General features: G+C 43.5%; 1 protein-coding gene across 1 annotated transcript; it reads right to left on the bottom strand.

Moving 5' to 3' along the window:
* Positions 1 to 45,206: 45,206 nt before the first annotated feature.
* Positions 45,207 to 61,506, bottom strand: LOC120032298 (leucine-rich repeat neuronal protein 3-like). The gene is made up of 2 exons (XM_038978323.1): positions 61,223 to 61,506; positions 45,207 to 49,225 (listed from the first exon to the last, which is right to left on the bottom strand). Exon 2 carries the CDS (start codon positions 48,830 to 48,832, stop codon positions 46,712 to 46,714), a length of 2,121 nt encoding a protein of 706 aa, XP_038834251.1. The 5' UTR covers positions 48,833 to 49,225; positions 61,223 to 61,506; the 3' UTR covers positions 45,207 to 46,711.
* Between the last annotated feature and the right edge of the window lie 10,583 nt (positions 61,507 to 72,089).

The following is a 72,089-nucleotide window of genomic DNA, read 5'->3' as shown; positions in this document are numbered from 1 at the left end:
GACATCAAAACTATGAAATAACACATGGAATCATGTAGTAACCAAAAATGTGTATAACAAATCAAAATATATTTTATATTTTTGATTCTTCAAAGTAGCCACCATTTGCTTTGATGACAGCTTTGCACACTCTTGGCATTCTCTCAACCAGCTGCATGAGTTAGTCATTTGGAATGCCTTTCAATTAACAAGTTTCTTTCCTTCTTAATGCGCTTGAGCCAATCAGTTGTGTTGTGACAAGGTGGTGGTGGAATATAGAAGATAGCCCTATTTGGTAAAAGACCAAGTCCATATTATGGAAAGAACAGCTTAAATAAGCAAAGAGAAATGACAGTCCATCATTACATGAAGGTCAGTCAATACAGAATATTTTAAGAACTTTGAAAGTTTCTTCAAATGCCGTTAAAAACCCCCATCAAGGGCTATGATGAAACTGGCTCTCATGAGGACCGCCACAGGAAAGGAAGACCCAGAGTTACCTCTGCTGCAGAGGATAAGTTCATTAGAGTTACCATGCAGCCCAAATAAATGCTTCACATAGTTCAAGTAACGGACACATCTTCATGGTCGAATTGTTGCAAAGAAACTACTACTCAAGGACACCAATAAGAAGAAGAGATTTGCTTGGGCCAAGAAACACGAGCAATGGAGATTAGACCGGTGGAAATCTGTCCTTTGGTCTAATGAGCCCAAATTTGAGATTTTTGGATCCAAACACTGTGTTTTTGTGAGACGCAGAGTAGGTGAACGGATGATCTCTGCATGTGTTCCCACTGTGAAGCATGGAGGAGGAGGTGTGATGGTGTGGTGGTGCTTTGCTGATGACACTGTCTGTGATTTATTTAGAATTCAAGGCACACTTAACCAGCATGGCTACCACAGCATTCTGCAGGGATACACCATCCCACACCATCCCTGGTTTGCTTGGAAGAATCTAAAATCTTAAATATATTTTGATTTGTTTAACACTTTTTTGGTTACTACATGATTCCATATGTGTTATTTAATATTTTTGTGATGTCTTCATTATTATTCTACAAAGTAGAAAATAGCAAAAAATAAAGAAAAACTCTTGAATGAGTAGGTGTCCAAACGTTTGACTGGTACTGCATGTATATGCATGTATACAGTGGGGCAAAAAAGTATTTAGTCAGCCACCAATTGTGCAAGTTATCCCACTTAAAAAGATGAGAGAGGCCTGTAATTTTCATCATAGGTACACTTCAACTATGACAGACAAAATGAGAAAAAAAAATCCAGAAAATCACATTGTAGGATTTTTTATGAATTTATTAGCAAATTATGGTGGAAAATAAGTATTTGGTCACCTACAAACAAGCAAGATTTCTGGACCTGTAACTTCTTTGTCACACTCTGGCCTTTGTTATATTGATTTTCTTTATTAGTTTAGTTAGGTCAGGGTGTGACATGGGATGTTTGTGTGTTTTTTTTTGTAGTTTAGGGTGTGTGTATTGTTTAGGGGGTTTTGTAGTATGTATGGGGTTGTGTTCAGTGTAGGTGTTTAGGAAAGTCTATGGTTGCCTGATTTGGTTCTCAATCAGAGACAGCTGTTTATTGTTGTCTCTGATTGGGAGCCATATTTAAGGCAGCCATAGGCTTTAGGTGTTTGTGGGTAATTGTCTATGTTGAACGTTTGTAGCTTGTGTGTGCACTAACGTTTGTAGCTTCACGGTCGTTTGTTGTTTTGTTTTGTAAAAGTGTTTGTTTCGTGTTTCGTCATCTCTAATAAAAGAAGATGTCCTCATATCCCGCTGCGCCTTGGTCCGCTTATTATGACGATCGTGACAGAATTACCCACCAAACCAGGACCAAGCAGCGTGGTAAAAAGCAGCAGCAGCGATGTCAAGACTCCTGGACATGGGAGGAAATCCTAGACGGGAGAGGACCCTGGGCACAGCGAGGGGAATATCACCGCCCCAAGGCAGAGATGGAGGCAGCACGGCGACACGGTAGGAAGCCCGAGAAACAGCCCAAAAAAATTCTTGGTGGGGGGCACTTGGAGCAGTCGGCGAAGTTGAGGGGTGAGTCTGAGATTGTCGAGGAGTTATTGGACAGATTGGAGGAGAGTGAACGAAGGGGAGATTATGAGACATTCGAGGAGTTGTTGACGAAATTGGAGGAGAGTGAAGAGAGAGAGCTGTTGGTTTGGCAGAGTATGCATGGCATTCTCCCTGAGGAGCGTGTTAGCTGTCCGACGCCACCTGTGTCAGTTCCTCGTACTCAGCCTGAAACTTGTGTTAACCTGTCTCGCCCAGGCGTTCCGCTAGCGGAACTCCTCCCACATTCCACTGAAAAGGCAGAGCGCGAAATTCAAAAAATATTTTTTAGAAATATTTAACTTTCACACATTAACAAGTCCAATACAGCAAATGAAAGATACACATCTTGTGAATCCAGTCAACATGTCTGATTTTTTAAAATGTTTTACAGCGAAAACAGCACGTATATTTATGTTAGCTCACCACCAAATACAAAGAAGGACAGACATTTTTCACAGCACAGGTAGCATGCACAAAGCCAACCTAACTAACCAAGAACCAACCAAACTAACCAAGAAACAACTTCATCAGATGACAGTCTTATAACATGTTACACAATAAATCTATGTTTTGTTCGAAAAATGTGCATATTTCAGGTATAAATCAGTTGTACATTGCAGCTACCATCACAGCTACCGTCAAAAATAGCACCGAAGCAGCCAGAGTAATTATAGAGACCAACGTGGAATACCTAAATACTCATCATAAAACATTTCTGAAAAATGCATCGTGTACAGCAAATGAAAGACAAGCATCTTGTGAATCCAGCCAATATTTCAGATTTTTTAAGTGTTTTACAGCGAAAACACAATATAGCATTATATTAGCTTACTACAATAGCCTACACACAACCGCATTCATTCATCAAGGCACGTTAGCGATAGCAATAGGCACGTTAGCGTTAGCGAATAAACCAGCAAAAGATATCAATTTTCACTAACCTTCATAAACCTTCCTCAGATGACAGTCCTATAACATCAGGTTATACATACACTTATGTTTTGTTCGAAAATGTGCATATTTAGAGCTGAAATCAGTGGTTATCCATTATGCTAATGTAGCTTCTTTTTCCCAGAATGTGCGGATATTTCTATTAGACTCTCACCTATTCTGACCAAATAGCTATTCATAAACATTACAAAAAAATACATGTTGTATAGGAAATGATAGTAACACTAGTTCTTAATGCAATCGCAGTGTTAGAATTCTAAAAATATCTTCATTACGACATCCACCTTACGTTATAGCGAGAGAGTGCCCAAAATGTGGGCGCAAAACTACTAGTATACAGTTCGACAGATATATGAAATAGCATCACAAAATGGGTCCTACTTTTGGTGATCTTCCATCAGAATGTTGGACAAGGGGTCCTTTGTCCAGAACAGTCGTTGTTTGGATTTAGAACATCGTTTTCCCCTCCTGATTTAGCAAGCACACTGGCCAAGTGGCTCGACGCTCTCCTTTCTGAACAAAGGCACACAACGCAACACGCCTAACGTCCCGAATAAATTTCAAAAATCTAATAAAACTATATTGAAAAAACATACTTTTTGATACATATGGTCACATGTATCAAATAAAATCAAAGCCGGAGATAGTAATCGCCTATAACGACAGCTATTTAGATGGCAAATCCAGGACCAACTTCGCGCCTTCCTGAAAACATAAAATGGGTGACACGTCATTCCAAGAGGACGTATTCCATCTCAGACCAAGATAATCACTCCATTTCTTCTCTCACTGCATCTTGACATCCTGGGGAAGGTGTATGACGTGCATGTATACTCATACGTGTCATGCCCATTTATAGGCAGGCCCTTGAACAGAGCATAATTTTCAGACTTTCCACTTCCTGGTCAGAAAGTGTGCTGCCAAATGAGTTCTGTTTTACTCACAGACAAAATTCAAACGGTTTTAGAAACTAGAGAGTGTTTTCTATCCAATAGTAATAATAATATGCATATTGTACGAGCAAGAATAGAGTACGAGGCCGTTTAAATTGGGCACGTTTTTCCCCCAAAGTGTAAATAGCGCCCTCTGTCCTCATCAGGTTAAAGTTCCGGAAGATTTGATGCCGGCTATACACACCAGGTCTCCAGTACACCTTCACAACCCGGTGTGTCCTGTTCCTTCTCCACGCACTAGCCCTGTGGTGCGTGTCTCCAGCCCATTACCACCAGTGCCTACACCACGCACCAGGCTTCCAGTGTGTTTCCAGAGCCCTGTTCCTCCTCCACGCACTCGCCCTATGGTGCGGGTCTCCAGCCCGGTACCACCAGTTCCGGCACCACGCACTAGGTCTAATGTGCGTCTCCAGAGCCCTGTACGCACTGATCCTTCTCCCCGCACTCGCCCTGAGGTGCATGCCCTCAGCCCGGTACCACCAGTTCCGGTACCACGCACCAGGCCTATAGTGCGCCTCGAGAATTCAGTGTGCCCTGTTCCTGCTCCCCGCACTAGCCTTGAGGTGCGTGTCTCCAGTCCGGTACCACCAGTTCCGGCACCACGCACCAGGCCTACTGTGCGCCTCAGCAGGTCAGAGTCGGCCGTCTGCCCAACACCGCCTGCACCATCCGTCTGCCCAGCGCCGTCTGAGCCATCCGTCTGCCCAGCGCCGTCTGAGCCATCCGTCTGCCCAGCGCCGTCTGAGCCATCCGTCTGCCCAGCGCCGTCTGAGCCATCCGTCTGCCCAGCGCCGTCTGAGCCATCCGTCTGCCCAGCGCCGTCTGAGCCATCCGTCTGCCCAGCGCCGTCTGAGCCATCCGTCTGTCCCGAGCCATTAGAGCCGCCCGTCTGTCCCGAGCCGTCAGAGCCGCCAGTCAGCCAGGATCCGCCAGAGCCGCCAGTCAGCCAGGATCCGCCAGAGCCGCCAGTCAGCCAGGATCCGCCAGAGCCGCCAGTCAGCCAGGATCCGCCAGAGCCGCCAGTCAGCCAGGATCCGCCAGAGCCGCCAACCAGCCAGGATCCGCCAGAGCCGCCAACCAGCCAGGATCCGCCAGAGCCGCCAGTCAACCAGGATCCGCCAGAGCCGCCAGTCAGCCAGGATCCGCCAGAGCCGCCAGTCAGCCAGGATCCGCCAGAGCCGCCAGTCAGCCAGGATCCGCCAGAGCCGCCAGTCAGCCAGGATCCGCCAGAGCCGCCAGTCAGCCAGGATCCGCCAGAGCCGCCAGTCAGCCAGGATCCGCCAGAGCCGCCAGTCAGCCAGGATCCGCCAGAGCCGCCAGTCAGCCATGAGCAGCCAGAGCCGCCAGCCAGCCATGAGCAGCCAGAGCCGCCAGCCAGCCATGAGCAGCCAGAGCCGCCAGCCAGCCATGAGCAGCCAGAGCCGCCAGCCAGCCATGAGCAGCCAGAGCCGCCAGCCAGCCATGAGCAGCCAGAGCCGTCAGCCAGCCATGAGCAGCCAGAGCCGTCAGCCAGCCATGAGCAGCCAGAGCCGTCAGCCAGCCATGAGCAGCCAGAGCCGTCAGCCAGCCCTGACCAGCCAGAGCCGTCAGCCAGCCCTGACCAGCCAGAGCCGTCAGCCAGCCCTGACCAGCCAGAGCCGTCAGCCAGCCCTGACCAGCCAGAGCCGTCAGCCAGCCAGGATCCGCCAGAGCCGCCAGCCAGCCAGGATCCGCCAGAGCCGCCAGCCAGCCAGGATCCGCCAGAGCCGCCAGCCAGCCAGGATCCGCCAGAGCCGCCCGCCAGCCAGGATCCGCCAGAGCCGCCCGCCAGCCAGGATCCGCCCCTCAGTCCGGAGCTGCCCCTCAGTCCAGTGGCGCCCTCTGGGATGGTATTCAGTCCGGGACTCGCCGTTCCAGAGGCGTCACCAAAGCGGGTAGTGACTATGGTGGAGGGGGGTCCACGTCCCGCACCCGAGCCGCCGCCATAGGAAGGCCCACCCGGACCCTCCCCTTCTGTGTCAGGTTTTGCGGTCGGAGTCCGCACCTTTGGGGGGGGTACTGTCACACTCTGGCCTTTGTTATATTGATTTTCTTTATTAGTTTAGTTAGGTCAGGGTGTGACATGGGATGTTTGTGTGTGTTTTTTTCTAGTTTAGGGTGTGTGTATTGTTTAGGGGGTTTTGTAGTATGTATGGGGTTGTGTTCAGTGTAGGTGTTTAGGAAAGTCTATGGTTGCCTGATTTGGTTCTCAATCAGAGACAGCTGTTTATTGTTGTCTCTGATTGGGAGCCATATTTAAGGCAGCCATAGGCTTTAGGTGTTTGTGGGTAATTGTCTATGTTGAACGTTTGTAGCTTGTGTGTGCACTAACGTTTGTAGCTTCACGGTCGTTTGTTGTTTTGTTTTGTAAAAGTGTTCGTTTCGTGTTTCGTCATCTCTAATAAAAGAAGATGTCCTCATATCCCGCTGCGCCTTGGTCCGCTTATTATGACGATCGTGACATTCTTCTTTAAGAGGCTCCTCTGTCCTCCACTCGTTACCTGTATTAATGGCACCTGTTTGAACTTGTTATCAGTATAAAAGACACCTGTCCACAACCTCAAACAGTCACACTCCAAACTCCACTATGGCCAAGACCAAAGAGCTGTCAAAGGACACCAGAAACAAAATTGTAGACCTGCACCAGGCTGGGAAGACTGAATCTGCAATAGGTAAGCAGCTTGGTTTGAAGAAATCAACTGTGGGAGCAATTATTAGGAAATGGAAGACATACAAGACCACTGATAATCTCCCTCGATCTGGGGCTCCACGCAAGATCTCACCCCGTGGGTTCAAAATGATCACAAGAACAGTGAGCAAAAATCACAGAACCACACGGGGGGACCTAGTGAATGACCTGCAGAGAGCTGGGACCAAAGTAACAAAGCCTACCATCAGTAACACACTACGCCGCCAGGGACTCAAATCCTGCAGTGCCAGACGTGTCCCCCTGCTTAAGCCAGTACATGTCCAGGCCCGTCTGAAGTTTGCTAGAGAGCATTTGGGTGATCCAGAAGAAGATTGGGAGAATGTCAGATGAAACCAAAATATAACTTTTTGGTAAAAACTCAACTCGTTGTGTTTGGAGGACAAAGAATTCTGAGTTGCATCCAAAGAACACCATACCTACTGTGAAGCATGGGGGTGGAAACATCATGCTTTGGGGCTGTTTTTCTGCAAAGGGACCAGGACGACTGATCCGTGTAAAGGACAGAATGAATGGGGCCATGTATCGTGAGATTTTGAGTGAAAACCTCCTTCCATCAGCAAGGGCATTGAAGATGAAACGTGGCTGGGTCTTTCAGCATGACAATGATCCCAAACACACCGCCCGGGCAACGGAGTGGCTTCGTAAGAAGCATTTCAAGGTCCTGGAGTGGCCTAGCCAGTCTCCAGATCTCAACCCCATAGAAAATCTTTGGAGGGAGTTGAAAGTCCGTGTTGCCCAGCAACAGCCCCAAAACATCACTGCTCTAGAGGAGATCTGCATGGAGGAATGGGCCAAAATACCAGCAACAGTGTGTGAAAACCTTGTGAAGACTTACAGAAAACGTTTGACCTCTGTCATTGCCAACAAAGGGTATATAACAAAGTATTGAGATAAACTTTTGTTATTGACCAAATACTTATTTTCCACAATAATATGCAAATAAATTAATTAACAATCCTACAATATGATTTTCTGGACTTTTTTTTCTCATTTTGTCTGTCATAGTTGAAGTGTACCTATGATGAAAATTACAGGCCTCTCTCATCTTTTTAAGTGGGAGAACTTGCACAATTGGTGGCTGACTAAATACTTTTTTGCCCCACTGTATATGTATTTTTTAAACCCTTTTTTATTTTGACTGAGAACACATTCTCATTTACAGTAACGGCCCAGGGAATAGTTCCTACGATAAGTGCCATGGGATCTTCAGTGACCACAGAGAGTCAGGACACCTGTTTAACAAAGGTTGCAAAAATCTGGTAACTTTCCCCCAAAATCCAGTAACTTTCCCCAAAATCCCAGGAATCAGGAGGGAGAAACCTGGAAAATCATCCAGCTAGGTTTCTTTGGAAGTTCTGGGAATTTTGGGAAAGTTAGCAGGCTTTTGTAACTCTACTGGAGAGAGATAAAAAAACATTATTCCATATGGTACGCTGTATGTACGCTATTGTCACGATGTTCATAATAATGGTCGGACCAAGGCGCAGCGTACGTAGAGTTCCACATTATTTATTAACCTCCCTGACGGGAGTTGACGGTCCCTGGCTGTTCTCTGCTTAGTGCGTCAGGGATGGCGAAACGAATTAAGCCTCCAACAACAAAGGGGCCTGTAAAACAGGACCCCGACGCCTTACAATGGCGATGAGTACATATAAGTGTAAGGCCCTAGCAAGGGTTAAAGAAAGTGAAACTTAGAAAAATAAAAGAAAATAAAGAATAAACGAACCGTGACGACAATGTAGTGCTTACAGGCAACTAAACATAAACAATATCCCATAACCCACAGGTGGAAAAATGCTACTTAAGTATGATCCCCAATTAGAGACAATGATAACCAGCTGCCTCTAATTGGGAATCATACAAATCACCAACATAGAAAATAAACCTAGAACCACACATAGAAAATATAAACTAGAACAATCCCCCAGTCACGCCCTGACCTACTCTACCATAGAAAATAAAAGCTTTCTATGGTCAGGACTTGACAGCTATATGTGCCCAATTGCTTTGAAGCAGAGGTACATACAGCCTTGTAAAAGTACATGCTGAACCTTTTCTTATTTTGTAGGTCCACTACCTAATCCTTCACAGCAATCCATTTCTGACAGGGCCATTTTATCACGTGTGATTTATGATCAAAAGCTGAGGACCACGTCATGTCGTAGACTAGTGAAGGATGAAATGTTGCACAAGTTGTACAGAAACCCATGCAGATGGGACGTGTGCAGAAGATTGACTTACTCGCCAGTTCCCACAATCAGTGAAGACAAAGCACACACTACTACTATATTCTCTCTATCCTTTACTTGCACAGCATGACAAAACCAAACTTCTGGTTTTATTCGCTTTCTCCTACTGCCGGACAGGGAATAGTCAGGGGAGATAGGAATGCTGCTTTGTTTGCGTCTTTTCAAAGGAAACAAACCCACACACATGATCTCACACAGAGGCAACCAAACAGTGGGATGTTGGTTGGTTGATAGTGGGCTTTTCATTGTTATTCATGCTGTTTGTCCATGGATGTCTGAGTGTCCGTAAAGGACTGGTGATGTCTAATGGCATGGTGTTGCCTGTAATCTGCCCTGTCACCAGCCCGTAGATCAGCTCCTCCATTAGAGCAGCAGCCCAGGCCCACAGCTGCCTGATGTTACCTGGGGACGGGTAATTGCTCTGCAGGAGACCGCCCTCTCTTCACACCTCATTAGGCCATTCGCCACAGTTTGAAGCCATCTACCTTCCCCTTATAATATATGCCATTTAGCCAACGCTTTAATCCAAAGTGACTTACAGCTATGCCTGTATCTGTATGTGTGGGTGACTCCAGGAATCAACCCACAATCCTGGCATTGCAAGCACCATGCTCTACCAACTAAGCCATACAGGTTTCAGTCACGTCTTTGGTTGATTTTGTGTGGGTCAACCAAAAACACCCTAATGATTGGGTGACAAATAGTGCCTCCCACTAGCCAGACAATGGCTGCATGGCGCAGTTAGTGAGAAGCAACTGCAGCTACTTGAAGGCGATGTCACCAAACTGCATGACCTTTGATCACATGATTTTTGTAAAGTTCATGAAGTAGATATGTAGGCGCAGGTCAAATTTTGTTATACCCATAATGCAACACATTTTGAAAGGCGATGACCAACGGTGATCACCGACTAGACATAATTGATACGCTCTAACGCACCCAGAGATAGGACCAGTGAGACACTGCACAAAGAGCCAAGACTGGTATGTACTGTAGCTGTGTTATACAAGCTCAAGAGAGCCGGTCTTCTCCCCCCTGCTCACCTCCCTACCCTGAGAGGGGAGACGGGGAGACGGTTCTTCTAAGCAAGATGGAAAAAATGTGTGTGTGAGCGTTTGCGCGTGCTTCCACTGTTTTGGGCTGTCAATGGCTCCTCCGTCTACACATATTTCAGACTGTGAAATATTTCTCAAAGTCATATTCCAAATTGCAATGTTAAGAACCTTCTTCAGGCTAGGGTTCTTTTTTCTCAATTTCCACCTGACTGACGTGCTGGATATGCATATCATTTGTACCATTGGAAAGAAGACACTTTGAAGTTTGTAGAAATGTTAAAATAATGTAGGGGACTAACACAATAGATATGGTAGGAGAAAATCCAAAGAAAAACCAACCTGATTTTTTTTTTTTTTTTTTTTTTGAGAGCCCATGCTCTTACAATAGACTGTATAGGGAAATAATTAAATCTAGCTCCCAGTATGCAATTCCTATGGCTTCCACTGGGTGTCAGTAGTCTTTGTCCAAGGGTTCAGGCTTGTTTCTTCCAAAACTAGTAAGAATAATGAGTTTTACTACAGGGACACAGACTTGGAAATTTGTGTATGCGCGCGCAATGAAGAGGACACGCACCTGCAAATATCGTTTTCCTATTGAACATACTTCTTTCCGTATGAAATATTATAGTAGAATTAGATTTTCGGGTGTTTGAGGATTAAATACAAATGTATTTTGACTTGTTGTAACAAAGTTTAGGGGTAGATTTCCGGGTTTCCTATCTTGGCACGTTGAAGGAGTGGATTACTCAAATCGATGGCGCCAACTAAACAGACTTTTTTTTAAAGAAGGATTTTATCTAACAAATGACACTACATGTTATAGCTGGGACCCTTTGGATGACAAATCAGAGGAAGTTTTTCAAAAAGTAAGTGAATATTTAATCGCTATTTGTGAATTTATGAAACCTGTGCTGGTGGACAATTGCATGTCATGCTTTCGCTGTAAAGCCTACTGTAAATCGGACAGTGCAGTTAGATTAACAAGAATTTAAGCTTCAACCGATATAAGACACTTGTATGTAGCTAAATGTTTAATATCCATAATTTGTATTATTATTTATTTGAATTGCATGCCCTCCAGTTTCACCGGAAGTTGTCCCGCTAGCAGGACGCCTAACCTTAGGATTAGAACGTTTTGGTCAATTCTACACCTCATTGCTGGTAGCCTAGTGGTTAGGGCGTTGGGCCAGTAACCGAAAGGATGCTGGATTTAATCCCTGACCTGACAAGGTAAAAATCTGTCGTTCTGCCCCTGAGCAAGGCAGTTAACCCGCTCTTCCCCTGATGATGAAGACATAGATGTCCATTATGGCAGCCCCCCATTTCAGTTGAATGCATTCAGTTGTACAATTGACTAGGTATTCCCCAATGTCTTCCATTTTGGAGGTTAGGCGACAATAAAGCTCAATAGAATACATAGATTGCAGCCTATGGTATGTGAATGGAAAGGACTGTCAAAGGACTATAGCTACTGTACATGAGCTGGCAGTGTTGGAAGCTGTAGATTGTATAGATGTAATGCCTAGACAAGTGTATGCATAATTTAAATTGCTCATGGAAAATGCATATACCATGGATAACTAATGTATGCTTGTATCAGGGTTATATTCAATATAGGCCTGTTGAACTGAACTGTCTCGATCCCCCTCTGAACACATGCAATTAATTTAAATTGGCTACAGGATCAGCTCATGGAAAAATGAGTACTTTGAGGGGTTTAAACCACCGTTCAATAATTAAATAATATTTCCTCTCTTCCAATAACATGGCAGTTTCTTGAGGCTGTATGTTATGGGTCATTGTGTTACGGTGAAAGATGTAGTCTGTGTGTGTGTGTGTCTGTGTGTATGTCGTCACAAGATGGAGGAGCAGTAAGACGTGTTTGTTTTCGTCCCATGTAAATATTGTCTTTTTCCTTTATTACATTTTTTCGGATACATTTCATTATATTTCAATCTCTTTTTTCCAATTTCAAATTAAATATATCTTCCTGCAACCGGCCTCACCCAATGTGGTACGGATCTGCTATTTTTTAGACCTTATAACTTGAACCTCCATCAGAAGCTAGCCAGCTAATTTGCTACTAGATTTGTTGTCATTGTTAGCCACTGCTAGCGGTCTTTACCTTTAGCTCGGACTCCAGCCGCTTTAGCCCGGATAACCCGGATAATACCTGCAAGTCTGCACAGCACGATATCAGCCCTGAGCATATCGCACTGCTTTTTTCCCCACTACATCACCGGATTCCTGCCGCAAGCTCTGGACCACTACACCGGATCATCGCAACTAGCTAGTTGCTACCGAGTGGCTAGTGTGGCTAACGCCCTTGTCCAGAAGCATGCACCAGCTAGCCTCGAGCTAGGCCCATTTCCCAGCTAGCAAATGAAGTACACCAACTACAATACCTCTCTTGCCAATTGGCCTGGACCCCTTGTCGACACGGAGCCCAGCCGATCCATCACGACTGGTCTGGTCTGCTGACGTAATTCGGCCGATGTGCTCTCAACCGGCCTCTGCGTCGTGGATGTTGGTGTTGATCCATCTGCTAGCCACGGCCTGCTAGCTTCCTGAACGCTGTATCTCCCGCTCGCCTTGCATAGTAATCGACTACCGAAGGCTCCCTTTCATCTTCGCTGCTAATTGGACCCTATGATCACTCGGCTACACAGCTGATGCCTGCCTGACTGTTCATTAACACGGTACTTCATTTTGTTTATCTGTCGGCCCCAGCCTCAAACTCAGGCCCTGTGTGTAGCTAACTGACCCTCTCTGCCCATCCATCGCCTTTTACTCGTTGTTGTTGTCCTAGCTGTTTACCCGTTGTTGTCTCACCCATTGTTGTCTTAGCTATCCCAATCAACACCTGTGATTTCTTTATGCCTTTCTCTAACGTCAATATGCCTTGTATACTGTTGTTTAGGGCAGCTCTCATTGTTTAATTGTATTTCAGAGCCCCTAGTCCTGCTCAACATGCCTCAGATAGCCCCCTTGTCCCACCCCCCAAACATACGGAGACCACACCTAGCTTAACTCTACCGACCCCCCCTCCTCATCATCGATCCTCCTCATCAGAAACGCTGACTAGCATAGCCTAGCCTTGCGCCACAGGGATATCATATAATATAATTTTCATGAAATCACAAGTCCAATACAGCAAATGAAAGATAAACATCTTGTGAATCCAGCCAACATGTCCAATTTTTAAAATGTTTTACAGCGAAAACACAATATATATTTATGTTAGCTCACCACAATAGCCAAACACACAACGCCATGTTTTCACCGCAAACATAGCTTTCACAAAACCCACAAATAGAGATAAAATTAATCACTAACCTTTGAACAACTTCATCAGATGACAGTCTTATAACATCATGTTATACAATACATTTATGTTTTGTTCAAAAATGTGCATATTTATAGGTATAAATCGTAGTTTTACATTGCAGCCACCGTCACAAATAGCACCAAAACAGCCAGAATAATTACAGAGAGCAAAGTGAAATACATAAATACTCATCATAAAATATTTATGAAAAATACATGTTGTACAGCAAATGAACGATAAACATCTTGTGAATCCAGCCAATATTTCCGATTTTTTAAGTGTTTTACAGCGAAAACACAATATATATTTATGTTAGCTCACCACAATAGCCAAACACACAACGCCATTTATTCACCGCTAACATAGCTTTCACAAAACCCACAAATAGAGATAAAATTAATCACTAACCTTTGAACAACTTCATCAGATGAGAGTCTTATAACATCATGTTATACAATACATTTGTGTTTTGTTTGAAAATGTGCATATTTATAGCTACAAATCGTGGTTTTACATTGTGAATACGGCGCCAAAATGCACCAAATTGTCCGGAGATATTTTGGACAGTCACGTAATCTAACCAAAAAATTCATCATAAACTTTGCTAAAAAAGACATGTTGTACAGCAAATGAAAGATACACTGGTTCTTAATGCAACCGCTGTGTTAAATTTAAAAAAAATAACTTTAGTACAAAGTACAGCATGCAATATTCTGAGACAGCGCCCAGCCATTCTCTGCCATGTTGGAGCCAACATATTCCACAAAAATACGAAATAACATCATAAATATTCTCTTACCTTTGATGATCTTTCATCAGAATGTAGTGCAAGGAGTCCTAGTTCCACAATAAATCGTTGTTTTGTTTTAGAATGTCCATTTCTTCAGTCGAATTAGCAACTTTGGCTAGCATTGTGGAGCGCATATGTCCATCAACTCTTGGCGCATGGAACGAAAAATTCCAAAAGTCACAATAAACGTCGAATAAACTGGTCAAACTCAGTTGAAAATCCATCTTTATGATGTTTTTCTCATATGTATCCAATAACGTCGAAGACGGAGCATTTCGTCGTGTATACCTAACGCATTGCAGAAAACAATGTAGTGTTCCCTGGTGCGCAGCTGAATACTGCCAATAGGGCGGACCTGTCACTCCAAAAGCTCTCATTCGGTCTCACATCAAGCTAGACACCCCATTCAACATTCTACTGCCTGTTGACATCTAGTGGAAGGCGTATGAAGTGCATACATATCCATAAATATAAGGCAATTGAATAGGCAAGGCCTTACACAGAGCCCCATTTTCAGAATTTTCACTTCCTATTTGGAAGTTTGCTGCCAAATGAGTTCTGTTTTACGCACAGATATAATTCAAACAGTTTTAGAAACTTCAGAGTGTTTTCTATCCAATAGTAATAATAATATGCATATCGTATGATCTAGAACAGAGTACGAGGCCATTTAATTTGGGCACAATTTTTTCCCAAAGTGAAAACAGCGCCCCCTATTTCTAAGAGGTTATTAACTGGCGCCTCCAGAGATGAAACCTCTCTCATCGTCACTCAATGCCAAGGTTTACCCTCACTGTACTCATACCCTACCATACCCTTGTCTGTACACTGTAAATCTATTGTACAACACATAGGAATCTTCTCCTTTTATTCTCTGTTCCCAAAGCACTAGACGACCAGTTCTTATAGCCTTTAGCCGTACCCTCATCCTACTCCTTCTCTGTTCCTCTGGTGATGTAGAGGTTAACCCAGGCCCGGTGTATCCCCAGGCGCTCTCATTTGTTGACTTCTGCAACCGTAAAAGACTTGGCACATGAATGTTAACATCAGAAGCCTCCTCCCTAAGTTTGCTTTATTCACTGCTTTAGCACACTCCTCTGTTCTCTGTATATATCAATGATGTCGCTCTTGCTGCGGGTGATTCTTTGATCCACCTCTATGCAGACGACACCATTCTGTATACATCTGGCCCTTCTATGGACACTGTGTTAACAAACCTCCAGACGAGCTTCAACGCCATACAACACTCCTTCCGTGGCCTCCAACTGCTCTTAAATGTTAGTAAACGAAATGCATGCTCTTCAACCGATCGCTGCCCGCACCCACCCGCCTGACTAGCATCACTACTCTGTACGGTTCTGAATTAGAATATGTGGACAACTATAAATACCTAGGTGTATGGTTAGACTGTAAACTTTCCTTCCAGACTCACATTAAGCATCTCCAATCCAAAATTAAATCTAGAATTGGCTTCCTATTTCGCAACAAAGCCTCCTTCAATCACGCTGCCAAACATACCCTTGTAAAACTGACTATCCTACCGATCCTTGACTTCGGCGATGTAATTTACAAAATATCCTCCAACACTCTACTCAGAAAATTGGATGCAGTCTATCACAGTGCCATCCGTTCTGTCACCAAAGCCCCATATACTACCCACCACTGCGACCTGTATGCTCTCGTTGGCTGGTCCTCGCTACATATTCATCGCCAAACCCACTGGTTCCAGGTCATCTATAAGTCTTTGCTTGGTAAATCTCCACCTTATCTCAGCTCACCGGTCACCATAGCAACACCCACGCGTAGCACGCACTCCGGCAGGTATATTTCACTGGTCATCCCCAAAGCCAACACCTCCTTTGACTGCCTTCCAGTTCTCTGCTGCCAATGACTGGAACGAATTGCAAAAATCACTGAAGTTGTAGACTTATATCTCCCTCAATAACTTTAAGCGTCAGCTATCAGAGCAGCTTACCGATGGCTGCAGCTGTACACAGCCCATCTGTAAATAGCCCATCCAACCAACTACCTACCTCATCCCATATTTGTTTTTGTTTTTCTGCTCTTTTGCACACCAGTATTTCTACTTGCACATCCTCATCTGCACATATATCACTCCAGTGTAAATTGATAAATTGTAATTACTTCGCCACTATTGGCCTATTTATTGCCTTACCTCCTTACTTAATTTGCACCCACTGTATACAGATTTTTCTATTGTGTTATTGACTGTACATTTGTTTATTCCATGTGTAACTCTGTGTGGTTTTTGTCGCATTGCTTTGCTTTATCTTGGCCAGGTCACAGTTGTAAATGAGAACTTGTTCTCAACTGGCCTACCTGGTTAAATAAAGGTGAAATAAAATAAATAAATACATGTGTGTCTCCATCCCTCCTGGCAACTAGAGTCAGTGAGAGGATCCATATGGCTGGGAAGGATCTCAGAGCCATAGTGCCTGTGATTTGTGATTTGTGGGACAGCTAAGAAATGATTTCCTGACGAATGAGCTTTCGCTCCACCGAAAGGCCCCATATCTGCTAATAATCGTAAAATCATAGAGCAATCAGCAATGGAGTGCGGACGGCGCCAATTCAGGTGCCTCTCTCTAGAAACTCATCAACTCTCCAGACAGGATGTGGGGGGGGGGGGGGGGGGGGGGATGAGGAGATGGAGAGGGGGAGGTGGGTTATTCTGTTTCTACAGCCCAGACATTTTTCCACAAAAAAATATCCCTCAGGTACTGATAATGAAGCATAAAATTGCATAATGTGTTTATTTCTAATGCTAATATGGAGAGAGGCAGGGAGAGCGGATTCTCTCTCAGGGATACAGCTCGATGTGACCTGTAAGCACTCTAAGTAATTATACAGATCTGCATGACAAGAACACCGCCACACACACACACACACACACACACACACACACACACACACACACACACACACACACACACACACACACACACACCACCGCACTGGAGAGTTGTTAAATGAAAATATATACATACATGGGAACCTTTATGTCGATGGTGTTTATCATAGATGAGGCATAGTAGAGGTACAACATCTCTCTCGTGCTCTCTCTCTCTGGTGCTCTCTCTCCCTCTCCTCTCCCCCCTCTCTCTCTCTCTCGTGCTCTCTCTCTCTCTCTCTCCCCCCTCTCTCTCTCTCGTGCTCTCTCTCTCTCGTGCTCTCTCTATCTGGTGCTCTCTCCCTCTCCTCCCCTCCCTCTCTCTCCCTCTCCTCCCCTCCCTCCCTCTCTCTCCCTCTCCTCTCCCCCCCTCCCTCTCTCGCTCTCCCTCTCCCTCTTACTAGCTATCTATATTTGATATTCCCCCCCCATTCTTTTTCTTCTTTCTTTCCCCCTCCAGTAGCATTATTCTCATTACCACTGAGTTCTGCCACTGCTGGGTTCTGCCACTGCTGGGTTCTGCCACCGCTGTGTTCTGCCACTGCTGGGTTCTGCCACTGCTGGGTATGTCCTTGTGCTGTAAGGACAGAAGACAAGATAGTTGGAACGGGTTGGAATGGAGAGGAGTGGGCGAGTGCCACAGAGGGGATCCAGCAGCAGAGAGAGGGTAGGAGTTTCTCCTGCTTTCCAGGCTACCCTCTGATACAGCACAGAGGACATGTGGGGATGGGGAATGGAAGTTTGTCATTATTCCATACAGTACATCAGGGCTTATACTGTAAGGGTCCCACAGTACAGGTTTCATCTTCCCAATGTGGCCTGGTCCTTTATATCACCAGGTCATTTTGCTGTGTCGGCCAGGGGAAATCTATCAACACAGGGGAAATACAGAAGTCAAGTGCAGAGGCTTTTCAGTAGCTGCACCATAGAGTACTGTGCCTCTGTAAAGCACATATGAAGGCATGAGCATGCATTCATTAGCTCTGATTACTTCTTTTTGGTTTGCTTATTTAATTTTACTTAACGAGGCAAGCCAGTTAAGAACAAATTCTTATTTACAATGACGGCCTAGGAACAGTGGGTTAACTACCTTGATCAGGGGCAGAACAACATATTTTTACCTTGTCAGCTCAGGGATTCGATCTAGCACCCTTTCAGTTACTGGCCCAACACTCTAACCACTAGGTTACCTGCCACTTATGCATCAACATGGGCTTAAACGGTCTCTCATAGCAGGATATGAATGCCCACGCCTGGTCAGACCGGTCAGAATGAGGGGATCTAACTGTAAAAAAAGGCCATCCTGCTCCCCTCCTCTCTACCTACATTTCCCTCACAGTCCCTTCAATTTCCCTTGAGTCCCGTTAGTTTGGCTGTTTAGCCTACCTTAGTTACCCAAATCACAGCCAGCATAATTGTACTAGCGGGTGAGGGCATACCAGCCGACCGTTCAGACGAGTGAGGGCATACCAGCCGACCGTTCAGACGAGTGAGTGCATACCAGCCGACCGCTCAGACGAGTGAGTGCATATCAGCCGACCGCTCAGACGAGTGAGTGCATAGCAGCCGACCGCTCAGACGAGTGAGGGCATACCAGCCGACCGTTCAGACGAGTGAGGGCCTACCAGCCGACCGTTCAGACGAGTGAGTGCATAGCAGCCGACCGTTCAGACGAGTGAGTGCATAGCAGCCGACCGCTCAGACGAGTGAGTGCATAGCAGCCGACCGCTCAGACGAGTGAGTGCATAGCAGCCGACCGCTCAGACGAGTGAGGGCATACCAGCCGACCGTTCAGACGAGTGAGGGCATACCAGCCGACCGTTCAGACGAGTGAGGGCATAGCAGCCGACCGCGCAGACGAGTGAGTGCATACCAGCCGACCGTTCAGACGAGTGAGGGCATACCAGCCGACCGTTCAGACGAGTGAGTGCATAGCAGCCGACCGCTCAGACGAGTGAGTGCATACCAGCCGACCGTTCAGACGAGTGAGGGCATACCAGCCAACTGTTTTTATGCGTACAGTATTGATGACTGAAGTGTCTTACTGTTTTCTGTGAACACAGCAGGAGGTCACTGTTACCTTAATCTAACATATACACATGTGAGGGGAAAGACTGTGTGTGTGTGTGTGTGTGTGTGTGTGTGTGTGTGTGTGTGTGTGTGTGTGTGTGTGTGTGTGTGTGTGTGTGTGTGTGTACTCAAGGTGGGTGCACCTGTGCGTTTTTATTTGTCAGGGGCAGGGTGATGTGATGCACTCGCTGAGCGATGTAATGGTGGCTGTTTTGCGGTTGTGTGCCCCTGTCATCCTACATTACCCATAATTACACCTAAACAAAGACAGCACTCAGACCGGGCTGAGTCTCTTGGGACATGGAGGCAGTATATAAAGAGGCAGCCTTTGTAGCTCTCCTAACTTCCCAATCTTCTCTTCCAGTCTCTCTCTCTCTCTCTCTCTCTCTCTCTCTCTCTCTCTCTCTCTCTCTCTCTCTCTCTCTCTCGTGCTCTCTCCTTCCCCTCTCCTCTCGCTCTCTCTCTCATGCTCTCTCCTTCCCCTCTCCTCTCCTCTCTCTCTCTCTCTCTCTCTCTCTCTCTCTCTCTCATGCTCTCTCCTTCCCCTCTCCTCTCGCTCTCTCTCTCTCGTGCTCCCCCTCTCTCTCTCCTCTCTCTCTAATCTCTCCTCTATCCTCTCTCTCCTCTCTCTCCTCTCTTTCTCCTCTCTCTCTCCCCCTCTTCTCTCTCTCCTCACTCTCCCCCTCTTCTCTCTCCTCTCTCTCTCCCCCTCTTCTCTCTCTCTACTCTCTCCTCTCTCTCCCCCTCTTCTCTCTCTCCTCTCTCTCCTCTCTCTCTCCCCCTCTTCTCTCTCATCTCTCTCCTCACTCTCATCTCTCTCCTCACTCTCATCTCTCTCTCCCCCTCTTCTCTCTCTCCTCATTCTCTACTGTCTCTTCCCTCTCTCTTCTCTCCTCTCCCCTCCCTCCCTCCCTCCCTCCCTCCCTCCCTCCCTCCCTCCCTCCCTCCCTCTCTCTCTCTCTCTCTCTCTCTCGCGCTCTCTCCTCTTTTCTCCCCTCTCTCTCTCTCTCTCTCTCCTCTCTCTCCTCTCTCTCCTCTCTCTCTCTCCTCCCTCTCTCTCTCTCTCTCTCTCTCTCTCTCTCTCTCTCTCTCTCTCTCTCTCTCCCCCCCTCTCTCTCACCTCTTTCTCCTCTCCTCACTCTCTCCTCACTCTCATCTCTCTCACTCTCAGACAGAAAGTGTTGGATGCAAAGGGTCCACTGTAATTTTCTATGGCAATATAAACCCACTCTTATTTGTTTGTACTACTAACTGCTGTTTTTTTCTATAAAAAGTTATAGAATATGAATAACAAGACGTCATACAGATTGTGATTATACAACGATGATGTGCATAACAAGACGTCATACAGATTGTGAATATACAACGATGATGTGCTTAACAAGACATCATACAGATTGTGATTATACAACGACGATGTGCTTCCTCAGAGGCTCATTCTCAGTCTTACACTCGGAGGTACGGCCTCTTCTGAGCATGTGCCGTGCGTTTGCTCCAGCGAGCTGTGTCGGTAACCTCATTTGGTTGATAATGGTCCAGCCTCACATTCATGGGGCTCTTCAGAGGTGCTTATCTTATTTGCAAATATGAATACTATTATAGTATCCTTGTCCGTACAAGCGTACAGTATGTCGCTTTTATACTGATTAAAAGGCGAGTCTAGGCAAGCTGTTGCCTAGTCATTGGAAATGAAATGTTCAAATAAATCCAATGCAAGTGTTTGAATTAAAGAGGCCAAATGTAAGTGAAATTGGCTATTCTTTGAGTGAGAGGACGAAGCAAAGCGACTCAGTATTTTTGCCCCTCTGTGATTCTGCATACAAATGATTGCTTAGTACGACCCGGAGCATCAACTAATACAACTCCCCCTTTCAATGTTTGAAATAGATTGCCGTGCAGTTGACAACAGCCAGAGAGGGCCTATCTCACACACCTGATGGATTATATTAATTTAGTGCAGTGCATTTGATAAACAGTCTTCCATTCATACAGGGATCCAAAGGCACTTTACAATTATTGGGCAGATTATGAAAACCTCATAGACGTGCTAAATGTAGAATCCTACAGTATAGCTGGGTGATGAATGGAGACCATTTTGAACTAGCATGCCGCATCATATTTTGGTGCAGAGCAGAGAGTTCAGTGCCAATTTGGCCTGGCATCTTTTTGATAAATGTCACAAGACCCCTGTGTCTCTGTGCACTCCATTGGCCTCTACCAGAACCTTGGATATGCTACAGTCTTCTCTGCCATAAAGAATGGTATTGCCCTCTGCTGCAGGCCAGATGGTAGGCCTACTGTAACGTGGAAGTACTTCTCTTACGTGCCAGTTAAATTGTCTGGCAGTATGCACTCATCATTCAGCGTTTAATTTCAAACAGGTGAAAAATGAAATACATGACAGTCATGTTAGGAGCTAAGAAATCACCAGGGAGAAAAACCTTGCATGGCTGAAGCCTGCATGGTCGGCCGTGGTGCTCTCTCTCGCTATCTCTCTCTCTCTCTGTATCTCTCCAGTAGCGGTGCGTGGGTATCTTGAGGAATATTGATGAAGCCAAGCCAGTAAACAAGCCATATTACAAACCATGTTGTGATTATTGTGTTGTTTGCTCTTTAACCCATTTGTTGATACGCCCCCGTGATATACACTAAATCTGTGATATCAAATCAACAAGACTATACTGTATATGCTTTGTCTAATACACTAAAAGCAAACTTAAAGTGTGTTTGTGCATGCATGCGTGCACGCGCAATAATAATTATTTTTGGACTCACCTTACTAGACTAGTTGAAAGCCAATGTCATCCTCGTCCCGTTCATGTTGGCAAAACGTTCTAAGGCTCTGTCATACAGTACTCTTTTATTGTTGTTATTGTTGTTAACCAAGTTAAAACGCTTGCTACCCTAACTTCCTCACCTGGACAACAATGAACCAGCGAAGTTAACTAGCTAGTTAATGTCAGCCTACTAAGATATATCTAGTCTATATATTGAACTTCAATGGTCTCAAGTCAATGGCACAATATATGAATTTATAGTTATAGCAGAATCACCTCAATAATCATTGGTTTGTAATGAGAATTAAGTCAAAACCACAAGTCCAAATCCCCGTCTCCATCCATGGCTGAGGAAAGGGCTGATATAGCAAGCTAGCTACATTAACACAAGCAGACCAGAAACAGACACATTTTTCTGACAATGATGATGTTTTGCTTAGGATGTGATTAGATTGGTGTGAAGCCAAATCCAAACTGGCCTCCCTTGGGGTCTGTTTTGCTGCACCAGGCCAAGCCACAGTTGAGCCCCTTTTTCTCCCCAATTACGATCTTGTCTCATCACTGCAACTCACCAACGAGCTCGGGAGAGGCAAAGGTCAAGTCATGCGTCTTCCTAAGCATGACCCTCCAAACCGCACTTCTTAAACACCTGCTCGCTAAACCCGGAAGTCAGCTGCATCAATTAGGAACTAACAACCGATATCAGCCTGCGATGAGCCAAGTAAAGCCCACCCGGCCAAACCCTCCCCTAACCCGTACGACGCTGGGCCAATTGTGCGCTGCCCTATAGGACTCCTGGTCACGGCCGGTTGTGACACAGCCTGGGATCGAACCCCAGGCTCTAGTGATGCCGCAACACTGCGATGCAGTGCCTTAGACCGCTGCGCCACTCGGGAGGCATTTGGCTAATTATTGTATACTTTCTTTTATCAAGGGAGGCCAAATGCTTGCTGGCATCAATCAATCACACGCTACGGCGGCAATATGTCTCTTTTGTTCCCGACAGCATCAGGTGCTACACATACTGAGACAGAGGGGCGCTGTTTCCATCGCTTGGATGATTTTTGGTGAAGCCTGGCTTCCCTTGGCAGCAATGAATATACACCACTGTATCTCTCTCTCTCTCTCGCTTACTTGCTCTCTCGCTCTCTCTCTCACACACACACACACACACACACACACACACACACACACACACACACACACACACACACACACACACACACACACACACACACACACACACACACACACACACACACACACACACACACACACTCTCTCGCTCTCTTTCTATAGCTCACACCCTCTATTTCACACTCTATGTCCTGCTAGCACTTGTAGCCTGTTTCAAGAGAAGGGAAACATGCCCTGACACCAGCACTGTCCGGGATAAAGACAGCTTCTGCCAGGCGCCCTCGTGATCGGGGAGGATGGGGGGAGGATGGGCAGAGGAAAAGAGGAAGAAGGATGAAAGGGTGTGATATGATGGAGAGCGGTGAGGGAAGATAAGCAAGAGACAAGAGGTAGTTCTTTCTCAGTTTGATGAACAGTAGCAGCGGGGGCCTGGAGAAAAACAGAAAGGCTAGACAGAAGTGAACAATTAGATGGAGTGGAGGAGGAGAGGAAGGGAGGGAGCAGGTGAAATTAACACTCCTCATAGAACAACAGACGGGCTGTTGAAGGAATGGAGGTGAAGAAAGGCTTGAAATTGAGGCAAAGGGGAGCTGCGGGTTCAGTCTGGCACATTGAGGTCGTTTGTTTATGTGGCAGGCAGCTTGAATGATGATGTACTGTACCAGCATGAGGAAATGTTGCGCCTTGGGGTGCTGCCTGAATTGAACAGCCCTCTGCAGATTTCTCTGATGGACCACAACTGTCGGGCAGCACCTTCTGTCACTAAGAATAAAGGACAGTCAAATAAATAAATAATCAGTTATTCCGTGTATTATGTATCATAGACCCAGCCATTTGATTAGTCTGAGCCGTAATACACTACAGTTGTCATGACAGCGCGACCACATCCTGTCTTGTGTTTATACTTCTCGCGCCTGTTGTTGATGTAACAAGTGCTGTTAAACTGCTCTGCACATGAAACCGACATCGGTGTGCTAGCGTTGTAGTATCAGCTTCCTCTCTCTCTGAGTACAACTCAAGGTAAACTGTCAGGGCCACGGCTCGAATCCGGGGCCCTCTTGCTAACATATGGACGCCCGCTTGATTCAATTCCATAGCACGATTGGCGACATTTCAAGCTAACTGTGTAGTGAGCTCATAGCACTTTCTTATCTCTGTTACACACTGTGACAGAGTTTGGTAATCTTCATCCATAATCCATGTGCAGTGCGACATGTCTATGTGCACAATAAACAGTGTTTCCATCATAGGCAAATATTCCCTTTGTTTTTCTCTTCATCGAATATGATGCTGGGTCTCTGCATAGCACACGACTGACAAAGACAAAGACAGGGATCTTGAATGTATGGTTTTGCATATGACTAATGAATACAAGCTGTTCTGTGGTGTCTGCACCAAAAAGTCGACTTTAAATTACTCTGAATTGTGTCAAGATTTCCGACAACACTTTCTCTTTTGCATGTTTGGGTTCATTTAAAGTTCATGAAAAGTGTTGTTGTTATGGTTACCACTGGTTTAGTTGATTTTATTTAACCTTTAACTAGGCAAGTCAGTTAAGAACAAATTCTTATTTACAATGACAGCCTACCCCAGCCAAACCCTACTCTAACCCGGACAATTGTGCGCCGCCCTACGGGACTTCCGAATCACGGCCGGTTGTGACACGGCCTGGGATTGAACCAGGGTCGGTAGTGACTTGGACCTCTAGCACTGACTTGGACCGCTGCACCACTCGGGAGCCCCAATACTGGATTTATCAATGTACTTTCATAACATTTTCTACCGGAGCTTTCGCAAGCCTTTGAGACTGTTTCAATGTGTCAATACCAAGGAATGTGTATCCTGCCTAGCATCACACATCACATGTGCTCATTGTGAACATTTTCCAAATACCATTATTGCACTATTGATTCCTGGAGTGTTTAACTACTACCATTCCTCTATAGCCCAAACCCCATTGATTTTTCTAGGCTGCTAGACAAAGGTTGATGAGTCCTATTGAATTCCATCAGTTGACGGAACCATACCATTTCGAGATTTGATACGTCCCCCTCCTTGTTCTTTCTCTCCTTGTGTGTCGTGTCAAACAGAGAACCAGCCCGCTGAGCACAAACTGGTTGTTTCCGCATCATAAAACATTTAATAAGTAATTGTGATGACGTTGAATCAACATGGACATCTGAATGGATTTACAAAAAAAGGAAAAAGGAAATTATGAAATTGCTGCCAACTTTTATGACACGCTTCAAATTCTTGTTGATTTCACGTTGAATTCACGTTAGTGGACAACTCAATCATATGTAAATCAAAACTAGAGGTTTGTCACGGATCCCTCTGGAACATTCATTGCGCACACCTGGCCCCTATTCCCACTGATTGTATTTGTATATATGTGCCCTTTGTTCACCATGGTGCTGTCGATTATTGTTACAATGTCCGTTGGTGTATGTCAGTACCTGTGCTGTGTGTTTTGGCTTTTGTGCCATTGTGGATTGCCAGATGATTACGGGTCTCGTCCCGTGGGTTAATCATTATGCGTGTGTGTATTACTCCTCGTTCTTTTGCTTGGGTTTCAACCCTGTGTTTTTGTTACGTGTTTGTTTGGTCTTCGTCCCCTTCGAAACTCTTTCTCAGGACGGCCATTTTTTAGTAGTCTGGTTATTTATTCTAAAATGTCTTGACAATGGAACTAACTTTGTACAATTTAAACGACCTTTTTCAACAATCGGCAACATACCCTGTTGGTATTTATACCCTTTCATTCTCCCTCAACTCGTTAGCATTTTCTCTCCCATAAAGTAATGAACTTAAAGTTCTCTTCAAGCTGTTTTACCCTCCTCTTTACCTCTTATTGGGCCATAATAACTTTGCTGAGAATAATAACAACACCATGAGCAGCGCAATGTTCTCTAGCTCGAGGGGTTCATCCTTATCCTTATTCTGCAACTGTCGCCTTCGGTCTAGAGGGGCTTTTACTCATGTGCTCAGAGGTCTGTAAGACTGGACCTAGATCAGCTAAACAAACCGCTCCCTTTAAGCATCGCTGGCAAATCAAGGAGATTTGGGTCTAATTAGGCAACTCTTTGTATGTGAACTTGCAGCATTACCCATTTGGTAGACACGAAGGCAGCCCAAGGGTTAGCCACAGTAGCTGTGTGTTTTTAAGGGCTGCGTTCGTAAGTCCACGTGATGATTTCCCACTCTGCAAGGTTTAGCCTTATTCCGAGCTTACAGTACAGGAAGTATGTGCAGAGCAACTTACAGTACAGGAAGTATGTGCAGAGCATTCACTTGGGTCATTCAAATATTGTACTGCATTTGAACTCTATCTGTGTGTGTGTTACACAAGTATTCCCTTTGGTAAGAATGCGTATCCCCACTCTCTCCCCCCCAAAACACTAAAAACACTGACAACACAATCAGTAGAACAACAAAAGCTAAATTAACAGCAGCTTTCATAGACTATTAAATGACAGATCAATGTTGTTGTTTTTCACTCTGACGTCTCTGTCTGTATTTTGCAACGTCATTACTGTTGGCTTTCTGTACTATTCAAACGTACTCCTTTGGTCATGGTTATCTGTGGGGGAAACCATTCTGTCTGTGAGCAGCTATAGCTCTCTGATGTACTGTGTTGATGTGCAACCCAAATTGGGGCATTATGACCGCTCTGTTCAGAATATCAGCATATTCCCGGTTTGTTTTGTAAGCGTCCAGAGCTCACTGGCCTCTGCTGTAGAGACACACAAAGAGACACCCAGCCAGAGAGCTAGAGCCAGAACCAGAAACCAGAAGCCCCCCGCCAAAAAATCTATCTAACAAAGGTTAACCATGGCCAAGTCTATTCATCGTTTACTGTATTTGTTGCATACCAACACGTTTAAATCAGCCAACACAATGAACACTCCCTCTGTGTTGCTATATCAATGGAGCGAGATTTCCATTATAGAGAGGATAATGCCATGCAGTCCTTGATTGTCATAGCTGATTGTTGTCCAAGAAAGTTAGCTGGGTTGTGATTGTTTGTCAATCTGAGTCGTTTTTTTTTTACATACTTTATATCCAACTGTTTTATAAAAAGAAAATCACATAACAAAATATGCAATGGAATGCATTTCATTAATGAGCTATTTTACAAAATATTTTCTGACTGTCAAAACCATTTAGTCATCGACTCGTACACCAACCACCAATGATTTGTAGTCGCTTAGAATGGCCCTATTGCTAATCCAAGTCGAAGGCTTCATCTGCTCGAGATCCCAAATCCTGAAGATGCTCGAGTTGCTGGTGTGTCAGGCCCTGCACGGGATCTCACATCTGACCAGGAGGCAGTGGGGACGGCCAGGTACACACCATCTGTGTGAGTGACCTGCCAAACATGGCAGACATCAGCATCATCAGTCAGCTAGAGAGGAGAGAAGTCAGTGTGGGTGACACCTGACCACCATTCATCTGTCCATCTGTTTTCTCCCAGGCCCAGCCCGGGCCTCTCTCTCTCTCTTTCTCTCTCTCTGTCAGATGGCTGAGCTGATGCGTTCATAATGTCATTGAGGCCTTGTAGCAATGCCTTCTACAGTACTTCTTCGTTTTGGCTTGAAAACGTAGGACTACGCTACTGTACTACATGTTCTTGTTGTCGTCGAGGGAACGTTTCTAATAGGTAGAGGAGCATCTGACTTCATTGTAAGTACCATTTCAGTACATATTCTTACTGATGGGACTTCATAGTTATTTCATGAAAAATACACAAACTAAAAACAAACATGCTCAGGATTCAACTACATTTGCAAAAGACTCAATCACCTTGTTCCGATTAGTCCCTTGTGATAGGAGCCCCGGTCTGTGTTATTCTATCAGGGAAAAGCGTCATGAGAAAAACCACTTCCTTCCACTCATCCAAAATAAGATTTTGATTGATTAACTGCCATCGATGCAGGGCATCATCAGATTGGTCAAATCTCAGCATGTTTCCGTACAGTACGACTCGGAGGCGGTGCATTTAGCAGCGTCGTTAGTGAGACACAGATCTGCTCCCACAATCAGCTGATTCCTTTGGGAGATGCATCATTACGGAAGGAGGAAGGCCACAGAGGTTCATAGAGCTACACAGGTTTATCATCTTCCCCAATCGCCCCCATCTCGCCTGCCAGTCAATTTGTATAATTAACCTCGGTTCGGTCTCGCTCTCAAAGCACCTGTTTGACCCCCCCCCCCCCCCCCCCCCAGTGAATGCAGTGAATCAAACACTGCATCTAAATTAAATGGCTGAGACTTGGGGAGAATGCACGCGGCCAAGTCAATAATTTGATGGGGAAATGATTCTCAGACGATGCCCGACACAGAGCTGTTTAGGTACGAACAGTAAGCAGGAGAAGAGCGAGAAGAAACGGAGTGAGAGTGAGAGAGAGAGAGAACGGGGGAGAGAGGGGGGGAAGAAACGGAGAGAGAGAGAGAGAGAGAGAGAGAGAAAGAACAAGAGGAAGAGAGTGCCCGGGAGTAATGAGGAATGCGAAGTTTAAGTTTGTCCTTCCCCGAGGTGATTTGTGGAAGTGACCCCCAGAAGGAGAAAGATGCTGCTGAGCTCTGTGGTATGTATTCCTCCCTCCCTACCCGACGGAGGGGGCTTTAGTTTATGTCTCATAGTCAATCATGAGCCAACCTGCTGAGGGATGGAGGGGTGGGAGAGGAGGAGAGGAGTGATAGTGCGAAGAAGTGATTACGCTGCGCCGAGCTAAGGAGATGAGAGTAGAACAGGGATATTTTATTTTGTCAATTGAAGTGTGCAAATGGAAATGTCGTAGCGGTGCCACCTTCGAACGCTTGGTCAATCGCCCCTGTCTTTTGAGTGTTGTTTTTGTTATCCTATTTGATGGTGCGCTGTGCTGTTGCCGGCTTTGCAGTCAAATGTCCTGCAGATGAAGTGCGAGCCAAGGAAAGGGAGTTTGGTGTTAGAAATCCATGACTCCATCTGTTTCTTACAAAAGTCTGTGATCAAATTTGGATTGGGCCAACAATCAATGGAAACAGAAAAGAAGAATGAGTAAATGCTAGTCACTATATAGAAGAATTGAAGAATATTAGGAATGAGCCAAGATTATTCCAACTATGGTCCCAACAATAACAAAAGCCTTACAGAATCCAAAACACATCCCAAACTAAAGTATTGTAAAAATGCTAATATTCCAATTAAGTCTGTAAAGAATTTCAAACACCTCAATGTTTTTATCAAACTTCAATGTCAGTGAGACTCATGACAGATGTGCTTAGTTTAAATTTAGACCCATCCACCACAAATGAATGTCTCAGAGCTTTGTGCTTGTGCAGTCACATTTCACTGACTTGATGAGGAGTGTTGTTGATGCCGAATCGCTATGCGGGATACTAGCGTCTGCAGTATTCTGTTTTGACAACCAGGCTAATTTCTGCTTTGGGTCATCAATATTTGTGACACTGCCGTGCTGGTGTAAATATAGCATGGTTCTTTGTTCTGCTTAGAAAGCGACATGTCTGATGACATAGACAGGAATAATTTTGATTTGTTTGTTAGTCTGTTCTGTGTAGGCAGTAGGTTGTCCTGTGTTTGCTTCCCTCTAGATTTCACACACACGCACGCACGCACGCACGCACGCACGCACGCACGCACGCGCGCACACGCACACACAGCGTTCTCCCTATGGTGCAATATCCTTGGACATGTGTACTGTAGATGGCAACTTAAGCTCATCTACCCACTCACTCCAGGCACGGATGCAAATATCAAGTCGGATTGAAATCATTCGACTCGTCTTCATGTCGTCTCTGAGACATTCTGCAGAAAATATATAGACTCCCTAGTGACAAGAACTATTGTAAAACAAAGATAACTGTGCAAACTTTTAATAAATGATCATATCTTTGTAATATATTTCATACTTAGAGAGTCCAGTACTTCAGCTGTTGGCTATCAAAAGATGTCTGTGTTTCTCTGTGGATTTACGCCCTTGTTGTTCCGAGCTGTTCAGAAAGTGGACATACTCTCTCGCTCTCTAATTGACTACACTTATTAGTAGCATCCATTTTGATTCTGAACAAGGCTTCATGCCCCTCTCTTTGCTTCTTCTTCCTCTTCTTCTTCTTTGAGATTGTGTCGGTGGATCGTATCCAACTTTTAGGTGCCACCAACTACTGTACTGGAGTGTGAGGCCAGTCACGGCCTACCTACAATAACATTTGGTAATAAAAAATTGGGAAAAATAAAAATTACCCTGCCAGCTATTAGCCCTCACAACAAAACACCACCCATTCAACTATTCAACCATATCTAATCCTACTCCAGGCCAACGGTCTGGGAGGACAGAACACTACCACTTGCATCAGGCAAGAAACTATTTATATTGAAGGGTATGTATGGTTTGGACACAACATAAAAACTCTGGGGGAGTGGAGTCTGATATGTCTGATATGATGAAAGCATATCAAATTGAAATTATCTATAAAGCCATAGAAGGAATTATTGGTTTTTGCTTTGAACATGGGGAGTCCGATTATTGTTTTGTTATGTTATCATGCTATTTGCTACCTGAACAGTCCACATGGGGTAGAGATGCATTCTCCTTCTATAGTCATCTGTTAATTCAAGTATACCTACATACAGAAGCAGATGGTATTTACATTATGCGGGGACCTTAACAATGGAATTGGGAGGTTAGATGACTATATATATTAAATTGATGATATTCCATCGCGTGTTACTAATCATCATGGGGAAACCCTATTAGAATTCCTTCAGGACTCTAACATGTGTATCATTAATGGAAGGATATGGCCCTTAAGCGATAACTTTACATCCATATCTGGCTAAAAAAAACTGTAATGCGCTATATAGTGACCTTCCACGACTGTCCAGATACCTGCTTGGAATTGAAAGTGTTACCCCCTTCACAGATGGTTGAAGAATGTGGATGTTTTGACTTAATCGGAGAAGAAAGTAGACTTCCTGATCATTTTCTTTTATTTCGGGTTTTTTCTGTTGGCCACGAACTTTCTCAACCGGGTATTACTGTGCATCACTCGGGGCAAAAGATACATACCCCGTATAGACCTAAATGTAAGAAAAGAAATGTGCCAAATTACTTTCTATGTTCTGAAATGGCATGTAGCGCTCTGGTAGAACTCTTCGAAACTCTGCAAAGATGCCAAGTAACAACATTTGATTTAGATGTGTGGTATGAAACATTTTGTGAATTTCTATATTCTGAAATGGGAAAAATTATCAAATGAAAGAATACACCCTCAAGTTCAGGAAAGTTTACAAGCCTTATTGGAATGATGCGTTAAGGGACCTATGGTCTGTAATGCGCAAGGCTGAGGATTTATTTTTTACAGTGTAACGTTAGGAATACAAGAACATTTTAGGATGGAATTTAATTTTAAAAAACAGCATGTGTTTGATAAAAGACTGTGCCTATTCAAACGGAGATATCAGAGAGGGCAGTTATTATACCTTTGAGGAGATACAGACAAGAAATCCTCAACCGTTTCATAGCCAAATAAACACGTTAGGACCAAAACAACATAAGACAATTCCAATGGAAGTCTGGGAAGAGCAGGGGGGGCTGAACTCTGATATTACACAGGTACTTAAGGAATGGGAGAAGGCGTTTGTTAGTTTGTTCTCAGGTAAACTGGAAAATACAATGTTAGAACCCTCTTATATATGTAACCCGTACATAAATGAGGAGCTGTCTGTGGCAGACGTTAAGAAGGTGATAGACTGCAATAAATGGTTAAGCGTTTGGAATTGATGAACTGCCTAATGAGGTTTTAAAATCCCCTAAATGTATTGACGTCCTATATGGTTTGCTCCAAATGAGTTTTGATATAGTATACTGCCATCCATTTGGCATAAGTCTATAGTGAATCCCATTCCCACATCTATAAAGGCATAAGATTATTAAATACAGTCTATAAATTATATTCATCCATCCTCAACAATAGGCTGATGATCTTTTTGGAGGATTAAAACATTCTGGTGGGAGAACAAAATGGTTTTTTTTGTACATCCAGAGCTTGTATAGATCATATCTTCTCGGTCTGTACAATAATCAGAAATAGATTACACGAAAAAAGCCTAAAAAAAGCATGTTTCATTGATTTCCAGCAAGCTTTTGATTTTGTAAACTGGGATCTTTTAACCTATAGTTTGTTAAAGACAGGGGTTGATGGGAAATGTTATCATGCAATCCAGTCTCTTTACAAAGTACCAATTGCTTGTGTACGTGTTAATGAATATGGTACAGATTGGTTTCCCACACCCTCGGGTGTAAAACAAGGAGATGCCTTGTCACCGACTTTGTTTGCTATGTTTATAAATTATTTGGCTAAATAAATTAAACAGTTAAATATTGGAGTAAGATATGATGATAAAATGCTAAGTATCCTTTTAAATGCTGATATTATTTTGTCAGAAACTGAACAAGACCTGCAGAACATGTCATAATGTGGAGTCAATTGGTGTAAAATATGCATTTTAGAAGCAATTATAAATAGCAATTATAAATATTTGATGAACATATTACCAGGTCGGTATTGTGGTGAAATGGAAGAGGTAAAACTATGTAACTATTGTAACCTCGAAGAAATGAAACTCATTTTATACTCTATTGCCCTTTCTACCACGAGATACATTGCTCTTATTCCAGTAAGAACACCAGATATACTCTGCCATTATGTGGCTGAGCGATGAGGAGAAACTGAAATTGTTTTTTTGTCCATTGTGTATTTCTGTTTGCGGAATATTTAGATAAAGCCTGGAATAAAAGAAAAATGGCTATCTAAAATTAAATTAGAATAATGTTTCTTATAATAATTGTCCTGTTGGAAAGTGAAAGTGAACCTTCACCCCAGTCTAAGGTCTTGAGCGCTCTGGAGCAGGTTTTCGTCAAGGATCTCTCTGTACTTTAACCTGTTCATCTTTCCCTCGATCCTGACTAGGCTCCCAGTCCCTGCAGCTAAAAACATCCCTATAGCATGATGCTGCCACCACCATGCTTCACTGTAGGGATGGGTGCCAGGTTTCTTCCAGATGTGACGCTTGGCATTCAGGCCAAAGAGTTCAATCTTGGTTTCATCAGACCAGAGAATCTTGTTTCTCATGGTCTGAGAGTCTTTTATGTGCCTTTTGGAAACCTCCAAGCGGGCTGTCAAGTGCCTTTTCCTGAGGAGTGGCTTTCGTCTGGCCACTCTACCATAAAGGCCAGATTGGTGGAGTGCTGGAGAGATGGTTGTCCTTCTGGAAATTTCTATCCACAGAGGAACTATTGAGCTCTGTCAGTGACCATCGGGTTCTTGGTCATCTCCCTGAGACCTTATATAGACAGGTGTGTGCCTTTCCAAATCATGTCTAGTCAATTGGATTTACCACAGGTGGACTCCAATCAAGTTGAAGAAACATCTCAAGGATGGTCAATGGAAACAAGATGCACCTGAGCTCAATTTTGACTCTCCTAGCAAAGGGTCTGAATACTTATTTATCTAAGGTATTTATTTATTTCATTTTTTTAATACATTTGTAACAGTGTAACAGTGTCAGCACTTAGCACAGTGTTAATTGATGTCTCTATTCAATCTGTAAAGTGTTAGAGATTCAGAGATAAAAATGTAAAGGTCATTTCCGATTGAATCGACATATGCAGCGTTTACCGTGAATGCAGTCACTGCTAAAGCGGGAACATTGCCTTTAAATGTCAATCATGCTGTAAAGCTGAACTTCCGCGATGCCGATTGAATAGAGCCCTTAACACTCAAAAGTGTTGGCCCATATAGATGCTGGCAAAATAACACTGTCATTGTTGATTTAACACTGGATATTGTGCTGTGTATAGAGCGATAGAGAGCTCCAACTAAGGCCAGTGAAGTCAATGAAAATTGTAATTTCTTATTTGATTTTAATGATGGTGGTGCTGGGCCTCCCGAGGGGTGCAGTGGTCTAAGGCACTGCATTGCAGTACTAGCTGTGCCACTAGAGATTCTGGGTCCGAGTCCAGGCTCAATCGCAGCCGGCTGCAACCGGGAGACCCATGTGGCGGTGCGCAATTGGCCCAGCGTCGTCCGGGTTAGGGGAGGGTTTGGCTGGCAGGGATGTCCTTGTCCCATGGCGCACTAGCTACTCCTGTGGTGGGCTGGGGGAAGTGCACGCTGACAAAGTCCCCAGGTGTACGGTGTTTCCTCCAACACATTGCTGCGGCTGGCTTCCGGGTTTAGTGGGCATTGTGTCAAGAAGCCGTACGGCTTGGTTGGGTTGTGTTTCGGAGGACGCACGGCTCTTGACCTTCGCCTCTCCCGAGTCCGTATGGGAGTTGCAGCGATGAGATAAGACTGTAACTACCAATTAGGGAGAAAAAAATTATGATAGATCGTGGAATATAGGGAAGGAACTGTGCCTGGGAAAAGAGAGAGGCAGTAAGATACCGGAGGTCCGAGGCAAGCGTCAAAAATCGCAAAGCAGTTTACATTCGAAACAGTGTGCCGCTGCTTGTATCACTTTATCAGAAGCACGTAATCAATGACGTCCGAAGCTTTGTATTGTCGAACAAACACATAATTGGTTTGGTATCGGTTTTTGTAGAAGACAAAAGGCTACCCTGCGCACGCTATGGCATGTGTGATGTCATCTATAATAATCTGTCTGTTTTAAATTCTTTTGTCCAGCAGGTGCAGGTGTACACTGTGTTGATCAAAGCCTCGAGTAATGAACCTATTTTCGACACAATTGGCTAGAAATGCTCAATGCTTCAGGAAGCTTTGTTTCCCAATCACTAGAGAGAGGGAGACGAGCCGCTAATGGACTGAGGCTTCAGAGAGAGAGGATGATCCTCGTTATCATCAATGTTCTCTTGGACACATGACAGGACATATCAGAGGGATTTTTCCTTCGACTGCATTGAGAGAGTCTTACAAATCGAGAGTTTGGGACTAAAAAGCCAAAAGATGATTATGAGATTATTGACTTTAAAGTTCCATGAGGGTTTGAATGGTGTCAGTAATTTTATCATGTATTCTTTTGAACTGAACAACATGAATTGGGGTATTTAGAGTACTGTATAGGTGGAGAACATTGAACAGAACATGGCTATGTCAATAACAACATTTTGACAAAAATGCAGATTTTGACAAAAAGGCAGATTTTGACAAAAATGCGGACGTTATAGTCCCAAACACTCAAAATGACGCACATACACTCTAAAAAATGCTGGGTTAAAAACAACCCAATTTGGATAAATATTGGACAGAACCAGTTGGGTCATTTAGTTGGGTTGTTAAAAAAAGAAGAAGCCAGGTTGGGTTGTTGATGCTGGGTTATTGAGCTATGATCCACCATTTCAGAGCAGAAGACTGGAGGCGTGGCTTGGTAGGGGCCTGGCTTTCAAATATGTATTTTTGGCCACCCGTGAGAGTGAATGTCATTCCGGTTCATCTGTTCTGTTGTATTGTCAGCACCTGTTGATCACTGATCATTTTATAGCTTTAATGAGGCATACACAAGAGTATGAGTTTTTCAAGTGCCTATGAATATCCCATTGCTGGGGTAGTAGTGAAATAACAATTGCATTTACTCTCACAGTTGGCCAAAAATAACTATCTGAAAGCCCTGCCCCCAATAGGCAACGCTTTTTGATTACCCAAACATGGGTTCATTTCACCATCAGTTGGGTTTTTATTGACTTTCATGCTGTTAATATAATCCATAAATTATGTTCAGGAAGCGTGGACTATTGGGTGTGTGGCTTTTAGTTCGTTGTTTTCGGCCACCCATGAGATTAAATGTCATTCCTGTTCATCATGTTAAATTTGTACACTGCAAACCTGTATAGATTAACTTTGAGAAGCATTTTTGTGGCGCCATGCATGTCGCTGTAGTGAGAGCGCTGTTAACTCTCCTTCCTCATTTCAATTGCGACTAATCCAATGCAATCATCATCAATATAAAATTGCAGTACGGTTTTGCAGTGATCTTTAATTTGACGGATTTGTCGTTTCCGGGATGAGAGGAGACAGCTGGAGAGAAAGGGAGGAAGAAATCAGCTGAAAGGATAATGAACATAAAACACTTATTTTTTTGTTTTTGCTTGGGCAATTGTTATTTTCGTTTGCAAGGAACCGTGTAATGAACTGAAAGGATATGACATTTACAATCTTACAGTGTGTCACAACTGCATAGAATCCATATATTCAGTCCCGATCGCACAAGGGGGGCTGGGCCTATTATGGATAATAGAGTATAGGTATTTGTATGTAACAATGAGACCTGACTGAACACAGTCTCAATAGGCACCAGAGAGACTTGATAACGAAGCATGTTCCAGCTTCCTGATCAGTTTAATTAGCATAAAAGCTGAACCAGGAAGCAGCGTTGACAAGCATCAAAACAACAACCAAGGCAACGGAATGACGTGGTGAACAATGTCCTTTGTTTATATATTCTATAGATGGATAATAATTGTGTGGAATACCGATAACATGAAACGAGAACAAAAGATTCCACAGAGAAGCTTTAGGAAAAAGTGAAAAGAAATCTATGAAAATCGAATTAGGCATCTATTTTTGCCAACAAAGGGCCGATTCAAAATGTTTTCAGTAAATTTATCTCAAGCCATCCCTTTAAATTTGGTGTATCTTTAATTAGACATTTCTTGACAGACTCACTAGAGTACTGTATATGGAGAGAACGGTTCAGAATATTAGGGATAAAACAAGCCATGTCAATTCACACATATTCTCATTTCCAGCACCAATTGGTAGATTTAAAAATACTGTGATCTTAGGAAAGTTATTATGAATAACACAACAAAACAGGTTTGGAGAGCCTTATTAGTGATTCAAAAATAGTTGTTTGATTCATCCTGAAAGCTGCCATTTTAAATAGTTGAATCCATGAAATATTGGAAGGTGATACATGTGTACAATAGGGGTTGAACAGTCCTATAAATCTACCCTAATAATCCTCACTAATCATGGAACTGTGATGACAACAGTCCAGTCATCGTGAACCGTGCGCCAGGCTCCAGTTTTAAAGTACTAAGTGTGGTCTGCGTTCTACAATGATTCAAATTATTGCACAACTTGTGCAGTTATATTAGCATTAGCATTATATGATCCACTATTACTAGCAGGATCAACCACATGAACGTGACATAGGAAAGAAATGTAAACTACTAATGGAATGGAATGATGCAACATGTAAGGAAACGAACACTTCAATTAGTGACAGTTATAAATGTATGTGGGTATAACTGACGGTGGCTAGCGATAATGGCTAATATTTAATACCATCCAAATTGTTAAAAATACAGTGAAAAGTCCGGGTATAGAGTTAAAACATTCTAGAAATCATAAATCAGCTCGGTAGGTTTGGCGCTGTACTTTCAATTCCACAGCACAGTCCACATTTCATCCCAAGTTATGTCAGCATTTCATGTACTTCACTGTGGAAAAGGTGATGTGTTGATATACTTACATGTTCTGCCATTTGACAGTTTTCACATTTGTCTCCAGCGATCGATCAGAAGTTAAAATAGATCTAAAACAACATTTACAGTGCCTTCAGAAAGTATTCATACCCCTTGATTTATTCCACGTTTTGTTGTGTTACAGCCTGAATTGAAAATGTATTAAATTGGGAGGTTTTATTACACTTCTACACACAATACCCCATAATGACAATGTGAAAACATGTTTTTAGAAATCTTTGCATATATGTATTGAAAATGAAATATCACATTTACATAAATATTCCCACCCCTGAGTCAACACTTTGTAGATGCACTTTTGGCAGCGATTACAGCTTTGAGTCGTCTTGGGTACTGTATGTCTGTATCAGCTTTGAGTCGTCTTGGGTACTGTATGTCTGTATCAGCTTTGAGTCATCTTGGGTACTGTATGTCTGTATCAGCTTTGAGTCATCTTGGGTACTGTATGTCTGTATCAGCTTTGAGTCGTCTTGGGTACTGTATGTCTGTATCAGCTTTGAGTCGTCTTGGGTACTGTATGTCTGTATCAGCTTTGAGTCGTCTTGGGTACTGTATGTCTGTATCAGCTTTGCGTCGTCTTGGGTACTGTATGTCTGTATCAGCTTTGAGTCGTCTTGGGTACTGTATGTCTGTATCAGCTTTGAGTCGTCTGGGGTACTGTATGTCTGTATCAGCTTTGAGTCGTCTTGGGTACTGTATGTCTGTATCAGCTTTGAGTCGTCTTGGGTACTGTATGTCTGTATCAGCTTTGAGTCGTCTTGGGTACTGTATGTCTGTATCAGCTTTGAGTCGTCTTGGGTACTGTATGTCTGTATCAGCTTTGAGTCGTCTTGGGTACTGTATGTCTGTATCAGCTTTGAGTCGTCTGGGGTACTGTATGTCTGTATCAGCTTTGAGTCGTCTTGGGTACTGTATGTCTGTATCAGCTTTGAGTCGTCTTGGGTACTGTATGTCTGTATCAGCTTTGAGTCGTCTGGGGTACTGTATGTCTGTATCAGCTTTGAGTCGTCTTGGGTACTGTATGTCTGTTATGTAAGTTAGATATTTCCGTATTTAATTTTCAATACATTTGTAAACATTGCATTATGGGGTATTGTAATCCTTTTTCAATTAAAGCTGATGGGTGAGAAAAAAATGTTTAGGCTCTAACAACAAAATGTGAAATAAGTCAAGCGGCATGCATACTTTCTGAAGGCACTAAATGGTATACACAGAAAAATTTAAGAAAAAGGTAATTTTTGTCAACTCTGTAAAACATTAACTCTGTCGGTGGGCTGAAAGATGTGATGGAATGGTCATGTTTTTATTGGGGATTTTCAAAATAATATATACTTTTATTTTTAGAGGCAAAAATATATATCTGTTTTGAGTATCTGTCGTCAAGTCCGTCAGTGGTTTGTCAACTCCGTCACGGATGGCTAACCTAATAAAAAAAAAGATATTTTAATCACACTTCTGCAACATATGCTTAACCAGTGTAAATGTTTGCTGCGCTAGACCTAGTTTGCTTTATAAATGTTTTTTCATGTTCTAAATCTAGAAAAACATGCTAAAATGCTAAGGAAGTTAGCCTTGGAGTTCCCCCCATAGAGAATAACACATGAGAATGGAAGCATTCTAAGCACATGCTGGGCACATACTCTATTTCTGATAGAAGAAAATATACAAAAGAATAAAGCATATGACTAGAAATGTATAATGAATGATGTACTATGCCTTCAGAAAGTATTCACACTTTTCCCACATTTTGTTGTGTTACAACCTGAATTTAAAATGTATTACATTTTGATTTTTGGTCACTGGCCTACACACAATACCTCATAATGGTATATCTTTAAAGAGTAACTTAAATAATCACACAGACATTGAATATCCCTTTGAGCATGGTGAAGTTATTAATTACACTTAAGATAGTGTATCAATACACCCAGTCACTACAAAGATACAGACTTCCTTCCTAACTCAGGAAGGAAAACCGAGAGGGAGGAAACCACTCAGGGAATTCACCATGAGGCCAATTTTATGGCTGTGATCGGAGAAAACTGCGGATGGATCAACAACCTTGTAGTTACTCCACAATCTTAATCTAATTGACAAATTGAAAAGGAGGAAGCCTGGACAGAATAAAAATATTCCTAAACATGCATTTTGTTTGCAACAAGGCAGTGAAGTAATACTGCAAAGTAATTCACTTTTTGTCCTGAATACAAAGTGTTATGTTTGGGGAAAATCCAGTACAACACATTACTGACTACCACTCTCCATTTTTTCAAGCATAACGGTGGTTGCATCATGTTATGGGTATGCTTGTAATCGTTAAGGACTGGGTAGTTTTTTTTAGGATAAAATAGAAACGGAATGCAGCTAAGCACAGGCAAAACCTTAAAGGAAAACATGGTAAAGTCTGCTTCCCACCAGACACTGGGAGAGGAATTCACCTTTCAGCAGGACAATAACTTTATACAAATCTACACTGGAGATTCTTACCAAGAAGACAGTGAATGTTTCTGAGTGGATGAGTTAAAATTTTGACTTAAATCTGCTTCTATGGCAAGACCTGAAAATGGTTGTCTAGCAATGATCAACAACCAATTTGACAGAGCTTGAAGAATTCTGAAAAGAATAATGGGCAAATGTTGCACAATCCAGGTGTGCAAAGCTTTTAGAGACTTACCCAGAAAGACTCACAGTTGTAATCGCTGCCAAAGGTGATTCTGACATGTATTGACTCAGGGGGTTGAACATTTATCTAATCAAGATACTGTATATTAGCGTTTTATTTTGATTTATTTTTAACACGTTAGAATATTTCTTCCACTTTGACTATACAGAGTATTTTGTTTAGATTGTTAACAAAACATGACAATTAAATAAATGTTTATCCCACTTTGTAACACAACAACATTTTTAAAAAGTCAAAAGGTGTGAATACTTCTTGGAGGCACTGTATGCATGTTGCTGTCCTTTTGAGGGTTGCCATTTGACATGTACAGTATTTCCACAACACACAACCGTGTGGTAAATATAGCTATTCCGGTTTTTGTAGCATGAAGAAATCATACGCTTGAGCAGTATAATCATGGATCTCGAACATGTTATTTATTTAACATGGTATTTCTTCATGCTACTCTGAGTCCACATGGGAAATACTATACGATACTATACGCCTCCTTCCGCCTGCCGGTATATAATTATTATAATGCCATATTGAGAATATTTCTTGAGGATACTTCTTGAAGCCAATTTGTTAACATACAGAGAATTACCTCTCATAGCTCATTAGACGTACTGTAAATAAAATGAAACCCCTGGATTCAATCAATACTCAGAGACACGGTAAGGACGTCATCAAACAAAAAATGTGTACTCCCATACCAGTAACAATGACCTAATAAAGACCTTTGGTGAGACCTCAGTTAAAGGAAAGCACATTGTATTTGATGTGGCTTTTGACTGTCTCTGTTCCTATACTGAACAGGCTTCCAGAGCCTTCCTTCCTCTCTCCATCCCCATCTACCTAAACGAATCTCTACTCTGTCATCATTGCATCACCAGAACGAGGCCACCTCGCAGAAAGCAGAACACACAGAGACGTGAGTTCCATCAAGGCCAGACATCTCATCTCTCCTACAGAGCAAAATAGAAAATAGCAATTGTGATGTATTCTTAGAGCAGGTTCTAATCTAGAACACGACCATGGACAGCCAGGATTCTGGAACGTTCAGAAAACACAGCCCTCTAATCACGATCGTGTTGCAGCCGACACACGCTCTGAACTCGTTCACTCTTTCTCCCCCATCATTGCAAGCACATGCATGTGGAGGACTGCTCATTAGGTTTGCTTGCCATTGATCTGTTCATAACAACTGCATGCGGGCATGGCTCTGCTCACTGAGGAAACAGCACAGAGACGAGAGAGGAGTGTAGTCGATCCATCAATGATCAGGAAGCCAATTATCCATTTGGCAATGGGAGGATGGGATGGCCAATTAGTACGAAAACCGCCTCACGGTGTTATATTCTTCCTCCAATCATTTTGAACGAGATGTTCTCATCAATGACAAGATGTATAGGACACATTTCATTTTTGGGGGTTTGTCAATAACGTCTCATAATGTTTACGTCATAGTGTGTATGTCGAACAGATACTATGCTTCGTTGTCTTCCTACAGGCGGCGTCACTCCTACACAATGCTCGTCCCTCAACCGACAGTGCAGACGGAGGCACAGAGTGGTCGCGCTACCTGACATGAGACAATGCTATATGATACCTATAGGACGCTCTGACGTTAGTGGAATTTTGTTTACTTTCTGCAATGTTACTTTTTGTTATTTAAATGTCAATGACACCCAAGTGTGCACGTGTGGTACCTTTACTGGCAGGGACAGGTTGGTATTAAGAGAAACATGCAAATGTGACAACAGTCCTCATCTATGGATCAACGCTCTATTAGCCTAACAACCGAGCTCCAATCAATTTGGCTCCGTGAAAAGAAAGCGACTGATGATTGCAGATGTGTTTTTGGAGACTGTGTGTGTGTGTGTGTGTGTGAGCGAGAGAGAGAGAGAGAGAGAGAGAGAGAGAGAGAGAGAGAGAGAGAGAGAGAGAGAGAGAGAGAGAGAGAGAGAGAGAGAGAGTGTGTGTGTGCATGTGTCAGTGTCTGCATGTCTTTGTGTGTCTGCATGTGGGGGTAGGGCAGACAGCGTCTCTTTATCTGAGAGGGAACGGGAGGTAGGAGAAAGGAAAATGGGAGAGATGGTTGTTTAGATGGAAATGGAGATAGGGAGAGAGCAGGCAGAACGGAAAGATACAGACAAATGGCATTTGACCACTTTCCCATTGACAAGCCATGGCAAATTCACCATGACATCCTGTCTCTACTTTTCAGGAAATACATTGCAATGCATGCCAGGAATGGATATTGTCTGGACTAATGCTCTGTCACTTGATATTATTATCATATATTCCAAGTCAAGGTTTGTGTACTGGGTTGGTTATCTACAAACAATAAAACTGACTTTGTATTTCTGTGATGCAAATGATTGATTTTTCATATAGGCTAAATGGAGAAGGCAAAGAGATTGAGATTGTTTTTCTAATGTGACAAAGAAGAAAAGTCCTAGTTCTGTGTCACAGTAAATCGTTAAATGTCAACGTGGCTGTTCTTGTGATTGCTGGCTACTCAGGTAACCTCTACGAGAAATAATTACATTTAGTACATTTAAGGTGCCATAGCTGCACTGGGATTATAAATAAATGTTGACATTTCACTATTTATTGGAAATGTTGCCTGTAGCTGCCCAGGCTGGCCTATGTAGGTATGTCTAGCTGTAATAAGGTATATGGAGAGCTTATATAGTTGTTTGACCTCTTTTATAGTACCTGCTACTGGCATCTACGGCTAGCTGTGTGTTTTCTATACATGGTGTAAAATTATATCAAATGATTCAATTCAATAATCCCATTCAAGGCTATTGACCTCTGGTCTGGTGTGAAAATAAGATAAGAATTCAAACAATGATATTGATGTGTGTATTATTAGTATTCAAAATATTTTAAAGGTTTGCACTTTGTATATTGTATACATATTACAGCACATGGTGTTCAAATTGATCAATTAACAAAATAACAACTCTAGTATACATGAATCGTTCTGCTGAAGACTCGCTGGCTGGACTTCAAGCACAAACGACTACGGACAGTGGAAACCGATAGATTGTAACTTTTACGGCGGCGCCGTGAAAGATAAAGGTGAGTTTCCTTATTGCTTCCAATGGATAACTTGCTTATTTTACTGAACAGTACACAGTAGTACACACTGACTGTCCCACTACATTACATATGGCATCACTCCTACATAGATTTATACATTCATATGAATAATTATAATACAATGTTATACTTGTGAAAATCCTATTTCATAGCCCACAGCGTACGCAATAAATATAATTAAAGGAAAGACTGACGAAAGCAAATATAAACGAACCGTTGTTACTGCCTTTGTCTTAAAAGGTGATAGACATTTGTTTTATAACATAAGAACGCGTTAATAATAGCGTCCACCACCATGGAGTTTGACGTTGGTGGTGATGATCCTTGCATAATTAAATGGAACTGTATAACTGGCAGAAACACCTTAATATACACATAGATAATAAAACCAATGTGCACAGAGATAATGCTTTAATATCTCAGCATTGCAGATGGGGATTTTTTTAAATAATAGTAGAAAGTGATTCCAAGAAAATATTTGAAGATTCATCAGAAACTCTCTCTTTCTTTTTACGCCCTCTGTGGATTAAATGGCTGCACCTCACTGGCTCTTTTCATGTAGGATTTAAGTTAAATCCCGATGTCTCTCATATAAGGTGGCTGGGAATGTACAATTACAGGGAAAAGGCTATCACCTGAGTTCATACCCGCTGTGTGTGTGTGTGTGTGTGTGTGTGTGTGTGTGTGTGTGTGTGTGTGTGTGTGTGTGTGTGTGTGTGTGTGTGTGTGTGTGAGAGAGAGAGAGAGAGAGAGAGAGAGAGAGAGAGAGAGAGAGAGAGAGAGAGAGAGAGAGAGAGAGAGAGAGAGAGAGAGAGAGAGAGAGAGAGAGAGAGAGAGAGAGAGAGAGAGAGAGAGAGAGAGAGAGAGAGAGAGAGAGAGGAGAAACGAATTTGTGGATAAGTCTTGAGCTTGTTCATCCAAGGATGTAATCAAATCATGGGTTCGTGATAAAAAAGAACAATACCCCACGAGCTGTTTGTTCTTCTAAGAACACACTGCTCTCCTTGTGGGCACATAGAGCACACAGATTTTACCCACAGTAGCACCTCATGATGTCTTCAGGGTAAAGATATCACAAGGTGTGGGTGTGTGTGTATGTGTATGTGTGCTTGCTTGCTTGCTTGTGTGCATGTATGCACAGTCTGTGTGTGTCTCTGTGTGCGTCAGACGGGGGCAGACTGTCAAGGTTCAGCTCAGTCTGACCTGAGCCACTACCTGAGCGGAGGGGCTCTGGACATATTTTAGCTCCCTTTGTCTGTGACAAATGGCTGAGCTCTAAAAGCCCTGTCCATGGTGCTGAAGGCTGCAGTGATGTATGAGGCGGGTCGTGTCTGATAAATCCTCCATGTCACTCTGCCCCTGACAAACATTCATCATGTCATGGTATTTTTATGTTCGGGGCTCCAGCATCGGATCCTTAATGAAACAAATATAATGCGATTTCCCGATTTCGACTGCTTTGGACCGAGCTTTAACCGGCAGACTTCCCTTGCAGATCGTTGTCTTCGGGACATTGTGTCTTTCCGCTCTGGTTCTCTACATGACTGTGTTACTGACCTTGCTGGGCTTTTTCAGACCATGGACTTCTATCTAAAGAATGAACATGTTCCTAATGAGCCAGTTAATGAGGCTGTATTAGGTTGTATCTGGGAATAACAATGTAGGCTAAAATACATACAAACTCATATAATAATTCACATTGTGTTACAACAGGCATTTTTGCTCTTATATGAAATGCTGTGTGATCATTATCAAGGTTTCCTGGCAATATAAAGGTCAGGAACACAAAAGGTTGCAGGAAATGTCACATCACAAGGCTGTATAGTGTTTTCATCAAGTCCACTGTGATGATTATCATGTTGAGTGATAATACAATTCTTTCAGTACTCTGAAGAAAGGGGAGAGAGGGAGGAACCCTATGATTGCAAAGAAACGTTGACGTTTATTATTATTTTTCTCAGCACAGATTCTTATCTCAGTCCCAATTGTGCCCAGACATCACAGACAGTACAGTCAATAGAAAAATGGCTTTAATAACTTTACACCCAAAGCAAGAACGCAACGTTTTTAAAATGTTTATATGCCAAAAATACTAAGAATGTATTTTCACTAAAAGTACTTGAGATTAGCTTGTGAGTCTGAACATATGACATGGCCTTGTTATTTCTCTGTAGTAGTTATTGTGTACTTCCTGTGTACTTCTTGTGTAGTTCTTGTAGTAGGCACTTACCGGGGCATAACAACCCACTGAGCACTGACGTCAGTTCAACGTCTAGTTTTGATTTTCATTTGGTTGAGTTATCAACTAATGTGAATTAAATGTGAAATCAACAAAAAATTCCACCATGTCATTGTATTTAGGTTACAAATTGGGGGGGAAAGACAAAATACTCTTATGTTGATGCCATTTTTCAAACCCAATCAGTTTACCACGTTGATTCGACGTTATCACATTACATTTTTTGTTGTTGAAATTATGTGGAAACAATGTTGACTTCACCAGTTTTTGCCCAGTGGGAAACCACTGTTCGTCATTCCTCTCTGGGAGATGTCAGGACAGACAGCAACATTCAGACCATGAACTCACCATCAACTCAACGTCTGCCTTCGTCAAGATTCTTAGGTTCTTCTTCAAACACTTGCAAACAACCATTTCTTAACTGCCCTCTCTATATACTGTACCCACACGCAGTATCATTTTATTTAGCATGATGATGTTGTTATTATGAGAGTAATTTGTTTCTGCCATTATTAATATCACACCAGTTTACTGTCCAGATATTACACCAGAGGATTTAGGTTTACATTAGCGGATAGAATATATAACAATTTATCCATGAAAAAAACACAAATCCTCTCTTTCTAAATAGAAAAAAGGGTATATTCATCAAACGTTTTACACCATAGTCATTATTATTGTCTATTCTACTACATAGTTCCTCCGTTATAGACAGTTGTCATCTCTAGCTCGCCTATGGATGTTGCACAGCACAGACGCTATTGCTTGGGGACCACAAGGAGCGTCCCACTATTCTTAACACATTTAACAGTCAATTACAAGGAGAGAGAACACCATCGTCCTCCTCTTCTCTGATTCTATCTGTACTCTGTGAAGAACCCAGGGATGTCGAACTGTGTGTTTTAGCTGGGAAAACAATCTCCCTGGTGATGTTAGCTTGATAAAGCAATTGTTATGGAGCCGCCACGTCAGATACTGTGTTGTAACCGAGAGAGTGGTCTGTCTCCCTCCTACCGGTTACTCCTCAATTCAATGATGGTGTGTATTTTCCCAGAATGTCAGAGTCAAAGCTTAAAGGATGCAGATGCACATTTTAAAACAGTTCAACTGCAGGCTTCCTCCTTTTAATACACCTTGTCCATTCTTTGCGGTTGTGTGGTAAGCTCCACGGTGGTATAGTTCTTTAAAAGGCATTGTCAGATACATTTATGACTGTGGGTTTCACTTCCACTGCAGTTGGCAGTCCGTTCCCTGAGACCCACAGCCTCGTAAAAGGAGAGTGCAGGCCAGCCACCGGCGTCAGGGACACTTTGGAGCGGCATTTCCTTAAATCCCCACAAAGGTGGTGGTTCCTCAGAGACACATAAATAAGCAGACAGGCCACTGAAATCACAGCGAGAAGCACACCAAAGACAGCAATTACTGCCGCGTGCCACTTTTCAGTGTCCTTGGCCGCCAGCTCTAATCCCTTTGTGGTGACATTGACACATTTGGTGTCGTGTTTGTAGAGGATGCTGCGGATGTCCACACACACCTTGTACTGGGTGGCGGGAGTCAGATGTGTGAGATTGTACACTTTCACATCAGACGGCACGCGTGCTGTGAACGCCATGGTCGGGTTGTTGGGGTCGGAAGCCATGTACCACTTTATGTTAGGAGCCAGACCGCCATGGGCGGCTTTCCAGGCCACCAGGACCGAGTTGGTCTGCACTGATTTGATGTTGACGTCCAAAGAGCCGTTGGCAGGTCGAGGGAAGTATCCATCCACCTCCACAGAGACTGACTTCAGGTCTGCGCCGACTAGATTGTGGGCAACGCAGGTGTACAGTCCAGCCTCGTTCTCTGTTACGTCGTAGATGTCAAATGTTCCCTCTGGGTGCATGTAGTACTTATCTGAAACGGTATTGGGCAGGACCCTGGTACCGGAAGGCGTGATCCAGTAGATGTCCGGTTCGGGTTCGGCAAAGGCCCGGCAGTGGAGCGACACAGAACTCCCGTTGTCAACGCTAACGTGCCCTGGCATGCTTTCAGGGGAGATGAGAGGCAGACAGATCTCTGTCATCTCCCTGAAGTGGACCTGCCGCACATGCTGGCCCTCGTACTCGGGAGGCTCCACACAGAAGAGAGAATCCGGTTCCATGAAGCGTATGTTGGTCTTGTTCATGTTCATCCAGCGGACCACACAGTCGCAGCGGATGGGGTTGCTGTGCATGCTCACCTCCCGCAGGTTGGGGAGGGACTCCACAGTAATCCTGTGTAGGGCGCTAAGCGCGTTCCCATTCAGCATCAACGTCTCCAGCCTGGGCAGTTTGTAGAAAGCATTGGGGTGGATGTAGGAGAGCTTGGGGTTGTTGGTGGCCTCGATCTTAGTCAGTTCGGGGAGGTTGTTGAGGGCGAAGCTGTCGATAGAGACCAGTTCCGGCATGCTGTTAATGCCCAGCTCTTTGAGGTGGAGCATGTCCGCGAAATCTCCCCTCTGTATCCTCCCGATGGGATTCTTGTTAAGATCCAGAAACTTGAGGTTCTTTACGTTCCGCAGAGCTGCGTGGGGAACTTCGGGGAAGGTGTTGTCGTAGAACGAAATGCTCTCCAAGTTGTCGAGGCCAGATAGAGCGCCGTCGGGTAACTGCGATAGGTTCATCCTGGTCAGAACTAGACTTCTGAGATTACGAAGGGGTTTGAAGTTCATGTCTTGAACGGAGGTGATCGGATTCTCCCCAATCATGAGTATTTCCAGATTGGGCATGGTGTCGAACCACTCACTACTGATCGTCTGCAGCTTGTTGGAGTTGAGGTGGAGCCGGAGGAGATTGTGGAGGCCCTGGAACGCTGTGGGGGAGATGGATGAGATCAGGTTGTGGTTCATGTAAAGCTCCTGAAGGTTTGCCAGCTCTGCCAGGCAGCTATCTGGGAGCTGGCGTATCCAGTTCTCCTCCATGTGTAAGGACAGCAGCTGAGGCAGCCGCCCGAGGTGGATGTCACTCATTGAAGATAAGTTGTTTTGCGACAAGTCAATCTCTGTGATGTTGGCCAGGTAATCCAAAGGTTTCTCAATCTTTGCAATGTTGTTGGTCTGCAGCAATAGCACGTGTGTGTCCGTTGGTAATCTCCCAGGCAGAGTGAAAAGTCCCAAGTCATTACAGTCAACAATTGGGGCCTCCATGTAGACAGAGCTGGGAGAGAACCAGGGTCTGATCTCACACACACATAGCTGAGGGCAATCGACTCTCTCCTCAGAGGCCAGAACAAAGGCAGTCATGGCAAGGCCCACGAAGAAACGATCCACAAATGACACGTCCTTCATATTGGCCCGATTCCCTCCAGTAAGTAATTGGTCTTTTTAGATTAAGTGGTCTGAGCTGTTAACTTCACAAATAATTAATCATTTGTTGCTGTTGCTATAGCGACTGACTACCCCCCACTGGTAGGGAGGGTATCCCAGGGGGCTTTTGTTTTGTTGTGGTTGTGCTGGTGTGGCCGCTCAGTTTTCCCTCCTGGGCATACGGGTTGGGGTCAAGACTTCGGTTGTGCAGGCCCAAGTAGATGACGATGAACAATATACCTCAGGAAGCTACGGTCCTGCTAAGCACATCTGGTTTAGCCTCCATTAACGCTCTGCTTTCTTTTGAAGATGAATCACATCCATCTCTCGACGTCGTTACTAGCTCCCAGCATTGTTAAATGAGTCCATTCCCACCTGTAAAAGAAGAGGGGGGAACAAACTGTAAATACCATTACAGAAAACCTGGGTGCATTATACAAAAGGGGATTTAGGCATATTGACATTTGTTATAGAGGCACATGGATGTGTGTTGACATTTACATTGCATGGCCCTTCAAGACACATCAGCATGGATTTAGATCTGCTTGACCTATTGCATATCATTTGGGGTCATTTCTGTGCCCTCCTGATATAGCATTAAAGGATACATTGAGGAGGATTGAGTGCCTTTAGAGTTAAAGTGAGAAGTCTTTATTAAATACTTAAAATGGCAGCTTGCATAGGCTTAAAGGGATACTTCAGGATTTTGGCAATGTAGCCCTTTATCAAGAGTCAGATGAACTCGTGGATACCATTTTTATGTCTGTTTGCATTTTCAAAAAAGTTGCTAACTATCACTGATGTTGGGCAATTAGGCCTGGCTCGCAGTCTGCGTTCCATCTCAAAGGTGTACGATGGGGTTGACGTCAGGGCTCTGTGCAGGCCAGTCAAGTTCTTTCACACCAATCTCTATAAACCATTTCTGTATATGGACCTCACTTTGTGCATGGGGGTGTTGTCATGCTGAAAGAGGAAAGGACCTTCCCCAAACTGTTGCCACAAAGTTGGAAGCACAGAATCCTCTAGAATGTCATTGTATGTTGTAGCGTTAAGATTTCCCTTCACTGGAACTAAGGGGCTTAGCCCGAACCATGAAAAACAGCCCAGACCATTATTCCTCCTCCACCAAACATTACAGTTGGCACTATGCATTAGGGCAGGTAGTGTTCTCCTGGCATCCGCCAAACTCAGATTCGTCCGCCGGACTGCCAGATGGTGAAGCGTGATTCATCACTCCAGAGAACGTGTTTCCACTGCTCCAGAGTCTAATGGCGGCAAGCTATACACCAGTCCAGCCAACACTTGGCATTGTGTATGTTGATCTTAGGCTTGTGCGCGGCTGCTCAGCCATGGAAACCCATTTCATGAAGCTCCAGAGGCAGTTTGTAACTCAGTAGTGAGTGTTGCAACCGAGGACAGATTACTTTTACGAGCTACGTGCTTCAGCACTCAGCGGTCCCATTGTGTGAGCTTGTGTGGCCTACCACTTTGCTGCTGAGCCGTTGTTGCTCCTAGACGTTTTCACTTCACAATAACTGCACTTACAGTTGACCGGGGCAGCTCTAGCATGGCAGAAATTTGACGAACTGACTTGTTGGAAAGGTTGCATCCTATAACAGTACCACGTTGAAAGTCACTGAACTCTTCAGTAAGGTCATTCTACTGCCAATGTTTGTCTATGGAGATTGCATGGCCGTGTGCTCGATTTTATACACCTGTCAGCAACGGATGTGTCTGAAATTGCCGAATCCACTAATTTGAAGGGGTGTCCACATACTTTTCTATACATAATGTTTATCACTAGGGAAAATACCTATGGGAAAAACATGAAGCAAATTAAGTAAAAAGTACAACTTTCATTTATAAGTACTTATGAACACTTCACGCTATGAAAAGGAATATTTATCAGCATGCACTTTCACAAAATATTGCTGCATTTCTGTATATGGTTTCCTCTCTTTGCTTCCCTCTCTACAGTTAGGCTGCTGCTCTTTGTCATTTGTCATACATGAACACTTTTCACTGAACAAATGGGTTTGATGGTGCCTGTCATAACCTGGGCTGCAGAGCAACAAAACGCCAGACAGAGCCACAAGACGAAGAGAAGAAAAAGGGAAAGGGAGAAATAGAGAAATATAGGAGGAACGGGAGAGAGAAGAGGGGTGCACTGCACCAGAGACATTCCATCATCCTCATTTCTGTTTCCACCCCAGTGCTCCAAGACGCCGATGGAGATGAGCAAGTCCGAACGGTGCTACAAAAACACCGCAGTCAGCCCCAATGGCAAAACACTGTCCACTGTTGGAGTGTGTGGCTGAGGATGTGGTTTTGGATGAGGTAGGACGAGGGTGAGGGTGGAAGAGTGGCGAGAGAAGGTGGGGGGCACCTGGCACTTTAATAAGTGGTATACCCAGAGCAATCTGAAAAACATGGTTACCCTCGCTTTCCCTCGGGAAGCATTGACTCTCATTGTATAGCTCTGTGCTAAATCTTCAACTGTAATGTTCTTCTACGGTGTTTTAGGTTTTCACCCCCTGCTTCCTCTTTTTCCTGTGTTTACTAATCACAATTAGAGACACCTTAATGTGTCTGGGCTAAACGTTACTGCATCCACTGCATGTTCCATCACAGCGGGTAGCCATTGTTGGATCTCTTAGGGTCTGCTGCGTTGCTATGCTGTTAGTCACCCACCCTGCCTGCTAATTGGCTAAATAAGACATTATTTGGATTTGACTTCCATTGGGTAATCAATATCTTTGTGAGTCAACCGGGCCCCTTCACAGCGGCCACAAAATGGAGGCTTGAAAATACAGTCCGAACGAGGAATCTGGGGTCTGTAAAAAAAGAAAAGACAACAGAAATTGCCGCCACACAATACATTAAATGGAACGTTACTTTCTTCCTGGATTCCTTCAGATTTGGCAAGGTGATATGGCATCCGGATGTTGGAACGGTTAGCAAGGTAGCCTAAAGTACTGAGGTGTTGATTGTACAGCGGAACAAAGGGCTAGTTTCATATCCATTTAATGTCAGTTCTTAAAATCCCTCCTACCCATGACATGTAGCCTATTGGATGATTATTTTGAGGTCAGAGGTGGATTCAAATGGTGTGGTGTGCCTGGATAACATAACAGCGTTGCCCAGTACTTACTCATGTGTGAGTCAATTTGAGTTATGAGAATCACAACTTGATTCATGAAAATGGAAGTTTTGCCCTACAATTTCTTTCTGGTTGTGTTCACGCCATGCATAATATTTTCTTAGCCTCTCCCATTGTGTAATGACAAGAGGGCTAGAATGATTCCACACACTGCAGCGCTATTGCTTTTCCCTCGACACATAATCATAAATAATAAAGGTGTTTACCCTTCACTTTTGGACAAGGTTAAACTTCCCGAGTACCAGTACTTTAGGGATGCCATATTTTATTTTGTATGAGTGTGCATTGAGCATCCTATTTAATAAATAAATTGAAACATCACACAGAATGTTGAGAGATGAGTGTTATTGGTACTGCGCTCTCTTGTGATACTGTTTAATCAACAATACGCTTAGAAATGTTCAGACATCCCCTTCTAAACGGAACCTAATTCAACGCCCATGCTCTCGGCTTTTATGCTGATGGTGACCACTTTCGTATTAGAAACCTAAATACATGAATTACTTCAACATTACGTCTGTAACTTAATAATGTTAAGTGAGTCCACTTATTAATGTTTAATTCAAGACCCAACGGTGAGGAGAATGTCTGCTGCTCTACTATTCAACAGAACATTAAGAGACATTCGTCTGGGGTCAGAGAGATGGGGAACTGGAGGTGACCCCGACAGAACCTTCAAGCTAGGCTACAGTATCGTAAACGTTTAGGACAATGCCTGCTTCATAAGAAAATAGTGTAAAAGAGACGACGATACGAAATCCATCGCTAGGTTTAAATAGCCTATTCAGCGGTATTCAGTCTCCTAGCCTTATAATCCAAACGTGAGAAAGTAGACATGTTGGAAATAGTACCCCACGCACTGTGTAAGGTAAGAATATCCTCTAGCTCCTGTAAACTACACACAGCATAGCCTGCAACAGCGTGTGTGGCAAAGGGCTCGCACACCTAACTACTGTCGGTAGACCCGAATTAAAGTGTTTACAGCACTTGAACTAACATGTCAGTGTGAAATCAGGTCAAGCTGGTTTCCCCCCCTTTCAATACAGAATTAATTTCCCCGCACAATAGAGTTAATTTCCCCCACAACACACTGTTCAATTACCAGTAGTCAACAGGAAGCAATAGGGAAAATATCAAGTAAAAAATGACTGCCAGGGTATCAATACCATCACATTAACCTCCAGTGACCTGAGGAAGTCGTAATGGCATTAAACACCTTAGCCCAAGACCGATGAGGGAAATCAGCCTTAACCCATTTAAGCTTAGGTGAAAACAAGAGTTCCAAGGAAAAAAGAGGGGAGGAGGGAGAACTGGAGCTTGTTTGGCGTTAAGTGGCAATAACTTGCATAACGCCTCGCGGTTCTCAGACAAAGAGGAATGCGGTTAATACGGGAGCCAAATGGAATTATAAGACGGATGTTCCTAATCAGAGTCCTGATGCAGTGCAGCATCAACAGAACGATACGGCGAAGGGAGAAATAGAAATCTGGATTTGTCGCTACTGCTTCCAATGTGTCCAGGCCAGTGGCCTATGTACTAAAACTTTTAATTTGGCTCTTCGCTACAGCATTTTGGATTTGAGAACAAATGTTTTATATGAAGTGACAGAACAGAATGTCACCTTTAATTTGAGGGTATTTTCATACATACAGTATCTGTTTTACCATTTAGAAATGAAGGCACTTTATGTATCTAATCCACAAATGGGTACCAAATACTAAACTTTTGACTAAATGTAATACACTATAAATACATTTGTCCAAATATTTATGACGCCTTCAAATGAGTGGACTAGATATATATATATATATATCTAGTCGCTAGGGCTGCTGAATCAACTGCACCTACCAACAACAGCGTGAACCTAATACAAAAAATAGGAACGCAAGGCTTTATTGTTGTAGTTTTTCACAGAAATGTTTGGTGATCGACTAGGAATGCCTTGTCAATGCCTTGGTGACCACTGCCATACACCATGCCGAGAGACATGCCGTTTCTTCTCCTTAATGAGTCTGGATCAGAGTACATCCCCAATGATTTCTAGAACACAAACACATTCCAACTGTTCTGATTGGTCCTAGAAACCGATGAGTTGGTTAAAGCAGCATTTTGGAAAATTCTTAATTGGCTTTGATACTCTGATTGGTTAGAGATGATCCAATAACTGACGACTTTGTTTTGTACAACACCCCTCATTTTCACATTACCACAAATGACTTCAACGATGGCCGTCTCAGACCGAGGTATGCAGTGAACATAGGGAAGCGGAAGAATTCCGTCCTGACTCTGTGACGGTAACTCATCCGTGCCGCTGTGGCTCAGCTCATCCTCAAGCAGCCAGCCTGCACTGTTCGTTTTGTGGCTAACTGCTTGTTTTAAGTGAATTCCTAGTCTGGGGGAGGCCGGCTGGGGTCGAGTGGAGATGAGGGGGGGATCTGGAGAGGATTACTTTGGAACACGTACCCGTCACTTGTTTATGCCAATGCATTTATTAGTATGAAGGTAGAACGGGGATGTTGCATTAGATTAACAAAATGTTGATTAAATGTATATTTCTCAACGGCATTAGAAACGTGGTCAAATTAGGCTGGGATCGAGAGGTGAGGAATATAGAGATCAATAGAGATCATTATGTTGACAGCGTGCAGTCGCTAGTTGATATGTTGTAAGAAACGAAAGGTACTGTCTTATGTATGAAATAAACATCACATTCTGTTCTGATCATGGGTTAGAAAAACTCCCTGAATGTACAGTAGATTCCCAAAAGGAAACAGTGGATGTACTGCATCTATCGTAGGTGTTGAAAGGGAACATATTGGCCCTCAGGGATGTGATTATGTAGCCTATACCGTTTAGCCGGTAACAAGGAAGTATGATATCTGCTGAAAGGTAGACATTACCCTGGCAGGGCTAAAACTGTTTCCCCGACATAAAGGTCATACGGAACTGGAAAGTAGGGCATCAGATGAATTGCCTCCTTTTTGCAGGAGAAATGGCCTGTGTATTTAAGAAATGGTTCACAGGAATTCTGATCCATTGGTTATAATCCTCAAAGGCTCTCTCTTCACCCCTCCTCCCTCTCTCTCTTCCTCTCCCGCTCTCTTTCTCTAATATCTCCCTTCCCTTCTCTCTTCTCATCCTACTTTGTGTTTCTTCTCCCCCTCCTCTCTCTCTCTCTCTCCTGCTCTCCCCTTTCTCTATATCACCCATTTCCTTTTCTTCTCATCCTAATTTCCGTGATTCTTCTCCCCCTCCTCTCTCTCTCTCTCACTCTGACCCTCTCTCTCTCTTTCTCTCTCTCTCCTGCTCTTGCCATTCTCTATAACGCCCATGTCCTTCTCTCTTCTCATCCTGCTTTCTCTCATTCTTCTCTTCCCCAGATGAAACCCCCATAGTGGGTTCCTCTCCTCTCCGGCTCCGCTCCTCCCCTCTTCTCCATTCAACCCATTAGCATCACTATCTCCAATAGAGGAAAGGCACTGTGTCTCCCTGACCTGCCTGTTTGCCTGCCTGAATCCCTCCCAGTCTCCATGCTTGTCTGCCTGACTGGCTAAGTGCTGCATGGATAAGCCGCTTGGTGGGTGGCTTTGTGAGCTACTTGTCCCTTCCCCTGCCCTTCACCTCATTGATTTGCCATTACACTTTTTTTCTAAGGTCAGGGGAGAGTCCATTAAACGCTGGCTACTATGCAGTGTGTGTGCGTGATTACGTTTTGTGTGGTGGTGTGAGAAGGGGAAAATGTTTCCCCTTACACCTGCTCTTGCATGGCCGCAAATCAGCAGCGAGTTAACAGTTAATGTGGAATCAATGTTCCAAATTAACCACAGGACACCCCAGGTCTGAGCTCAGCCTAGCTCAGCCTCGTGCCTCTCTTGCTCTACAGCCAGTGCCCTTGGGCTGAGTAAGGGAGAACAGAGAGCACACACACAAAATCACATGCACACAAACATTCGCCTACAGGCAACTACAGACCACACTCGAACGGACACATGCATGCCAAGGCGCACACACGTGCACGTGTATAAGCACATGTGCACAGGGAAGTTAGCCCATCTGAATGACAGAATAAGGCATCCTTTTATAATCACGCTAAGTCAGACATTGATAAGGTGAAAAACATGGTGAACACGCCACACACTTATTTATCTCCCTAATGAAATCTAATGCTACCATGCTGTGCTATCATGTGTTGCTGCCTTGCTATGTTGTTGTCTTAGGTCTCTCTTTATGTAGTGTTGTGTTGTCTCTCTTGTCGTGATGTGTGTTTTGTCATATATATATAATATATATATATATTTTTTAATCCCAGCCCCCGTCCCTGCAGGAGGCCTTTTGGTAGGCCGTCATTGTAAATAAGAATTTGTTCTTAACTGAGTTGCCTATTTAAATAAAGGTCACTCATCTACATAATTCTCCTTGTAGTTGTTAACCAGAATGAAAGGAGGCAGCGATATCACTCCAAGCCGGGAGGAAATTGAATCTGCAGGTGCAAATGTGGCATGTTTCCTCCCTTGGAGATAGATGCACAGCTATCTATATTTATATAAATAATATATATTTATCTGGTCAAGAGGCCACGAGCCTGAAGGGACTGTGTTTCCTTCAGCAGACAGAATCAATCTTTACACGCCACTGAAATGCATTTCATTTCAGCGAGGCCTTCTTTACTATGATTTAATGGCTCTGGTTATTCGAAGGTAACTATTGTTTCCATTCACCTGGGCTCAGAACAGGCCTGCATAGGCACCTAGAAATGCAAGACGGTTTGCTATATCAGGTCTGAATTGGCTCGCCAGAGACTGTCCTCCGTATGTATTTGGACAGTCAAGCTCAAATTACAAATGTATATACTCCAGCATGTTGGATTTGAGGCGACAGTATAGAATGTCACCTTTAATTTGAGGGTATTTTCATACATATCTGTTATACCATTTACAAATAAAAGTACTTTATGTTTTTAGTCCCCCCCCCCCCCCATGTGAAGAAGTCATAAGTATTTGGACAAATTCACTTATAGTGTATCGAAGTAGTGAAAAGTTTAGTATTTGGTCCCATATGTCTTACACTACATCAAGCGTGTGACTCTACAAACTTGGATGCATTTGCAGTTTGTTTTGGTTGTGTTTAAGGTTACGTTTCGGCCAATAGCAACTGAATGGTGAATGATGACTGGAATCATTTTCTTTCTAAGTGAGTAGATAAGACATTTCTGAACACTTCTTACGGAATCCCGATAATGCCACGATTTTGAAAAATGATGAATGAGTCATTAATAAAGATGATGGAGATGCCATTCAGAGGCTACAACAAAACCCTCTAACCTCTCACCATTATCAATAACAGAGGAGGTTAGCATTTTTTGGGGGGGGGGGTATGATCGTTATTCATGATTTTGTGGGTATGAGCATCATTAGTCATGATTCCTTCATGATTATCTATAATCATGGTAGCATCCACATTAATGTAGAAGTGTTCAGGAACATCTATTTTTATTTACAATAAAATGTACTCCAAAATGACACGATACATTCACCATTCAGTTCCTATTGGGCAAAACAAACAACCAAAACGAACTGCAAATGCAACCAACACGTTTGTAGAGGCACAACTTTTGGCTATTGGTTATTGTGAGTGAATGGACCCGTAAATGATTGACTTGTGTCCGCTACAATATCTCAGATGGACAAGCGTAGTTTCAATACCATACACTTGATGTTGTATTAGTCACTGCATGCTATGCATATGGGACCAAATACTAAGCCGTTGACAAATGTAACACGCTTTAACTGAATTTTTCCAAATACTTATGACTTCTTCAAACGGGGGGGACTAGATACCTAAAGTTATTTCATTTCTTAATACTGATATTTATGAAAATACCCTCAAATAACTCTGTACATTTTGTACGATTGCCTCATATGAAACATTTAATCACAAATCCAACATGCTGGAGTTCAGAGCCAAATGTAAAATATTAGCTTGACTATCCAGTACATACCCAGGGGAGTGTGTGTCAGTGTGTTTCCGTGTGCGTGCGTACGTGTGCATGCATGTCCACTGTACGCACGTGTGTGTGTGTCTGCGTGCGTGTGTAAGTCTATGATGCATGTGTCTGTGTCTCCATAAATCCATCACTCTGTCTGGGTAGCTCACGATCTCGCGTCTGCCAGGGTTTGAGCCCATTCAGTCTCAGTGGTATCGTATCACTCCTAAGCAATAGCTTCTCATTAGTGTATCCATGGCTATACATATTAATCTTGAATATTACGGAACACATTCGAGAGCACAGCAGCAATCCTCAGATGTCTCTCCTCTATTTGAAAATGCTATTTGCATATGTCCCTCTTATCATGTTCCCTTCTCTGATTAAAATCTATATTCCCTGAGACTTTAGGAGTTACCTTTCAACGGATGAAAGGGTATCGCTACATTTCAACAACCTTTTCAGACTTGATTAGAAAATCTGAAATGTCATTGATGCAGGTAAACAACAATACTTTGATTTTGAATTTATATGTGCTTTTCTTCATGTGTTCCCAACCCAAATCTGTTTGTAAACAGAAGGCTATCAGCTATGTTGGGCTGTTACTATACTGTTACTATACTATACTGCTTGAATGCTCTGAACTCTTCCCCTCTAGCTGTCTGTCTGCACCACTGTTTACATGCTGTGTATTCAGGTATCAGAATCAAACCAGGGGCTTCTTGTAATACATCATTATGCAACTAACAAGTCATAAGACGCAGTGTATTTTGACATTGAGTATAGGACTGAGAGTTAAACCCACACATCTTTGCTCCTCTTCATAGATAGATAGCCTAGAAAATTGTACTCGGGGTACATGTAAATTCTCCTCTAAATACATACACCCACACGCTGGCACACATCACTGTATTAGGCTATTGTATGAGAGAAGCCTATTTAAATCCTGTTTCATATAGGCCCAATGTAATGTAGCCCTAACTTGATCAATAGACCTGTTAACACTGTACTCTACTGCAAGAGTTGTTGGGAAAATAGAGTTGTTGGGAAAATAGAGTTGTTGGGAAAATAGAGTTGTTGGGAAAATAGAGTTGTTGGGAAAATAGAGTTGTTGGGAAAATAGAGTTGTTGGGAAAAAAGAGTTGTTGGGGGGAAAAAGTTGTTGGGGGGAAAAAAGCAATGATGTATTTTGAACTAAATGAAATCACCATTTGACTTGAGGATTTTTTTTGCCACCTGAGAGGGAGAAGTAATTACATGTTTAGGGCTCTGACTCTTAAAATCCCAGGCTAAACACATAGCATTACAGATGAACTCAGTAAAGTGAATAGAAATACTCATTTAAAGAGAAGGGGAATATAGATGGGTTGGCTGACAACGTTGCAAAAATGATGAGCATTCAACGTGGACAAAGGAGAGTGTTGTTGTGATTCTTACTGGTCAGAAAGCTAGCAACAAGGACAAGAAGCTGCCGTGTGGGGAACTGTACGAAGGCTCGTTTCAGCTCGTTGTATCTTTTTATTGATACCATGTCTTGTTTTGAGGTGTTTGGACTCATGTCATGTCTATGCTAATATGGCAAAGATTCTGCAACACAAAAAAACTGTGATGATGTGTTTGAGAGACAACAAGTGCTCATTGTACAAATGTATTTATGTTTCCAATGAACATTTGGAGACTAAATGTAGTTTAAATATTGTTAACAGTCTAAGCCAACCCCGTCTGGTTTCCCCCTTGTTGCTAAACCAGCAACCCATCTATAAACTTACACAGAGCTCTGATGACAACATCAAAATGTAAGGTAAACAGTACTGTATGTATTGTACAGTAGACTAGGCTACATATTAATTGTGTTACATGGAGACAGGCTACTGTGCTAATACTGTGCTATACAGAGCGATAGGGTGAGTTGGCCTTGGATAGGCGTGCCAGGCACACTGTTTGGTCTGCCATTCTCTCACCACAGGATGAAGATGGTCTCCATCAGAGGCAAATTACAATGCTAAAATGGTGGTTAGGTTTCATGGTGAGCATTGAGCAATGCTATATCATTTCATATTAAATAGCTGTTGGTTTGGCTTCTGTCTGGAAGAGGGGGGTTCTGGACCCATTGTGCACATGTTCAGTATAAACTCCATTGGTGTTCAGAAGCAACAAGGTAGACTGACTCACTGATCCAGCAACAAGGTAAACGCTGCCAATGGACAACTGTACCTCATATATAGGATACATTATAGTAAACCTTACATGTTGACCTCTCATTGGAATATTCCATGAGCGTTGGAGAGGTTATAGTTTAGAGAGAGAGAGAGAGAGAGAGAGAGAGAGAGAAACGCCCCAATGCAGTTAAAGGATTAGAGACTCGCTGCTTCTCTCTCCAAATCCTGCAAGGTGTAGGAGGTCACGCTCCGCAGATATGTGGTTGAGTGATTGTGTTCAATGTGGACTATGCTCTGCACCTATGATGTCTCGCCGTGACAGGGGTAATTACGCAAAAGCTCCGGATGCAACGTGCAGAAATGGTGCTGAAGCGAATGGATCTGATGCACGATGCATCGTGGGAGTGTGTGGGTTTGCGTGTGTGTTGTGTGTGTTGCGTACAGCCCCGGGATAGGCCTATTAGTTATTTCGTGGCAGGTAGCTACTGAGAACGAGTTATCTTTGATAGCAACAGGATGATTCAACGGAGAGCAAAGCGAGAGGGGAGGGAGAGTTAGCCACCATTCTGAGGGTTTCTAGACGTGCCTTGTGTGCGCGCTCTCTAAATGCATCAGCAACAGGACGCACATCATAGCATAAATATACGCACAACTCCACCTGCTTAACAAATATATATATATATATTCGACGTCGTATCTTTTTGGTGTGATTTCATTCATAATCCATTTCCATTATAAAGCACATTCTGCATAGTTGCGCAAAAGCTTTCCTGCGTCTGAAGGTTCGAGAACAATCATTAGTAGCCTTCCAAGCTGTCATGCATGTCCGATTGTTACATTTGCAGTAAAACATAACGGTAACCATTTTGATACATACTGTTTTATATAGCTTAGCAACACCTTTCTCGTTATACTAGTATTTACTGTGTCGTCAAAGCCTTTCCCCAAACCAGATATTTCCCGTTAACTTCTTGGAAATACGTAGTGCAACAGTGGCGATATGGAATACGCTCCACATATATCTGCTCTCTAGATGACTGCATACATGTTGGAGAAAGTGGGGAACTCACCCGCAATGGTCATCTTCATCGACCGATATGTATTCCCTATATCCTCATCTAGCACACTGTTCCAGAGACGGAGGAGAGAAAGCGCGCAACACAGACAAGCCTAGACGGCAGCTTCTTATTTTTACGCAGTTGGAGAGAGACCAGCTCCAGGTTTTCCTTCTTCCCAGTGTTGTTCCCTATCAGAAAACGGAAAGTCCACAAGCAGAGAGAGCTGATGGGTTGGTAGAAGAGCCTCTATCCCCCGTGTCCTTTTCCACGGTGGTTAACGGCGCATCTCCCCCTCGATCAGCTGTCACAGAGACATGGTGCTTTCTGCTCAACACTCATTAATTTCGGAACAACCCCGGCTCTCCAGAGAACAGCCAATAGCGTCGGAGATCCAGGCACGGCGCTCGCAGCATCCCGCGGCTGGTTGGCTGAATTCACACGTCTGTCCTTTCTTCGACCCTCTCTTCCAGGGAGTCTTGAAGCAATAAGGAGGGAAATGAGATGAGGGTGCAGGAAGAAAATGGATATCTGTACCTATTAGAGCTCGCGCTCGGACTGAGTCCCAGGGGAGTTTGAACACATTGTTCTACAAACGGATGTTCCTGCTTGGTCGGAGAGGTTATCCCTCACCTTGGAGAATGAGATGTATCTCGCCTGTCGGAGTCCTGAAGTTCAGAAGCTCCATTACTGTATGGTTTACCAGAGGTTCGGAACAGATGATCTGGATTCCCATACTCTCTGTGCATCAGGTCCTAGAGACATTTAGGAGGTGTTGCTATCCCTTTGGTGCCATTGTATCATAACATGCAGTTATTAAGTAGTTACTGTTTTCTAATAACTCCTGGAATTAATCATGTAAAACATCCTTAAGCTTCTCATAATGAGAAGTTCTTGACTTCTAAAGTGCCCTTACTTTGTAAAGGCTTCAGCGGCCATCATCCCCCTAGCTTTCAGAAAGGAGCCAACTCCATTTCCAGGGATGAATAAATTGTGAAGGAAGTTGTCCTTAAGCTGGCTTCGCACTTTTACCACCCATGCTCAGACCTTCAGAGTTGACCCCAGGGGACTGCACACACACACACACACACACACACACACACACACACACACACACACACACACACACACACACACACACACACACACACACACACACACACACACACACACACACACACACACACACACACACACACACACACAGTTCATAATAAAACTCTCAATGGGGTGAATGGCAGTCACTTTTTTTTTGTGGTGCATGACTGATAGGGGAGAATGGGGTAAACTGAGCCAAAGTGTTAGTTGAGCCACCCCTTGTTTCTAAACCATATACAAAATGAATCATGTGACCAAATGCACTACCAGTCAAACGTTTTAGAACACTTACTCATTCAAGGGTTTTTCTTTATATTTACTATTTTCTACATTGCAGAATAATAGTGAAGACATCAAAACTATGAAATAACACATATGGAATCATGTAGTAACCAAAAAAGAGTTAAACAAATCAAAATATATTATATATTTGAGATTCTTCAAATAGCCACCCTTTGCCTTGATGACAGCTTTGCACACTCTTGGCATTCTCTCAACCAGCATCACCTGGAATGCTTTACCAACAGTCTTGAAGGAGTTCCCACATATGCTGTGCACTTGTTGGCTGCTTTTCCTTCACCCTGCGGTCCAACTCATCCCAAACCATCTCAATGTGGTTGAGGTCGGGGGATTGTGGAGGCCAGGTCATCTGATGCAACACTCCATCACTCTCCTTCTTGGTAAAATAGCCTTTAACCAGCCTGGAGGTGTGTTGGGTCATTGTCCTGTTGAAAATGATAGTCCCACTAAGCCCAAACCAGATGGGATGGCATATCACTGCAGAATGCTGTGGTAGCCATGCTGGTTACTTGTGCCTTGAATTCTAAATAAATCACAGACAGTGTCACCAGCAAAGCACCCCCGCCCCATCACACCTCCTCCTCCATGCTTCCCAGTGGGAACCACACATGCGGAGATCATCCGTTCACCTACTCTGCGTCTCACAAAGACACGGCGGTTGGAACCAAAAATCTCAAATTTGGACTCATCAGACCAGAGGACAGATTTCCACCGGTCTAATGTCCATTGTTCGTGTTTCTTGGCCCAAGCAAGTCTCTTCTTATTATTGGTGTCCTTTAGTAGTGGTTTCTTTGCAGCAATTCTACCATGAAGGCCTGATTCACACAGTCTCCTCTGAACAGTTGATGTTGAGATGTGTCTGTTATTTGAGCTCTGTGAAGCATTTATTTGGGCTGCAATCTGAGGCGCAGTTAACTCTAAGGAACTTATCCTCTGCAGCAGAGGTAACTCTGGCTCTTCCATTCCTGTGGTGGTCCTCATGAGAGCCAGTTTCATCAAAGCGCTTGATGGTTTTTGCAACTGCACTTGAAGAAACGTTCAAAGTTCTTGAAATTGTCCGCATTGACTGACCTTCATCTCCTAATATAATGATCGTTTCTCTTTGCTTATTTGAGCTGTTCTTGCCATGATATGGACTTGGTCTTTTACCAAATAGGGCTATATTTTGTATACCCCCCTTCCTTGTCACAACACAACTGATTGGCTCAAACACATTAAGAAGGAAAGAAATTCCACAAATTCACTTTTAAGAAGGCACACCTGTTAATTGAAATGCATTCCAGGTGACTACCTCATTAAGCTGGTTGAGAGAATACCAAGTGTGCAAAGGGTGGCTATTTGAAGAATCTCACATATAAAATATATTTTGATTTGTTTAACACTTTTTTGGTTACAATATGATTACATATTTGTTATTTCATAGTTTTGATGTCTTCACTATTATTCTGCAATGTAGAAAGTAGCAAAAATAAAGAAAAACCCTTGAATGAGTAGGTGTTCTAAAACTTTTGACCGGTAGTGTATTTAGAAAGAGGTCATCATTTCATGGAGTCTGTGAAGGAAAAATCCACATAGAAAAAGTGGTAAGCAAGTTAGGTCCAAAACAGAGATTTTTACAAAGTCATATTAATGTATTGTGTTTTAGGTTTTATGATGCGTGTATCTAAACCAAAGTAGATCCTTTTAAGATTGTTCTATACATCAGTTGGGGTCTGATGTATACAATACGAGATTCTAAACCTAGCATGAAAGTTCATCATTGCAGTTGTGTGGGCTAATATAGTCAAAATGTTTCTCTTGGGGTAAGTTGAGACAATGGCCACCGTACCCTATACAAACGATGATTACATTTAGTCAGTTTTATGCATAATATGCATAGTATCTTTGCAATGTGTCATGCATATGAACCCACGATAGTCCATTTTTATTGTTATAGAGCAGACATCATCATGCACCTTGTATACAAACATAAAACAAGCAGGGGTCTAGCCCCCTTGAGGTTCTTGAAAGCGCAGCCAGGGAAGAAGTCCATTCGAGCAGCAGCAAGGGACGAAAAATTAGACTGAATGACAAGAGGTATATTGACAACAAAAAGACAAGGAACATGTACCTATATGAAAGAGAGGCTATGATAGAGTAGCAGAGGCACAGAAGTTCTTATTTGACGACATGGAGTCTGCGCTTGCTTAAAACATAATCACGAATCTGGTGGTCCAGTTTCATGGGCTTCAAATGCAGAGAACTTTCCTACGAACTGGTACTTCTAAACAACATCCCAGTCCCAGACCACTGGTCAAGCAATGGAAGGGTAAGTGATATTGAACAGAGAGATCTATATTTAAATGTAGGCATACATTTAAGATATACAATGTACCACACACACCCTTATTCCATGAATTAAACTTTGACCTACCAGCACAATCACCCACAATCACCCACTATTACAGGACACACCCACTTACCCCAAGGCGGCTCAACTTACCCAATATCCGGGGTTAGATGTGCCAAGAGACCACTTTTTTTCGACAAGTTATGTTTTCAAAACTGTTATGTTTACATGAATTCTCATTATTTCCAGGGATACACAACATCCTGAAATATATGTAGAAATCTTTGTTAGAAGAATACTATATTTCCCTTGATGTAGTGATGCTGAATGTAAAAAAATGGCTCAAAATACCCCACTCTCCCCTACTGCCATGGCGTAAAAAATGTACACAGTGCACAAAACATTAGGAACACCTTCCTAATATTGAGATGCACCCCCTTTTGTCCTCAGAACAGCCTCAATTCGTTGAGACATGGACTCTACAAGGTGTCGAAAGCGTTCCACGGGGATGCTGTGAAAAACCCAGCAGCGTTGCAGTTCTTGACACAAACCCGGTGCGCCTGGCACCTACTACCTACCATACCCTGTTCAAAGACACTTAAATCTTTAGTCTTGCCCATTAACCCTCTGAATGGCACACACACACACACAATCCATGTCTCAATTGTCTCAAGGCTTAAAAATCCTTCTTTAACCTGCCTCCTCCCCTTCATCTACACTGATTTGAAGTGGATTTAACAGGTGACATCAATAAGGGATCATAGCTTTCACCTGGATTCACCTGGTCAGTCTATCTCATGGAAAGAGCAGGTGTTCCTAATGTTTTATATGCTCAGTGTCTATCAAATTAAAAGCTATAAATCGGTTTTCAGGGTGGTACTATGTTTATCATTTGAATGATTTATTCCTTCCCGGACCCTGTTTATCAAAGAATTCTGCAAATATTCTGCAAATGGTGACCTTTTAGACGTCCCCTTTGCTGGGGAAAAGGGCCTAAAAGGGCAGCAGAATTTATTGAGTGAATTTCACATAATAAACGGTTTTACTGGGAACATGACAAAAACTGATCTGCTCATCAGTAAATGTACAGTCAGACTATTTGTGGTGAACTTGTGATTGTATTGTAGTTAACGACTACTTGTAACCAGAAAGTTCTATCTTCAAATCCCACTAGGAACTATTTTATCAGTCACTTGTTCACTAGATGGATGTTGTAGTCCTGTGTAGTTAGACTCAATAATGAACAGGTCTAGTTTAAAAACTAGATGGGAACTTTCTCTTCAAAGCCCTGTCTGATAGCGTTTGCTTCAAGCCTATAGACACGATAAATAACCAAGAAGCGTTCCCTGTCAGTTCTATAGGAATATCTCTATGCTTCATGGAGACACACCACAGTCTAATTCATCATTAACTCAAAGTCACAGTAAAGCAAACAAACCCCATGTCACACCTCATAGTAAGTACAGCACGGCGCGGATGTGAAAATGACAGATCAGCTGGACAGCGTCTTATTTTCTAAGGAAAAACGTTTTAAGCTTGGTGACAGAGTTGGACATTTAGCTGCGTGCCTACAGCCCGCACGAATCTTGGCTACAGCGCGGTAGGAGCTCGCTCACATAGCGGCATCTCAGATGGTTGATATATTCTTCAAGCCGGGGTTTGGGCTCCAGCAGGTTCACTGAAGCTCTCTTTAAGACGGCACAGGTGGAGGGTGTTTTGGGAAAAGCCCATTAAGAATAGAACAACCTGGAAGGCTCCAGCCAGCTAGGCTGCTCATTATATTATTATACCCCTGATAATGCCCACCCCCCCCCAAAAAATACATATTTATTATTATTTTATTTACCAGCAGCAGGCAAGGCAAGCAGACAGCGAGCGAGCGTTCTCGTCTGTGTAAATTAAACCCATTGCCCTTCATAAACACATTAAAGGAAATGCTTCCCCCCTCATAATTATGCTGATGTGATAGATGATATAGAAAATATCCCTGCAGATAATGTCTTTGGGTGTGACTATAAATAACCTAACGTACGTATGTATTTATATACTGTGTGTGAGGTAGCCACTCTACAGTATGACAGCAGGGTTAAAACAAAGACACGCCATATCATTTGCATGTGGTGTTCGGTAAATGTCGTATGAAAAACATTGTCTTTTCCCCCTACACATGTTCATGTTTCTCGTGTATTTTTAGAGCAGAGAAATAGACATGCTCCAACGTGGAAATGGACTAAAGCAGTGAGTCAGCACCATGGGACTGTGAGTGAGTCATTCAACTACTACAGTATATGGGGTTTCACATTAAAACACTATTTCGTCTTTGTGTATCGAGCTGATTTATTCTATAAATATGGAGACTGCAGGCAGAGCAATGTTCTCTTTTCCAATCCTCTATGCTCTAGGACCAGCCAAAATGCCTTAAGTAGGGCCTACGCATCCCAACTCACCCCACGCACCTTGCCTGAGCAAACACACACACACACTTTATGGCCCCGAGCACAATCTGCTGGTGTGGTAAAAAACCCAAGAGTACTTCAAGGTGTAATCGGCACGCTGTAGATGGTACGATAATAAAATACCTTTCTTTAAAAACTCAATAATGTGGTCAGTTGCACAGCTAATTTACATTGGCTTGTTAAAGGATGGCCCACGCTGGCAATGTTAAAAGTATTAAAAGAATGGGAGATTTATTAGGCAGTATTATACTGTAATAAAAGAGTGACGTGTGTCAGCAACTTCACTGGCTCTGGAGTTCATTCAGCTCAACTTGCAGGCCTCTTTCAGTGTCTTCTCCGATGTCCTTGTCAAAAGAGCCAGGCTCACACGAAACAACCTAATGCCCCCCACAATAACCCCCTGTTTCCCCAGTCAAAGGCATCTAACATTTGTATTCCTCGTCCCTCTCAGCAGCAGTAGCAGCAGCACACCTACTCCTAAGACCTGTCTGAAATGCAACAAAAGTTAAGGACATAAAAGAGGGGGCTTTCTTTTTTTTCTTTCTCCACCGTGAGAGAACTGAGGCTGAGGAATATAGCCCGAGGTTGTTTGATATCCCCTCTGTGGAGAAGAGGAGGCACAGCGCTCTCTCTCTCTCTCTCTCTCTCTCTCTCTCTCTCTCTCTCTCTCTCTCTCTCTCTCTCTCTCTCTCTCTCTCTCTCTCTCTCTCTCTCTCTCTCTCTCTCTCTCTCTCTCTCTCTCTCTCCCTCTCTCCCTAGTTGTAAGAGAAAGGATTGCTGTGCTTTTCGGACCTCTCTATCACTCCAACAGGATACAGGGGGGAGATGGGGACACTGTCTCCGAGGACAGGCTCCAGAGAAGAAAGACGAGGTAAAACAAGTGAAATCTTACCAAACAAAAGCAGAGCAGAGAGAGAGAAGGAGGAGAGGGAGAGGGTAAGAGAGAAAGAGAGAGAGAGAGAGAGAGAGAGAGAGGAAAGGGAGGAAGGGAGAATGAGTAAGGGAAGGGAGGGAGAGAGAGAGAGGAAGGGAGGAAATAAAGTTGGAAGGAGGTGTAATGTAGCGATGACAGGTCCTTTCGTAGGGGAGGCTTGTGAAGGTAAGGAAGTGTAAGTGAGAGAGAGAACCACAGAGGAGACCGCCGGGCTGAGAGAGAGCATGATAACTAGGACAGCTGAGGGATAGGACAGCACTCCGTTTCCTTCCTTCTTGTCCCCACAGCAGGTTTGCTCTTGACTGAACTGATGGGTTGATGAGGTTAGTCTACTCAATGTACACTGACTACATTACATGGCAGAGGCTCAGTAAGGGGGAACGGGTGAATGGCTGATTTTCTTGTTGTTTATATAAATGATGCTTCACCCGTCAAAGGACATGCAGCTTGATGTGGTGTAACATGCATTTACCAACCTCCAAAACAAGTACCACACAGTGTGTTCAGTTTATATCCAGTGTGGCTTGTAGTTTGCTGTGGTTTGGATGTGTTTTTCGCTGTTTGTTTTTCCAGCCTTACATGTGGAGTAGCTCTGTTCAGTGTGTTTTCACATTGCACTGTCTGCACACATATTACATGATACACTAGGCAAGGCATGGATCCATTATTGATAGAAGGGCCCCCTGGTCCTGGGCTGTGTTTTTTGTTGTTGCAATATTACTGAGCCCGTGTGGCGGTATGGGGTCTTCATGATTCATTTATCTGGAATGTTTGCAATGTACTTTTGACTTTGACACCTTTTCAACTTGTTTCCCCTGATCCTGATTTGCCGTGTTAGTCAGTTCGGTCTTCACACCTCCAATACATCGGTGACATCAAAGCCAATGTATATATTGTGAATGATTTGACGTGGGAGGAATGGGATCAGGGCCTGTTGATCAATGCTTGTGCCATTCCCTTTGATGTGTTCCGAGAAGTTTTTTAGATAAGTGATCCCCAACTGTGAATAAAAGAGCTATGAAGGAGCTATTCGTGTCATGTAGCCACAGGCAGATAGATCGGGAGGATCGTCTGTTTCTCTCAGGTTTTCATTAAAACATGAGGTTTCACATCTGCAGGAAAATAAACATACCATATACAAACCTACGTCCGTGTGTTTAAGTCGTGTAGTTTGGCCAATAGCCGTAGTCTGCAGTTGAGCGTACGTGTTTATGCGACGTACGAGGCACCACGGCTACGTTTGTATGAGTCACGTGTAACACAATGTACGGAACATTCGCGAACCCGTTGACCAAAAGCTACATTCCGTCTGTGATTCTCCCTAGGGAAACATCCATCCACACAATTTCAATCTATCTTTGTGGTGGCCGCTACACTAGACGTGCTAAAGCCTAAGACACAGTATGCCCAGATGTATGTTACGTTGTCAATGGATTCTGAAATGTTCCTTCTTTCTCTGTTTCCTCATTACATTCATTTGTGTTGCCTCCGTGAATGACTGGTGATGATTATGCAAATACGGCACTGGAGCAGCATGGGTAATTATCTCAGCGGAGAATGGGCTTTTGGATATTCTCTGACTGCCACTGGGAGAGATAGGCAAAATGGCATCCTATTCCTTATAAAGGGCACTACTTTCGACCTGGGTCCATAAGACTGATCAAAAGTAATGCACTATAGGATGCAATTTGGAACGCTGCCAGAGAAACCAAACCAAGGGTCAAGGAGTAGAGACTGCGTTTGAGACTGTGCATGGCTGTGGTGTTGGTTACAAACACCTCCGGGGACGCTTTGTAGAAGAAAAGCGTGTAGGCTATTGTCGGATCTGTTTATTCACTATGGAAGCAGCCTTTTGTGCTGTGAAGGTGTTTAGTGGTGAATTCATGATTTTTGCGTTCGTAGCTACGTACATGCTGATGTTGGTCTATTGTTTTTGGGGGGAATTTGTCTTCACGCTTCATATACGTTTTGTCTCCGTCTCAAGCTTCTGTCCAAGTTGTCTGTCAATCTTTTTTGATAAATCTATAAGACACAAAACACGTGTCGGTCATACAGCCCAGTTATCAAGGTTGAGACCTGCAGTATGTTCAAAAGACACGTTCATCTCTTAATGGACACCCAAAGAATTCTGGTTGTGACAAACATGCAGAGGCATAGTCAGACAAAGAATGATCCGGAGCATCAGTATGAAGCATCAGTATTCATTCAGTCACCAATGAGAGCAGTAGGATTGCAGGAGGCCAGGTGGACAGCGAGGGGAACAGTGGCCGGGGGCCCTCAATGAACCTGGGGGACCTCATCCCACGGCCCCGGGGCTTCTTCTCCAGTCCAGGAGGTGGTAAATTACTCATTAGTGTGTGAGTCACGGGGAGGTGATGGGAGAGAGTGCCAAGAGGTTGGCTCTGACTGAGGCGGGAGGCTGGTTCTCCCACTGAGAGGCCAGCGCTGAGAGGAGCATGCCTATCAAGAGAGGACACTTGCTGGGGTGAGAGAGAGCCAGACTAGCCTGGGGTCAATTAACCTCCAGAGCAAGCCGAAGTCGGAGTCATCGCTGAATAATTTTTATAGACACAATTGTAAAAGTTTTAAGGACATAAAGACCCTAAACAGTTACATGTTGTGTGGAAACTAGCTACATTAAAGACATCTCATTGTTCCTGCTAAAACAATGGCTCGCAATTTCCGAGAGTTTCAGAGAATAGAAATAAAAAGTGGGAAAGAAACCCAAGCACCCCCTAAAGCCCAGATCACAGTCACTGTAGAAAGGAACACAACATAAATCATCTCTTGAAAAGCTGCTCCCCCCGGAAAATAAAATTGAATTTGTCAGTGAGTGCATTCAGCAGACTTCATAGTCCACAATGGGAAGCCCGCCAGACAGGCCTTCTCCCCCCTCTCTCCAAGCAGGCCCAAGCCCTGGCCCAGCTTTTTGATGTGCCTGTCAGTGGGGTTATGACATACTCCATCCCCTCTCCTTTGAATTTTTCATGCGATTAAACCGCCGGTTAATGTAATAATCCAGCAAAGATACAGAGTGCAATGCCCCAATCAATGCCAATAAAATAAAGACTCGTCCTTCTTTTATACGAGTGCCATAACACAACACAGACCTCATCATGGCTCCTCCATTTTCTCCTTAACTTCTGATCTGGTGAACTCACTACCCAATCAAAAAATGTTTCAAAAGGGGAATGTGCCAAATGCTGATTCCGGGTGCTGCTGCTGTCAGAAAGGCACAACGCATGGATGAGTGGGAAAGGCAACGGATGGCAGTGGAGTGTGTCAGGGAAGGTTTGTGTAACTCACAGAGGGTCACTGGGTGTTAAAACATGCCATTACCTGCTGTCTATGCCTCTTTTTGGAGATGGAGGGAGGAAAGGAGGAGAAGAGAGGAGAAGAAAGGAGAAGAGAGGAGAGTGGTACAGGAGAAGAGAGGAGAAGAAAGGAGAAGAGAGGAGAGGAGAGGAAAAGAGAGAAGACGAGACTTGAGGAGAGGAAAAGGATGGATGGATGCAGCCATTTGATGCTCAGCTGGACAGACTCAGCGGGGGTGTGCTCTGTGGGAAACACTTTTACACATTGATGAGAAAATGAGGGGTTGCCATCGTCTTTGTCACTCTCGTCAACCGTGAAAGCAGCCAGTAATATCCTTGATGCACAATTAAACCATGCTGGTGATCCACCACCCATCAACACACGTGTTCAGCTATCATTAATCCGTCAGCTGATGAATAGTGGACCTAAAGTAGAGACATGGAGTTTTTC

Source organism: Salvelinus namaycush, chromosome 38 (genome assembly GCF_016432855.1).
Source record: "Salvelinus namaycush isolate Seneca chromosome 38, SaNama_1.0, whole genome shotgun sequence".
NCBI lineage: Eukaryota > Metazoa > Chordata > Actinopteri > Salmoniformes > Salmonidae > Salvelinus > Salvelinus namaycush.
This window is presented reverse-complemented; position numbering and strand designations above follow the sequence as displayed.

Coding starts and splice junctions, on each gene's coding strand:
- LOC120032298 (XM_038978323.1), bottom strand. CDS start 48,832: ATGAAGGACGTGTCATTTGTGGATCGTTTCTTCGTGGGCCTTGCCATG.